Consider the following 72,089-nt stretch of genomic DNA (forward strand, 5'->3'; position numbering starts at 1 on the left):
TGGATATTTGGCTTTTTCCGGGTTTACCGAAAAAAATCGAGCCCAATAAAACCAAACCCAAAATTTACTGGATTTTTTTTTTTTTGCACAACCCTACTGCAAACATAACGATTAGGGTTGCCAGCTCCAGCTTGGGAAATACCTGGAGATTTTGGGGGCAAATCCTGGGGAGGTCAGGGTTTGGGGAGGGGAGGGACTTCAATGTCATAGAGTCCAATTGCCAAAGTGACCATTTTCTTCAGGCTGGAGATCAGTTTTCTTTTGCCTGGAGATCTCCTGCCACCACCTGGGGGTTGACAACCCTGTTAATGATGGTACTTCTTTTCTTGCTTGCTCTAGCCCAAACAGCTTCTTAGCAAAAACAGTGGTCTACCTAACAGAGGTACATACCCAGGGACAAGACCCTGCAACAAACCCAGATACCAACTGAACGCACATAATCCACTCAGTCAATACAATTACAAGACCTAACATTAGCAACATCACTTATAACATCGTTGGATCATCCTTTATGCCATGCTATGTCTACAATGCCCTTCTGCTTACTACATGGGACAACCAGGTTAGTCCCTAAAGAAATGTATAAATGGACAAAAGTCTGAATTAAAAATGGCAATATTCAGAAAACAGTGGGGAAAACTTTTCACTCCCCCAGGATACACTGTTGTCAATCACTATTCTCCAGCAAAGCAATTTCAAAGAGAGACTCCAATTGTTGTTGTAGAATTCTTCAAGAAGGTTGACACCATTCACAAGAGTCTGAAGCAAGAACCAAAGATTCCCCAGTCATTACAGTTTAGCAAACTGGGGAAGACGGCAATATCACCCATTACCGCTACTGTGAATAGTCCCTGCACTTGTCTCAGTCACATTTATATTTTGCATAATTAGATTGCACCTTGTACTTCCTGTAGCCCAACCGTGTGTGTTTTGTTTACATCTTCCAAAACTCATTTATAAATGTCTGCCTAGGGAGAAGCCACTACATGCATCTGATAAAGTGAGCTCCATTAGCCATATGGTGCTGGAAGGGCTTGCCTTCTGCCCTTGCAAGGGCTTTTAGGCCCCTGGAGATCTCTTGAAGATGCTAGTCTGAGAAACTCCAAAGTAGAGATCTCAGCTGAAGCAAGAGAAAAAGCAAGAAGGGGGAGGGGAAAAGGAGAAATTAAGGGCAAATTCTAAATCTATGCGCATCCATAGCTATACATACCCTATACCCTAAAAATGTGCAATAGTCACAAGGTGTGTGTATCAATTACCTTTGGCCCAGTTACGTTTCCCTCTTCTTTTTGCAAGTCTCCCTTTTTATCCAGCCAAAACATTTGGCCACTGTAGATCAGACACCTGTTAATTGACCTTTGTGAAATTTGTGGCCTTCATCCAGCTGGTATTAGACAGACCTCTGACACTTCACCCTCTTGTACAACAGTTGGGAAAGTCCAAATGTAGCAGATCCTAGAAATAGAATCATCTTTGCACATAAGGGAAACGTCAGCTCTTCATTTTACAGAGAGATCTTGGTCTTCTATGAAGGGGGAAATGTCTTCGTAGTCCCACCCTTTCGCATTTATCGTACAGAAACTGCTACCCTGCAAAACTGCAGGTATTATTCCACTGATTTAATGGAATTAGTGCATAACTGGTAAACCCCCAAACGTTATTAAATTGAGGACTATTACAACTTTTGGCTAAAATATCACGGGAAGAAAGAGTTACTTGCCACAGTTTCATTCTGATAAAATACAGAAAGGTCAGCAACAATTTGCAGAATGCGGACCTATAAGCAGCCCTCCACATAATCATGGGTATCAAATTGCATCATTTAAAATAATTTTAATTATTAAATATGCTGTTGGAAAGCAGGATGCTCGCTCATGTTTAATGGTCATCATAACCTCTAATTAGCCCCATAGCAATTTCCATTTTTCAGTGTGGGAATGGCGAATGAAGTACGACGATAGGATGGGTTACACTTCCACAAAACAACTTGCCCTTATGCTTTAAAACCATATTTCTTCATGCTGCTTCATGGTGGAAAAATGCTGTCAAGTCGCAGCCAATTTATGGCAAACCTGTAGGGTTTTCAAGACAAGAAACAAACAAAAGTAGTTTGTCATTGCCTGCCTCTGCATCATGACCCTGGACTTCCTTGGTGGTCTCCCATGCAAGTACTAAGTAAGTCCAATAACTCCTTAGCTTCAGAGATCTGCAAAGATCAGGCTAGCCTAGGCCATTTAGGTCAGGGTCAATGCTATTCCTTGCATTTGAAAGAGTTGTACAGGACTGGAGTGAGTGCACAAGGAGAGGGCACTGCTGTGTAGCCAGACACAAAATGGGGAGTCTCCTGGCATGGCATCCATCTTGTGTCAAGCTCCAGAGCCGACCGGGCAAGTCTAGGCTTGACTGCCTGCCTCCCCTCAAGATGGTGCCAGGTGCGACCTGGAACAATGAGACAGAAACACACCTTCTTCAGCATATGTTTAGTCTCCTCCTGCAGCTGATAAAACCAATTCCAGTAATCTCATCAGAGATAAAACCCGATTCAGGGAACCTGGAATCCTTACTTAGCATAGCCAGATGGACAGAAATAAACTCATAAAGTTGCAGAACAGCCAGGAACCAAGCCCTCGGAGTCATCTCCTTCCCTGGGAAAACAGTTCCAAAATCCCAAATCCCAACCTTTATTGGCATAGAGGAAAACAGTTCCCAAGACATCCTTCCTCATCTGGAAATCTATAGCAGAACTTAATCAAGAAGAACCTAGGTATTATTCCCATCTCCTGTCTTTTCAAACTAAAACGTCTAAGCTAATCAAGAGCAACCAAGCCTTTGTCTATTGGTTACTGGTGACTTCACAGCACCCCAGGACACATTTCAAGGTATAAATATCTCCCCTTTTACAACAGCAATGTGCGTTTTCTTGGATCCAAAACTTGCACCTTGTACTTGTGTGTAGTTCCTTTCGTTTTCCTATGAGAAACGCTGATCATTCTTCACTCCACACAGCTGCCACTTTGGACTGGTAAATATAATTTCCCCTGGGAACCTCTAATCCTTGTGTCCACCCCTTCATACCTTTATTTTCCTAGTTCTTGCATGTATTGGGTTTTGTGTGTTTTGCTGTGAATGTGTATATGAATTTGATTATTCTTAATAAAACCGTTACATTTCATAAAAGGTTTGTTACTGAGAACCTTTTCCACATACGCTCATCCCCATAAAAAGAGGTCTGGATAGGGTTGCCAAGTGCCAGGTGGTTGGCAGATAACGCATGCACGCGCGCCTGCCCACACCACGTCACTTTCAGTTTACACCTGGAAGCGCCGCATCGTAACAGGCCTTTCCCCACTCAAATTTCCAGTTTGAATGGTAAAGGCCCCTTGTGATGCAGTACTTCCAGGTGTAAACCGGAAGTTATGCGATTGTGTCGGCGTGGCCACACGCGCGATCTTTCGCTCACCTCCACCCCAAAAACCTCTCGCTGGAGAAGAGGGGGGACCTGGCAACCCTAGGTGTGGAAGATTCCCGACGCCAACCTCTTGCAAAGCTGTACCAGTCTCCTAGCTCATTTCCTCCAATAAAAGGAGACCCCTCTAATTGGCGTAACACCTTTTGCACCATAGATCCAGCACAGGGAATGGAGTGTGGGAGCAGGAGGTTGCCTGCTGCAGTAAACCTAGTCGAGTGGTAGGATACAGGACCACACTGCCAGAAGCACAAAGCCCATGCAACCAGTCTGAAAAACAACTGCGTGGAGATTGCTATACCTAGCAGGCTGTGTGTAGAATTATTACCCATGCAATTCTGGTTTTTTTTTTTTTATCATTCACTAGAATCCTCGAGAAACCTCCGTGTGGCTGCACTGTTAATTGTCTGCCACACCACTGATTTCGTGTTTCCATTGGACCTGAATGAAGAGGTGGAGCAATCACTAAATCAGTTAAGTGCTTGAAGCCAGCAGGTAACAAAATAGCTAGTTGTGGTACTTCCATTCCGAGACACTACTCCATTCTTTGCCAACAATTAACCTTCACTGCAATCACAGGGGTATTTTCTAAAGTCGGGTAAACTTTTATTGGAATGAGCCTCTGGTTATTACCTCCCAATATTACATTTCAGTTCCTCTCCTGTAATCTCCAGTGTGTAAAGATCATAGAAGTACTCTCAATAGTAGGAATCTAGATATTCACCATGGATATTAACCAGGAAATCACAGTCCACTTTGTGTTGTAGAATCCCCGCCTTACACACTACTTTAAAGAGCAAGAACTCCCAGATCCTCTAAGCCCTAGCCATCTAGGAGGAATTTATGCATAAATACTACTTAGAATGCCAGCAATACTTATTCTCAGATATCATGTAGCAATTGGCTTTAACACGAAATCTAATCCGAGTGTTCTTCTAGAGCGTTGCCAAAAATAAAACCACACGAAACAAACACTAACCTTTTCTTGGGATAGCCTTTTACAATGACCCCAGTGTTTCCTTCAGGCTTCATCTACAGATCCCTCCCTAAGTACGAAGACCAGCTTTTAAGCATAAGGCACAATTCCAGCTTAAGGTAAAACCATTGTAATAACTGGTGATCTCTGTACGAGAATCAAGCAAGTGTTGAGTATCTACTATTAAGATAAATGGAATTTAGGAGTACTTAACCTTTGCAGCATCATGCTCATCTCCTTTAACCATCACATTTTACACAGTACTTTAAAAAGGTAAAGTATCAATGTCACTTCACTTTGGACTATTTGCAATAGGGCTTGAATCATTCTTCTTAAAATGAGTGTCAATATGACTTAGGAATGGGTCATCTTTCCCACTGCCCAAATGAGCATTTGGCTATTTGGGGTTTCTTCAGGATGTAATGTAAGGCTGTGAACATAATGAACATATGTCTAGACTCTGGAGATGATCTTTTGCTGAAGACTAGTGTTACATCAGTAGAGGGAGGCTTCTAAACAAACCTTTGTTCTCCTGAAAAGTTCTTCAAGACTCAAATGTTTGGGACCTATAAGACACAGATGTGAAAAAATCCACATAAACAAATAACTTTATCAGGACTAACCCAATAACACATAACAATGTACAAGCTTTCAAGTTCTCCAGAACTCTTCATCAGGCCAGATGTTACAAAGTTTAAAACGAGGGGAAAAGGAGAGTTTAAGAAGACTTTTTTAGGCCATGGTGTTAAGACTACCTCATGTCAGCTTCTGGCAGGTTTGCTGACTGGCTAAGCAGCTTTTATGGAAAGCAACCAAAACATTGTACATGCATAATGGCCTGATTTCTCATTTTATCTCATGAAATTTTCTTAAGTCCAAATGGAACACTCTTGCAGAATAGTAGCAATTAAAAATTAAATGAGGAAGGCTGCAGCCAAAGGAAAGATGGAACTAAAAAGGATAGAAAGGGTAAAAAGGTCAATATTGGTACAATTTGATTATTGGAATAAGTTTCCATTTCATCAAAATCAGTCACTTCAACCCCAAAATTTAAACTGCCAGCTATTTGGTGTATCCTTGAGCAATTATCTCCAAGCAACATTATAGATTAATAATACTGGTGTGATGTCCTACTCCTTTGGGACTGCTGACAAGATTCATTCTGAGAATGTAGTCAGAGGCTTGTGTTTCAGGTAACTGCAAGCATCTTATCGACAGTGATTCCTTGCTTATACAGTTACGGCTACTCCAGTTACTATTTCATACTTACTTCACTAGACATACAGAGTGATGTAGTGCCTGCTTAGAGATCTTACAGTCCAAGACATAACTTTACTCCCTCTATATCATGGGGGATTTTAAAAATAATTTAAATCAAACCAATTAGACTGCCACCTTTGACTGGGGCTGTATGAATTTCCATTGTTTTCCAGCAATCACGTGGCAATTTATTTAAATGTTTGATGCTTCTCTGGGATGACTTATGCCAATCTACTAATTCTGTTCTGAACTGATGATTTCTAACTGAAGGCTGTAACATATACTAATACACAAGAAGATCTGGCTTTAGCTCCTGGGAGCGATACAGAGCAGAACTTTGTGGAGAACAATGCTGAGGGAGTAGACAGAAGGGACCCCTCCCCTTCTCAGCAGCCCTTTGGTGCAAGCCCTTCTGATGTTCGAGAACAGTAAGAGAAGAGAAAGGAAAGTGTACACACATAAAGCTGCCTTATATTGAATCAGACCCTTGGTCCATCAAAGTCAGTATTGTCTACTCAGACCGGCAGCGGCTCTCCAGGGTCTCAGGCAGGTCTTTCACATCACCTACTTGCCTAGTCCCTTTAACTGGAGATGCCAAGGATTGAACCTGGGACCTTCTGCATGCCAAGCAGATGTTCTACCACTCAGGCAACTAGAGCTCTACCACTCAGGCAACTAGAGCAGAGTAATGGTAGTAGGATACCAACAGCCTTGAAGAAAGGACCCAGGGCCAGGAGTGAGGGGGTAGATGGCTAATAACAGCTGTTTCACAACCGATAACAGGATTCAACAAGCACCAGGGAATAGCCAAGTTACTTGGTCTACCATGCTAAGATTTTTCTAGGCCTCCAGAATGTCTCAGGGCAGCTTTATACCCACAAACCACTGCAAACCTCTATAAGGAAAAGCCACATTGTGGGTGAAATTATTAGGCCAGTAGAATTTACAATTTGTTCAGACACACGCACACCCATGGGATGTTTAACAACAAGAAGTAACTACACAAGAGATGAGGAAGAGTTCTGGCGAACTCAGAGTGTGTGCAACTTTTGTGTCATTGAACTGGTTCCAATAAAGGTATTGGGCAGACTGTTTTTGGATATTTGCAAATGCCACCAGTTGAATAAATTCTTCCCAGAGTGTCTTTGCTCCAGGAGTCTCAAGAACAACCTTTCAAATTTCTTGATCTATGGCTTTGTACATTTATGATAATGGCATCCTGTATTCCTTTCAGAAGCTCCAACAGTTTACCCGGCGTTCTTACAGGGCAATCTTACGCAGAGTTACTCCACTTCAAGTACATTTATGTAAGCCAGTCTAAGGCTTAGACCAGGGATGGGGAACCTTTTTTCTTCCAAGGGCCATCTGGATATTGATAACATCATTCGTGGGGCGTACAAAATTATCAACTTAAAAATTAGTTTGCTATATTTGGTCAAACATTTAGCCAAGAGGCACAACCGGAGACGGCTCTGAGTATCTGCCACATAGAGTGACTCGCTTTTGAGCGTTGCTGTCCCCAGCTGGGCCCAAGAGATTCAGGCAGGGTAGCATCCTTTGAGCTACAGATCTGCCAGGACCCATGAAGGGCCAGACCAAATGATTTCGCAGGCCTTATACAGCCCCCGGGCCTGACGTTCCCCACCCCTGGCTTAGACCAAAGCAACTCTGCAAAGGATTACAGTGCTAGTCTGTCCAATGGCAACGACCTGCTTAGCGCCCTCATTGTATCAGCTTCATGCACCTTATTGATTCACCGGCATGGAAATCTGAGATGTTGCACAGACATCCAGCTTGAAATCTTCCAGGTTTGCAAATGTATTCTTAAGTACCAACACAGTAACACAATGATTCAGCAGTAGAACAGCCCTTATCAGAAGACAGCAAACGTGCATATGCTTGAAGGTGGGATGCACTCTATTATTCTACAAAAACTCTTTCACATCCTGGTATACCTTCAAGATTTTTCACAAAATTAAAAAAAAAAAATTCTGTAAAATGTGCATGGTACACTGCAGTGTTTCGGTGGTTTGTTGATTTGTTTGATGTGCCCTGGTTTTATTTATTATTTTTATAAGTAGCTTTCGATCCATTTCAGAGAACAGTGGAATACAAATAGGCAGATTGTGAGAGGGAGGGCACCTTGGCCATCTTCTGGGCATGGAGTATGGGTGTGTGTGTGTGTGGGGGGGGAGGTAGCTGTGAATTCCCTGCATTGTGCAGGGGGTTGGACTAGATGACCCTGGTGATCCCTTCCAACTCTATGATTCTATGAATACTTAAATAGGCCAGTAAATGCTTTAAGACAAGCACAAGGATATACCAAGCAAACCTTTAAATGCTACAAGTGTCTTTATTTTTCTTTAACAAAATACACAAAATTCACTTACGTTATTATTGTACAGGTATAAATAATACTCAGTATTCAAGTACTATCAAATGTAGAGATTCCTACACCTCATGTAAACACAAACTAGCCTTCTATTTTACATGCCTTTAGCCTATCTGCAAAGTCAATAGTCCCAGGGACTGTTCCTTGGTTTGCTCCTTTAACTGTATTCTCTCAGCGCTCCCCACACCCAAAGCATAAAGAGTGACTCTCAACTGTAATGACATATCTGTATAGCTTACGGCAAATACCTAAGCACCATTTCTCCTGTAAACATCCAAGTATTTAACATTTGAGTTCATTTCAACAGCTAAATATTACAAAATGCTCTAAAAGTTTTACTAACCCACCCCCCTCAAATTAACTACACATCTCTTTACTGTGCAGTCCTGTGCCAAGATACTCCAGTCTAAGCCCACTGACTTGAGCTTGCTTAGACCGGAGCAATTCTTCATACGGTTGCCATGTTCAGTCATTTACAGTCTCTCTATGTTCCATGACCAAATAATACTATATTTTAAATCACTCAGACAGAAAAAAAATACTCCTTTATGCAAGTTGATATTTATCTTAGTACGCGACACAAAACATAAGGCTATCTGTACCGGGAGTCAGAGACTTCAGCTAGCGCGTGCATTCTGAAGTGTTGTTGCTCACCAATCACACACAGACATACACACATACACACTCTTGCAGCACAATACCTCGTAGTAGACAATGCTTTGACATTTTGTCGGATGGCACTCTGCGTTTGTGAGAGTGAAAACATCATCAAGCTTTGCGAAACAACGCACCGGAAAAGTAACAACCGAAAGACATACAGCTAGACAGATTAGGCACTTATTCAGCATCTGCCAGGAGTTCTTCTCTTTGGTCAGCTGGAACTGTGGACTCGTGTTTCATAGCTGCAGGCGTTCCTTTGCTTGCTGACGGCTCCCCCTCGGCTTCCTCCTCCGCCTTGTCGCTGGGCTCGTCGGTACTCAATGCTTCGTCATCATCCTGGTCCACCTCAGGAACTGGGGGAGCATCTTCTAAAGGTTCTGCAGGACAAGCAAGAGTTGATTGAACTGGGCACAGGGTCCATCCCTGTGGTGCTACCGCGTTCTATGCCGTAAACAAACTTTACACCTTGAAACCTTACGAAACATTCAGAGGGGCCTACACCACCAGCTCCTTATGAAAGCGGGACAGAAAATGGAGAAAAGATGCCAGAGGCTGAAAGATGAAGGCAAGTTTATCTTTGAATTTTAATATTCAATAGTAATCCTGAACCAGAACCAGGTGCTAGCTGGGATGATGTGCTTCTTGACTGGATTTGTATCCTGTTTTTTTAACCGGAGCCCCCAAAATGGCTTGCAGTATTTATAAAATGCAACACTCAATTTAAAAAGCACCTTTCAATTTAAAACTGCACAATAAATCAACCTGGAAGAAGAGGTGTGGGTGGGCAGAGAGGAGAAGGAATTGAAAAGCAAAATTTTAAAATGTTAAATTCAAACAGACAACACCTGCAAACTTAGCCAACAGCAGCAACAAAAAACCCTTTCCCACACAGAAAGGACGTGGGAGAGAAGAGGAGAAAGTGTCCTTAGCCTCTCTCCCTCCTCTGATCTTGCTGCAGCTCTTCCCAGCTGAGCTCATGATGTCTCACCTGTATTTCCTCTCCCGCACAGCTAGACTATGCTGGAGTGCTTTTCCCTAGGATGATTGCTCTGAGATCCTCTGCCTAGAGACCTTCGTCATATGTTTCTTTTGATCCCCTTTTCCATCTTCTCAACTACTAGCGCAGAGACTTCCCCAACCTCACTGCAAAACTCACCAGATTTACCTCAGCCTGGTGGGTACAGAATTTTGACCATACTCGTTTTCAATAACCAGAAGCCAGAGCAGATAGTTCTTACTGGTTCTTAAGGAGATTTTTTTCTGGATCACTGGGACATATTTTGGCCCAATGCTCTAGGTCCGTGTTGGCGAACCTATGGCACGCGTGCCGACTCTGGCACGCGTAGCCCTCTCTGCCGGCACGCGCCCGGCCGCCTCCACTCACCCCCCGGGGAAGCAGCCTTCCTTCCCCTTCCCTTCCTGGGCTGGAGGCGAGGGGTCGAGGCGCGGCTTTGCCTGGCCCCGCGCCACGGGCGGTCCGCAGCGACTCCAGATTGGCTCCTCACGCCCGAGGTCGGACTGGGAGGCCCGCCTCAGGGCCCGCCTGCCCGCTGAAAAAGGCCCCCGAAGGCCGGGCCGCCACCTGCGGCGCCTCCCCTGCTCGGCCAAGAGAAGCCGCCGCCGCCCCGGTTCTGCCCAGTGCGCAGCCCAGCCAAGCGGCCTGCGAAGCGGCGCCGGGGAGCGGCCCGTGCGGTGGGGGGGGGCGTGCTGCGGTGGCGGCCGGCGGGACTTGCGCCCAAGCAGCCCCCGGAGCCTCTGGGAGGAGGAGTAAGAAGGCTCCTGGCCCAGCCTGGGCTCCGCTGCAGCTGCCAGAGAAACGCAGCGCAGCACGGCCCTCTCTGAAGCCGCAGCGTGCAGGAACGCTGCGGCCCCTTTAAACCCCCTCTCGCCATCGGCAAGAGGAGGCGGGAGGGAGGAAGACGCTTCCCCCAAGCCGGGAAGGCGAAGCGTCCCTGCACACCGCGCGGCACAGGGGTTGAAACCTCTCTCGGCCGCCGTGGAGGGAGGGAGGGAGGGGGGAAGAAGAGGAAAAAGCCAATCGCTCCCTCCCGGGGCCGGAGCATCCGCGTGGGAGCCAATCAGGTGGAGGACTTTTGTGGACTTGGGGGGGGGGGGAGAGGTGGGAAGGCTGAAGCCCGGTCGCAGGGAGCCGGCTGTGTGTGTGTGTGAAGGCTTTTCTCTCTTTTCTTCCTTTTTCTGTCACTCTCCTATTCTTTCTCTCCTCTTTTTCTGTCTCTTTCCCCCCCTCTTTTTCTCTCTCCTTTTCTTTCTTTCTTTCTCTCTCTCTCCTTTCCATGCTTCCTTTCTGCCTTCTTTCTGTCCTTCATTCTTTCCTTCCTTCCTTCTTTCCTTACTTCTTTCTGTCCTTCATTCCTTCCTTCCTTCTTTCTGTCCTTTCTTCCCTTCCTTCCTCCTTTCCTTCTTTCTGTCCTTCCTTCCTTGCTTCTTTCCTTCCTTCCTTCTTCTCTTTCTTTCCTTCTTTCTGTCCTTCCTTCCTTCCTTGCTACTTTCTTTCCTTCCTTCCTTGCTTCCTTCCTTCTTTCTGTCCTTCATTCTTTCCTTCCTTCCTTCTTTCTTTCCTTCCTTCTTTCCTTCCCTGCAGATCAACCGCAGGCTGCAAACTGCGCCCCCCTGGCACCTTGGTTGCCTGGGCCCACCGCTGGCTGCCTTCCCACCTGGGAGGAGGGGGAAGACCTGGGGGAGCTGAGGCACCCTCCAAGCCTTCTCTGCATAGCCTCCCCTAACGTTGCCAACCTCCAGGTGGTGGCTGGAGATCTCCTGCTATTACAACTGATCTCCAGCCAATAGAGATCAGTTCCCCTGGAGAAAATGGCCACTTTGGCCATTGGGCTCTATGGCTGTGCAGTCTTCCTCCCCAAACCCCGCCCTCCTCAGGCTTCACCCCCAAAACCTCCCCGCCAGTGGTGAAGATGACCTGGCAACCCTAGCTTCCCCCCCACACACACACACCAGGAGATCTACGCCCGGTATGGCCCCCGAACGATGTTATAAATATGCAAATGGCCCTTGGCAGAAAAAAGGTTCCCCACCCCTGTTCTAAACTAAAACCTCAGTATTCAGGTTAAATTGCCGCATTGGCACTCGGTGATAAATAAGTGGGTTTTGGGTTGCAGTTTGGGCACTAGGTCTCTAAAAGGTTCGCCATCACTGCTCTAGGTCAGTGGTTCCCAAACTTCCCAAAAGTCACGGAGCACTTTTCAGGACAGAAATTCGTCACGGAGCACTAATTTTCACCTAGCACCTATATACTAAACCAAATGACAATAGTATTGTTCTTTTCAATCTCTTCACGGAGCACTAGGAGATGTTTCGCGGAGCACCAGGTGCTCCATGGAGCACAGTTTGGGAACCCCTGCTCTAGGTTATGGACCTATATTGAAAGTCATGGGGCTGAGAGGCAGGAACATAATTTTTAAAATAAATACTGAACTACTGTTCATTTCAGCCCTCAGCAAACCTGTGCAGCATTACCAAGTGGATACGCCCAGAAATTTGATATAAATTTCTAAAAGATATTAGTCATGAGAATAGCAAACGCAGAGAACTAAAGCCACTTCTGAGTGTCATATTCTTTTCTGAGCAGGATGGGGTTAACTAGCATACTAAACAAACAACCGTGTATAGCACTGGCTAAGCAGGGTTTCCTGCAGCACTGCAATTATCTCAGAAATCTCAAGGAGTTTATAAGCATCCTCTCCTTGCAATTCCCTACCGCCCCAAACATAGTGGCTGAACTACAGAGCTACCATCAGGTGATCAAAAATTGCTCTGTAGTCAGCAACAAGAAAATCTTGGAAGGCGAGGCAATTGTCAGCATGATGTGGCAAATACCACAGAAGGCTTCAGAGGCAGGCAAGCAATATGGATAGGAATAAAGAGTGTCTTTAAGTCCAAACCTTATTAAGTAAATAAGTGTGGCTCGTGAGCCACAGACACAATCCCACTTTTCATTTATGAAAAAGCTGTAAAGAACGCCCAGAGCATTCTTAGAAGCCAGAGATGTTTAAAAAGATTTCCAGTGGTCAGAGGATGGAGCTATGTACCTATACATCTCTTTGTCTCTCTCTCTCTCTCCATGACTATTCACTTATTTAAACATATTTTAAATGGTTCAACCCACTTTTCTCCCTCTACAGGACCCAAAGCAGCTGGCAGAAAGCAAACTGTGCAAGTAGTAGAAGTAGCAGAAACACACCAAGCATGAGGAAGCCATCAAGTTGTATGATTTGTATAATTTATATGGGTCACAGAATGCAGGGACAGCCCTGCAATGGCTGGTCTCATTTCTCCAGGGTCGGGGACAGAGGGTGGCGCTAGGGGAGATAATGTCTCCACGTTACTTTCTGATATGAGGAATCCCTCAGGGGACGATCCTCTCCCGGGTGTTATTCAACACCCATATGCGCCCCCTCACCCAGAGTTTCAGGCAGGGTTGTCACCAGTATGCGGATGACACCCAGCTGTAACTATTGATAGGCAGGCGGCCAGATACTGCCCCAAATATATTGGCCAGGTGTCTGAAGGCCATGGTGGGATGGCTGAAGCAGAGTCAGCTGAAGTTAAATCCATCAAAGACAGAGGTCCCATGGCAGGGTTGGGACAACTGGGGATTGGGTTGCCAGCTCCCAGACCTTGACAGCGTGGCTTTAATACCAACGCCGACCATCAAGAGTTTGGGAGTGATCCTAGATGCCTCCCTTTCTATGGAGACACAGGACACAGGGGTAGCTAGAGCAGCTTTTTTTCCATCTCCACCAAGCTCAACAGCTGGTGCCCTACTGGTCTCACCCTGACCTCGCCACAGTGATCCATGCAATGGTCAGGTTAGGCTAATATAACTCACTCTATGCAGGGCTACCCTTGAGGCTAACCTGGAAACTCCATCTGGTCCAGAAGGAGGCGGTGCAGGTCCTCATGGGGACCCCATTGAAAGAACACCTTATACCTGTGCTCATCAGCTGCACTGGCTCCCAGTTGAACACCGAGTCAGGTTTTGATGTCGACCATCAAAGACCTAAACGGGCTGGGGCAATTATACTTGCTGGACCGTCCCTCCCAATATACCCCCCCCCCAGAACGTTATGTTCAATGGGAAATAACTTGCTGGTGGTCCCCAGCCCAAAGAGTGTCTTGAATGTCCTCGACCAGAGCCAGAGCTTTTTTGGCTCTGGACCCAGCCCGGTGGAACTCTTTCTCTCTAATTAGAGCAGGGCCCTGCAGGATCTGATGCAATTCCGCAGGGCCTCCAAGATTACAGTGTTCCACCAGACCTATGGTTGAGGACAGCAATTGTTTCCATCTTGGCTGCCCTCCCTTCCCTCCCTTTTCTATCCTGCCTTCCTAGTTATATTATAAGTCATGCATACCCTAACCTTGATCCCTCTCTACTGGGACCATTTCTTATCCCTATGCGGCTGGCACCCGCCACTGGAATGATTAAGGGTGCCATTCGGAATTTTAAGAAGTGGAGAATTTTTAACTGGAAACATTTGTTTTAATCTGTGTGATATGTTGTAAGCCACCCCAAGCCCGGCATTGCCAAGGAGGGGTGGGATTTAAATAAAATAAATAAATAAAATAAATTAATATCAGTAAGACCACCTCTTCCAATATAAGCTGGGATTGCCAATATTTGACTGCTGCTGAGACTGCTCACACTATTGGAAATAAATTAATGGCCTTTAATCTTTTATAGTTCTACTATTGGCTTTTCAAGGTTTCATTAGTACTGTATCTTGTATCTATGTTTATTGAATTTTAATTTTCTCTCATGTTAGCCTTGTGGTTGCCAGGCAGAAAAGTGGATTATTCTAAATAAAAATTAACCTGATCTTTCATCATGCCATCTATCAGAGAAAAAACAGACATCATTCTGCACCAACAGCTTAAAAGGTTTTGACAAATAGTATTTCTTTGTGTAGGCAGTTGACTGTAATTATGCTAAGTACTCTTAGATGAACAAATATTGAGATTCCAAATTCCAGATCCTATCTATATCCTAAAAAAGTTTCCGTATCTAAAGTCTCACACAGATTTTTTTTTTTTTTTAGAGAAAAAGGTACAGAGTTACATTCTTATATATATTCTTAAAACACTACATTTTGTTAGTGGAATGGTTACTGTATTAGCCTGTAAAACATCGTAAAAAGGACCTGTGTTAAATTAAAGTCGACAATTCTTCTTTGAACTCCCCATTTTTAAACAAGTCAGTTTTACTAGCTTTCCTGCCCTGGGGAAAAGAGTGAACTAACTTAACAAATAAAGAAGGAACTTCAACCTTGCCTCAACCCAATGACCTGCTCAAAACAATGAAATTTAACCACCCTGGGATCCAGATCCTCCTTGAGGATAAAGGCTAGGTTTTGTACATTTTGGTTCAGAAGAACCACCAGGGCTACGTCAAGAAGCAAACGCAGACTCTCCTTTACAGAAGTGTGTGTGTGTAAAGTGCCGTCAAGTTGCAGCCGATTTATGGCGACCCCTTTTGGGGTTTTCATGGCAAGAGACTAACAGAGGTGGAGTGCCAGTGCCTTCCTCTGCACAGCAACCCTGGTATTCCTTGGGGGTCTCCCATCCAAATACTAACCTGAGCTGACCCTGCTTAGCTTCTGAGATCTGACGAGATCAGGCTAGCCTGGGCCATCCAGGTCAGGGCTTACAGAAGTAAAGGGTATGAAATAAGATATCAGGAGCAAGGTTGCTACACAGGTACATGCAGAGAGGGGGAAGGGTAGAGAGGGGGAGAGAGACTGTCCTCCAAGTTTGTGAGCCCCCAAGTCATGGCAGGTTTTAAAAGGTAAGGACCAGCACACAAAAAAGGAAAATGTAATCCTTAGAAAATCAAGGATGGCGGGGGGGGGGGGAAGAACACCCATTTTCCCCTTCCCCATATATGACACACAATGACTAATGGTAACATAGGAGGGACCTTTCAAATCACCATAACAAACTGCTATAGTTAGATTTATACATGCCGTCAACCATTTGTAGCTTTTCTTCCTCAGACTCCAGTGATTCTGCAGTTTTCTCCAACTCGGCAGGCTGCTTCTTTTCAGCACTGAAATCGAGGAGTCGCGGAGCTTGTGGCCTTATTTTTCTTGCAGGATTCAGGAAAAAGCAGTAGGCACACCTGAACGCTGCGCAAAAAAGGTTTGACACAAACACATCCAGTAAGCTCACTGAACAGAAACTGACCCTGAGCCTTAATATGCAAATACTTCATGGGATGAAATAAGTTGCCTTGCTGTGATAAAAATCTGTTCCAGTACCTGGAAGATAAGCAAATACAAACTTTCACCCTGTTATTTTAGAATTAACAGCCACTGAACTTATCACCCTCTCCCCATTATCAGCTATTTAGCATATTTTCAGTTTAAACAGTGCTGAAAACCTCCTGGGCAAACCCCTCCCCCCCAAAAAAAGAGATTTTTATACAACAGAGAAGTCTCCACTCAAATGATAAATTGCTGTTGCATATTTTCAAACACCTTTTGAGTTCGTGGCTCAAGCTTTGTGCAACTGTTCTTTTCTTTCGTGTTAATGAATATCCAGCGTATGGAAAGGTCAAAAACATAATTATATCTCAAGGTAGGATTTTTCAAACTTTTGGAATTGGGAACTCTTTCCTACTGAACATACTATGCATCCAGCCCCCCCCCCCCCAATCTAATGCTAGCCATCTGTTTACCATGAGCACATCTGCATATGTTAGGGTTGCCAACCTCCAGGTAGTAGTTGGAGATCTCCTGCCATTACAACTGGTCTCCAGCCGATAGAGATCAGTTCACCTGGAGAAAATGGCCACTTTGGCAATTGGACTCTATAGTCCCCAACCCCCGCCCTCCTCAGCCTCCGCCCAAAAAACCTCCCGCTGGTGGCGAAGAGGGACCTGACAACCCTAGCATGTGTGTAGGAGATTGCTGTGGGGAAGGAACAATATATTGGAGGGGGCGGGGAAGAGACAAAATACAGGTTTTTTCCCCTTTTGTCAGGAGTTCTTGGCCAGCTGGCTCTTCTTGCTTTTCCTGGAGATTCTCAGGAGGGCAGGAACATGTGTAAAAACTTCTGCAGCTGGAGATTTTTTTTTTTTTTAACTTTCTCTTTAAACCCTTTCCGTCACTACTGGCAATCCAATGGGAATACTGCAATGGTGGTAGTAGTGAGAGCGCACACACAACCCATGGTGGAAGGGAGAAGTTGTGGGACACAGCACTTGGCTGTGTATTTGCTGGAAGCAACAAATACCAGCTGGTTTCTACAAGTCATTGGTGTACGTAGTTAGGGTGGGCAGAAACAGATAAACTAATTTTCTCTTACTGCGCGTATTCAGAACCAGATGGATAATCTCGCAAGGTGATTTTACAGCAACATTTTGCACTCTGCTTTTAAAAAGGAAAACCTTACAGCCAGATGGAATGCCAAACCATGATTCGGTATCACTAACATGAGCTCAGGCTTGCACAGCCCTGCTCCCTCCTCTCATTCTTAAAATCCGCCTTGCACTTGGATTTGGTTAGAAGCCCACTTCCCACTGGGAAGGCAAATGCAAGCTATGGTTTCCTGCAAAAAGAGGAAATGCAGGAAGTCAGACTGTCAGCCCAAAACTCATCTGTGTGATCTGGTCTATGAACTAGCCCTTATTAAAAACTGAACTGATACTTTAAAAACACGCCTGGGATGTCTGAATTTTTTGGATTCTAGGAAGCAAATGCTCACAGAAGCTTCTTTGTTCTTCACCAGCCCCATTCGCTGACTGCACTTGAACAAAAGAAAACATGTGCACTCATTTCAGCATTGTTTTCCTATAGGAAGTTTAGCCCTGACTTGGATGGCCCAGGCTAGCCCGACCTGGTAAGATCTCGGAAACTAAACAAGGTCAGCCCTGGTTAGTATTTGGATGGGAGACCACCAAGGCAGTCCAGGGTCGGGACACAGAGGCAGGCAATGGTAAACCACCTCTGAGAGCCAGTGTGGTGTAGTGGTTAAGAGCGGTGGTCTGGAGCAGTGGAGTCTAATCTGGAGAACCAGGTTCAATTCCCCACTTCTCCACAGGAGCGGCAGACACTAATCTGGTGAACCAGGTTGGTTTCCCCACTCCTACACATGAAGCCAGCTGGGTGACCTTAGGCTAGTCACAGTTCTATTAAGAGCTCTCTCAGCCCCACCTACCTCACAGGGTGTCTGTGGTGGGAGGGGAAGTGAAGGTGATTGTAAGCTGGTTTGATTCTGCCTTAAGTGGTAGAGAAAGTCAGCATATAAAAACCAACTCTTCTTCTCTGAATGTCTCTTGCATTGAAAACCCTACAGGGTCGCCATAAGTTGGCTGAGACTTGATGGCTCTTTCCACCACCATATGTAGTTGAATTCCATATGCATATAGGGGTTGGGAGATATTCAAAATCTGTAGGTATGGTACATAAATGTAGGGACTGCAGCAACTGATTTTACAAAATGTTCAACATCTGTGATTAACATGGCTGTTATACTTCTATAGGCTTCTGTAAGGCAGATGTAATCAAAGAAGGTTTACATATCTCCCAGGGGAAAAATGGTTCGGAAACATAATCATCTGTGAAATGTTTCCAAGCCCTAAAAGGCCAAAGTTGTCACAACATAAGACAAACAATGGTGTATTAACTTTGGGCTAACTATCCGAAATAAACCTCCCCTTATTTATATGTACAATATGGCTTCTGGTTTCTAATTAATGTACATCAAGTTGCAGAAATTCATTTGAAAGGGCTTAGGGTGAATCTTTGGCACATATCTCACTGCTGAGGATATATTTCAGCAAAAGTGTCTTGATATTACAGGAACATGTTAAATGCATTGGCTATTTAAATATTTCCTGAATAGTGAATATTTCCTGAGCCAAACAAATGGACAGACACGCCCACGTGGAAATAAGTGTCTGGGATAACTTCTTTCCCATTACTGGATAACTGACTTTTGTTTGCTGAAGGGAGGAGAAATAAACATCTGTGCTCAACCATGAGCAGAATCTGTCTTAAGTTATTGCCAGTCATAAAACTAAAGAATAACCCTACGCAAATTTTTTAAAAGTTCTGGTAAAGTGAAAAGCCTTGAAAAGCTGGAGAGGCTCTAGAGAGAAAAACTCTCCAGGGCGCTGCTCTCAGCCCACAGTAGTCCTAGCTTCTTCAGTTTTCATGCAGTTTTGCACAAATTTCTTAACCAGACATTACAGAACTTAAAAAAAACTTTAGAATGCATTCTGCGATATCTGTAAATGAACTCATGAGGTATCATGGATAGCAAAGGATACAGATGCATTATGGAGTTAAGCGTGTCAAGATTGCTTGCTGTGATTATTCAGCCTCCATTGGTTTTTCTTTCTACTTGTCTCCATTTGGGGGGTGAACAGTCAGCCAACCTCGCACCATACTCAGAGCTCCACAGCCTAGTTTCAGGACTCTTTTCAGTAACATAGGAGGCAAGGTGGCAGAAGAATGGGTGGGAGCAGAAGCACCCCAATGAGAGCATTAGAGATACAATGGCCGGTCTTCAAGGCACTGCCATCAGCTCATAGAGAAGGCTGTTGGCACAACGGGGTCCAGAATGAAAACTGACTCAATCACACATGGAAGGCTGTTAAAAGACAATCATTCGACAGATTTCAGTCTCTTAAGGTGCTCTGAGGCACCCATCTCTCCAAGCTCGGGGAGGGGGGATTTTTTTAAAGGTTTGTTTTCTATTATTATCCTGCTTGATATCACAGCTACCCCGATTTCCCCAAAACATGATCAGTACGCAGATCCTGAGTTGCTGTGGCTGTGTTGTATACCCTGAGCCTTAGCTCTCTTTCTGTGTCTGGCCCTCTGCACGTGGCTGCTTCCACGTGCTTCTCCCTGGATTTCACTAGAACTCTTGCTTTGATCCCCACTTGGCCCTGGCAAGCTCTCTTCAGAGAATGACAAACCTCCTCCTAAAGGCTATCGGGTGCCCTGACACTTGGCATTTCCCAGAAGAACCCCCATTCAGAATATAAGCTTCTGCATTTCCTGCTGCTCACACCGTCTCCTTCCCTCAACCAATTCTCTTGTATTCACTCACTAAACATTGAATGCGTATTTGGAATAGTTACCCTATTGCAGGCATTCTGGTATTTGGTGCTAACTATGTGCTCAATATTACTCTTAATGAGTATTTTTTATTCCTTCTCAAACTCTATTTCAACATCTCCATTCTCAGTTCAAATCTTGCCTAGGGGGCTTGCACATAAGCATGTCAAAAGCCCCATCCACACACCAGGTGTTAAAACCAAAACATGCAGTTCCTTTAGAACAAGAGGGAGAGGTGGTGGAAGAGAGGTCTCTACGTGTGACTATCCCAGAGTGAGCTGAGACCCAAGTAAGCAACAGACCTTATTCACATGGACCCAACTCTACTACAAATATGCCTTCGAGACAATATACGGGCAAGATCAACCGTACTCTGTATTGGATTGTGGCCTTCATTTTTATCAAAAAGTTGTTTATATTCCAAAGACGCCTAAATGCAAATCTGGGAATAAGCTCTTACTCAAGCGGCAGAATATATACGTTTGTTCTTACCAATATATTCAAACTCTTCTTTCAAAGCCATTCCATTATGTGAGAAACACTGTTGGCAAATCAGTGCATATCTAAAGAAGAGATCAGACATTACCAACACTGGTTTAACGATTAAATTTGTCTATTCATTTAGTCATGCTCCTGGACCACTTGAGCAGACTTAGAGAACAGCTAGAGGGCATTAACATTTAGAATTAAAGTAGTAAAAGTCATGCATTAAACAGATACCACATTATTACAATTTTAAGCCAGCAACTGAGCAATTCCAACGATAATATGACTTAACTACTACAATCGCAAAATTTGGTTTTAATATGTATTATTTGGACTCTTATGATGTGACTGACTAAAGTTGGTTTGGTAAGACTCAGAGGGCAGGTAATTGATAGTTTAAAAGACAGTGTATGAAGATAAGATACAATCACATAACTCCTCAAATATGCCAATAGTTCATAGGTTCAGAAGTTTCAGCCACAACAGTCAGTACTCTGAAAGGCATTATGATAAGTCAACCCATTTCAGTTCATAATTAAGTGCTTCAAAAGAGCTCAAAATAACTTAAACAGAACAGAGCTTACGTAAATTATCAGAAAGATAAACTAAAGGCCCCTTCTAACATTACCTTCACTACTCGCCCAGTTTCTGGAAGGAAAGATGCTACTGTGGGGGAAAGCCGCAGCATGGACTCCTCCCATGTAGCATTGAATTTCTGATGGGACGCTAGAAGGAGCTACAAAGGTAACTTGAGAAGAGGTCCTGAGTGTTACAATTTCAGCCTTTATTTACCACAGTGAGCGACATTTTACCTGTTTTGTGGACCATCTCCAACCAGATATTCAACAACTCTATCCAATGCTCCTCTCTCTCGAGGAAGAATAGGTCTTGCCAGTGGAGGGCCTGGAGGATGAAGACCTAGAGAATGAATAGACTACTGTCAATTCCAATCTACTGAGTTGATGAAGGACATGGACATCTGATACATTTGCTACCAGTCTATATGAAGGATCCAAAATGGGAAGCGAGGACCAAATATATATTATATTCGCTTCAACTCCAATGTCAAATTAAAGTCCCGTTTCTAGCTCTTAACAATTCTTACACTAGTAAAACAGAAGGAATATAACAGGGAAATTATTTCCTTGTATGAGAAAAGAATCATAAAATTCTCTCACCCTCTGACTATTTATGGCTACCTCTTAACTACTGTAATGGTGTCATGTCCCTCTTTAAACTTTTAAACTTCAAATTAAATATGCCAAGTTTTCTCAGCTTTTCTAATGTGTTATGTTCTCTGGATTTTCCAGGCAACTCTGTATCACACAGCCAACCACAAAACTACACTTGGTGTTTAGGTGGCCTGCCTAACAGACGCAACAAAAAACAATTTCTTAGTTTTTACTTTTGCCTGTACAGAGTAAAACGCCACAACATCTCATCCTTCAGTTATGTACCGATTGTCTACACAACAGCAGACTAACATAAGATAATGATGGTATTTAAAAGCCATGAACAGTTGTGGGTCCTTGACACATTTGAGATACCTAAATCTGTAGAGAAGGGCCCAATAGCCCCATACAGATGTTTCTGCAGACTTGGGGGACCCCCTAGGCCTGCAGAAAACCTGAAAAGTAAAAAAACAAACAAGGGGGGGGGTTGAATTCCCTCCCAAAATATTTTAAAAAGTGCGATGCACTTAATTTAGGCTGTCAGTAGCAGCAGCGCAGCCCAGAAGCTGTGCTGGGCCCAATGGGGGGGGGGGGCTTGGTGTGTTCACCCAGTGCAGTCCAGGCAAGCCGCTGAGAGAGAAAGAGAGAGAGGGTGAGGGTGGGGGAGAAGACTCAGTGCACCATTGAAAGGGAGGGTGGAGGAAACCTTGGCCCGCCATTGAGAGAGGGGGAAGGGGAAGCCTCAGTGCACTTAGAGGGAGGGAGAAGTCTCGGCAGCCCGTTGAGGGGGGGGGAAGCCTCGGCATGCCACTGAGAGGGAGGAAGGGAGAAGTCTCAGTGGGCCATTGAGGAGAGGTGCCCCGTTGAGAGGGATGGAGAAGTCTCGGTGGGCCATTGAGCCACTGACGGGGGGAAAGCCTCGGCGCCCCACTGAGGGAGGGGGGAAGGAGGAGAGCCTCTGCCTACCTATCTCCGCAAGTTTCTTGCGGATCTCCACATGCTTTGTACAATTAGTAAGACTTAAATAATGGCTTGGAGCCTGCAAATATGATCAGAAAGTGTTCGTGGATCTTCCTTCTTTCTGTCCTCCCAAAGCCCCCTAGTGACCACTAAACAGTGAACCCTGAGGATAGAGGTAGCTTCACGGACAACTGTGAGGCATGGCTTGCAGTTAGGAGGAGGAATCAAGTGAAACCACTTCTCTTCCCTCTTGTATGAACAGAAATTTGCTTCACTGGGTTTCTTCCGCCAGCAGAAGAGGGGACAACATTGCCTCGCTGCAGTGTCCAGAGCTGCACAGCCTCTTTGACGTAGAGGCGCCTGCCAAATCCCAGCACCAGCTTTTCAGGGGTTACAGGGGGCTGCTGAGGGAAAGGGGAGGCAAGACAGATCTGCTTCCACGATCACTTGCATGCTCTCAATTTGTAGGATCCAACCCGACGACCTTCACTTGAAAGAAGGTCTACTGAAATCAGCACTACACATTTCTGAGTAACTGCTTTTAAGGACTGGAACGTCACTGACCAAACTGTTGTTGTTTTTTAAAAGGAAACAAAGTACTGAGCAGATCTTATCAAGCCACTAGTTTTCAAACTAAAATATTTTCAACGTTATCTAACACACACACAATTTTTTTTGGGGGGGGGATCTCCATTTGAAACAACCTTTGTCTCCACAGGAAAACAGAGAAGCTTGAAACGTGAGACCGTGTGTTACAAGAATCTCTTCAATTTGGCACACTAACAGCTCTCAAACCATGCATCTTATTCCTCATGCTGATATGGACAACAGTAATTAATATGAACATCAAAGCAATCATTGTGGGCAGACTGGCCATTTTTGCAAAACTTGGCAAACTCTCAACTACCTGCTGGTTATTAATTTTTAGACATATGGAAGCTCTGTGGTAATACATGTTAAATTGATTCTCCTCGACAAAGTATAATGTAATGAAAAAATGAATTATCTTTTCCAGTTTAAAGATAATTAAGTGAAGTCAAATGCACTTCGACTGACGTTTCTCACAAGCTAGAAAAAAAAATTATATACCGGGAAACTTGTATTACTTTTATATGATATTGTTTGTGTTTATAGCTACACTTGAGATATCTTGTTGTGGAATACCATAATTCTGATACCAACTATAACTTCCAATATTGTCATGAAAGACCTATTTCATTGTATAGCACAGAAATGAGAGCTGATACTGTTTTCTACGTATTTTATTAAAACGGTCACATTTGGCCACTGACCATTAATTCATTTTTCTTTATAAAAAAAATTGCTATTAGTGGATGAATTTCAATTACAGGGTAAGTGCTCAGTAAAACTGAAAGGCCTGGAGTTTAATTTCCACCACCACCCTAAATTTTATAGTCTCTTGAACACAACTGCTCCATGTGGACTGACCATTTTTCAAAAAAGGGGGAAAAAAGCCATCACCCCACCCTTAAACTAATTAGGAATGTGGCAATTATCCCCTCACTTGTAAGTTTCGTGTCCTGCTGCTGTGCGAATTACAATTCACGGAATACATAGAAGTCTTCTAGTACCTTGCTTGGGCGCATCTAGGGGCCTGCTCTTCCCCAGGCCCTTGGAGCCCAGCTACCCACAACATAAGCAGCACTGAACATGACACACTAGATACAGTGCTTGTAAGTGAGGCACTGTGCACGTACCGTGTTTCCCCGAAAATAAGACACTGTCTTATATTTATTTTTCCTCAAGAAGACACACTATGGCTTATTTTCAGGGGATGTCTTATTTTTATTAAGTATGGTACTTAATAAAATAAAATAAAATTTAAAAAAATTAATAAAATAAAATAAAGGACCGCCTCTGCTCAGCTGGGCTCCTCCCGGTCTTCACGCAGTCCCGTCGGGACCATGTCTTATTTTCGGGGTATGGCTTATATTGCGCAAATGCTTTGAAATGCTGCTACGGCTTATTTTATGGGTATGTCTTATTTTCGGGGAAACAGGGTATGTGGGTGCTTACTATACTCTGCAGCAGCCTGGCAGAGTAAGGGTGTGTTCGGGACTTGTATGGTCTGTCAGGAGTGTCATGATTCATTCCTGTACAGAACATCTTCACACCACACTCTCTGCTTGGAAAGCAGAATTTCACTCATGCAACAGAGCTGTCCCACTGCCACTATATTGCTGCAGCCCTTTCCATCTCCTGAAAAAACCACTCCTGAAGGTCTACAGAAGAAATTATGATGCGGCTTGGAAGTTGAAGCTGGAGGGGGAAATCACTTTTGAGGTGTCTGGCTATATAGACTCCATCCTCTGACCCTATATTCTCAACACCCCAGGTTACTTATGGACCTCAGCAGCCTTCTTGAGAAAACTGAAGTCCACTGATAGTCTCTCAGAAAATTTAGACTTGGCAACCATGGATGCTGAGTCTCTACATAGCAATGTGTCCCATAAAGATGGACTATAACCCACCAGTATAAACACCACCTGCCAAGTTAAATACTCACCTAATGGTGGACTGACTAACAAAATCTTAATTCAAAGAGGCGTTAAACAAGGGTGTGTTTTAGCTCCCCTACTTTTTAATATTTTTCTTTCTGATCTAGTGCAGTCATTGGGTTCAGTTAATGGTCACCCACCTAAATGAGGGTCCCAATCTTTACCTCTACTTCTTTATGCAGACGATACCGTCATTCTTTCTTTCACCAAAGTAGGCCTCCAATGATATCTAGATGCTTTTAATAATTATTGCCATTCGAATTTACTTTCTATTAACTCCTCCAAATCAAAAGTAGTGGTATTTTCCAAAAAATGGCCCTTATACAAATGGCATATTGGGAAGGATTAAATCGAACAAGTTAAAAGCTATAAGTATTTGGGAATTATCTATAACTATAATCTCAACTGGTCTATACATCGACATAATACTATTAAAGCCACCAGGATTTCCTTAAATCAAGTCAAGCAATTTTTCTACGCGAAGGGGAATCAGTGTGTTCCTGCAGTGATCAAAATCCTGAATTTGAAAATATTCCCCCAACTTCTGTTTGGTGTTCCCTTATGGCTAAGAACTCTTAATCAAGAAGTGGAGAACATCCAAGCCATATTTCTTAGACAAATATTGAGGATACCTACATGTGTTTCATATTTTACAATTTGTCTTGAAACCAGGCAAAACTTGATTGCCACCAAAGCCTGGATTCAAACAATAAGATATTGGCTCAAATTATATTTTCAAACTGAGCCAGGTTCCCTTTTATATCTTTTGAAAAGTGAACTTCATTATTTCTCAAGGGACATATTGATTAGATCTAGACTCTGCCAAATTGGAATTGATTTAGATAATCTTGCTCTGGCCAATGAATCTTACATCTTCAAAAGAATCAAGCAACGTCTCCTTGATGTAGAATTGCTGAATTTTAACCCAGCCCTTCCCCCCATCTGTTGTCCTGCGGCCCTAGGCCTTAATAATGGATCGGGTAAAATGGCTAGGTATCTAGATAACCTAGAGATACCTTCACAATACCGCGTTTTCTATTAGCTAGGGTTAACGCATTCCCATCTAGGATGCTCTTAGGCCGATACCTTCAGATCCCTAGACATGAACGCTTATGCACATGTGGTTTAAATTTGTTGGATACAATTGACCACATCCTTTTAGATTGCCCCTTCTATGTGACTCTGTGGGATAAACTGCTATTTACTTTGCTCCAGTACAAGAGATACACGAGTAATGAAGTGAAATGCAAATTTCTCTTGAGTGATCATGATCCTAAAATTACGGCTACTGTGGCTGAATTTCTTACAGGAGTTCTTAAAGAACAAGAAAAGTTTTATTAACTCGACTTGTAACTTATATGTATTGCCCTTTGGAGGTACGTTGTTGTTTTATCTCTGTCTTTTGGTATGCCAATAAAGGTTAATGAAATGAAATGAATGACTATAGCCCTCCAGGAACATTATTCCACATAATACCACAGCAAACCTGGTTACCAAACTTTGTGTATTTGTCCTCATCAATAACTAGATTACATTTCATAACAGTCTATACCAGGGGTCAGCAAACTGTGGCTCGCGAGCAGCATGCGGCTCTTTGGCCCATTGAGTGCGGCTCTCCGAACTTGGTTCGGAGCCCCTGCTCTCGTGCCCGCTCGGCCGGCAGCTGGGCTGCAGAGCCGGTGAGCCTGAGAGAGAGAGAGAGAGAGCCAGCGTGAGAGAGCAGGCGAGCTGGCGCGTTGTCTCTCCCCCCCCCCCGCCGCGGAGAATGGCCGGGTCCCCCTTTCCCTTTCCCCCCAGCTGGGGAGGGGGCTTCGCCACTGCAAGAATCCCCTGAGTATCCGGGGGGGGGGGGAGAGAGAGAATGTCGGCGGCAACCGCTGGCTCCGGGTCCTTGGTGAAGATGGTTTCTGCGCGGCCGAGAAGTCGGAGATGGGGAGGGGGAGGGAGGGGGCGCTTTTGTGTTGCAAAGGCAAGAGCTGGTGGGACTTGGTGGTTTGCTTTCCAAAGGGGGGGTTAAAAATAAGGGCGGCCCAGCGAGGTGCAGTTTGGACCCCCTCCCACCCCTGGCCCTGGCTTTGTAGCGGTGCAGAGGCCCTTTCTTCGCAGAGCTGCTGGCCCGGGTTGCAAAAGGCATGCGTGTGGGGTGGCAACCCGCAGGGGGCCCAGCAGCCTGGGGGGGAGGGAGGAGGAGAGGGTGGGCGGAAGGGAAGCGGCTCCCGAGGCGGGAGGGGATGGGGAGGGGTCTGGCAGTGGCAAGGGCTGGTCTGCCCCCTCGGGGGGGCTGCGTTTCCTGTCCCCCTCTGCTGGGTGCACGGAGTCCCGGGGTCCCTTTGCAGCCCTGCTCAACGCCTGGTTGGCTGAAGCCTGCCGGGGGTGGGTGTGAGATCTGGCTGAAACCTGTGATCCTGGGGGGGCTCTCTCTTCCCGGCGAGGCTGCGCAAGGGCCAGGCTGTGAGGCTCATTGTTTGGGACCAGTGCGCCTCGGATGGGGCCGGAACCTGGCACTGCCAGCCCACGCCGGCTTCTGCCGCGGCGACGGACGGGTCGGCCTTCGGGGTGTCACAGGGCGCTTCGTCGGGTAGGTAGAACTCCGTGGCGGGGCGGCCCTTCGTGGGTCGCACAGGCTTAAGAGAGCCGGAGCGGCAGGGTGGTGAAAGTGTGGGGGCCAGGAGCAAGGAGACCCCCAGGTTGAGGCTCTGCTTTCCTAGTGAAGGGGGGGGGGGCGACCGCATGCTCAGTCTACCTCGCAGGGTTGTGGGGATACAATGGAAGAGGAGAAGGATGTAAGCCAAATGCCCCCCCCCCGGTTGGGGAGCGAAGCCTGTTTTAAATAAATAAATTAAAATAAATGTGGAAGGAGTCAGGGATACCAACCTGTGAGTTGTTTTTGAAAAGCTACATAGAAAAGCAGACTGTCTGTACATTGTACAACTTTTTGGAGTGCTTCTCTGTTGGAGAGAGGAGGACCTCTCTGCATTCCAGAATTAAGATTCTTTAAATACTTTATGGAATTGAATGGGTATTGGAAAGATGGCACCACGAAGTAGGTTACCATATTTATATCTCCCGACTGGGGCTCAGAGCAGCTTTTCTAGAACATAGTTCTCCCTTCTTCTGTTTGCTCCCAACAGCAGCCCTGTGAGGTAGGCCAGGCCGAGAGCTTGTGACAGGCCCAAGGTCACCCAGCGAGCTTCCATGGTAGAAGTGGGGATTTGAACCCAGGTTGCCCAGGGCCCTAGTTTGCCACCCTTTTGCGTAAGGTGTGAAAAGGACGTGTGGTATTAGCGTACTTCAGGGGCCAGCCTTGGGTATGTGAAAGCATTTTTGGCTGCAGCAGCTGGACCCAATTCTGTTCCCTGTGCTTTGCTTTTGGGGATGATGGATGGGAGTTTGAAAACGCCTGCCTGTCGGTCGTCTGTTCTTCACTGAAATGGGAACATCAGTTCCATGAATTCGACTCCAAATGAAACTTGAAATGCCTTTTACTTTCTCGGTTAACTTTCTGCATCGTGCAGTTAGCTTTAGCTTTTGGACCGATGGGGAAGGGGAGGAGTTTGAGAACTGCTTGGGCCCTGTCACATTGGGTGCTTTCACACATGTGGAGTAGTGCACTTTCAATCCACTTCTAATGCACTTTGCAGCTGGATTTTACTGTGTGAAGTGGCAGAATCAACTTGCAAACAATCGTTAAGGCGCATTGGAAGTGGATTGAGAGTGCATTATTCAGGAAGTGTGAAAGCGCCCATCTTGTGTGTTTGTGCTGCAGTTGCTTTCTTGCTGTCCTTGGAGGGGAGGGGAAAATGGCTAAAAACATTTTTAAAAATGTGGGGAGGGGCCGTGGCTCAGTGGTAGAGCATCTGCTTGGCATACAGAAGGTCCCGGGTTTAATCCCTGGCATCTCCAGTTAAAAGGGACTAGGCAAGTAGGTGATGTGAAAGACCTCTGCCTGAGACCCTGGAGAGCCGCTGCCAGTCTGAGTAGACAATACTGACATGGATGGACCAAGGGTCTGATTCAGTAGAAGGCAGCTTCATATGTCCCTGTAGGGAAGAGGCACACTTTGGAGCCAGCAGGGGCTTGTCTGGTAAGTGGAGGGTGGCGGGAAAGCCCCAGGGCGCGGGGTGGGGCCCCCGACCCGGGAAACATGAAATGGTACAACTCGGGGTCGTCTGCTGAAGCTGGAGGGTGGGAGATTCAAAACTGATAAAAGGAAGTATTTCTTCACACAACGCGTGGTTAAATGGTGGGACTCCCTGCCCCAGGAGGTGGTGATGGCTGCCAACTTGGAGGGCTTTAAGAGGGGAGTGGACCTGTTCATGGAGGAGAGGGCTATCCATGGCTACTAATCAAAATGGATACTAGTCATGATACTTGCCTATTCTCTCCAGGATCAGGCCTATTATATCAGGTGCTATGGAACGCAGGCAGGACTATGATGCTGCACTGGTCTTGCTGGTGGGCTTCCTGGAGGCACCTGGTTGGCCACTGTGGGAACAGACTGCTGGACTTGAAGGGCCTTGGTCTGATCCAGCACGGCCTTTCTTATGTTCTCATGTGTTTACTGTGTCTGTGAATCTAGAGAAAAGTTTGCTCACATTGTTCACATTAAGTGTTTGTCAGTCATTGTCATGACTTAATTTTATGGATACCTTACTTACTTTTTTCTGTCCTCAGAGGCCATGTCTACCCACTGGCTTTCTTGGCGGTAGACCTGGACTCCGAGGAGGGGAAAAGGTCCTCCTTCAGAGGCCAGGTCTACCAATTGGCTTCTATGGGCCTCCGGAGGCCAGGTCTACTGCCAAGAAAGCCAATGGGTAGACCTGGCCTCCCAATGGGACTCAGCCGGAGGCCAGGTCTACCAATAGGCTTTTATGGTGGTAGATCAGGCCTCCAGACGAGGACTCCGGACGGGGAGGGGGAAATGGCAGGGACTTACAATTTAATTTTTATCAATAAATAAGATCACTATTAAGTATGATATCAAGTTTTATTCAGCGTACCTATAGTTTAATTAAGACTTAAAACTTTAATTAAAGTTGATTAAGTTAATAAACAGTGTACCTACCTATATAGTTTAAGTTTAAGAAATTTGGCTCTCAAAAGAAATCTCAATCATTGTACTGTTGATATTTGGCTCTTTTGACCAATGAGTTTGCCGACCCCTGGTCTATACCTTCAAATTAATGGCACACAGTATGCAAACATTTTTATGGCTGACTCAGAGCAGAGCTTCCTCAGCTCCTACCCAGTAGTACCATTCCTGTACTTAAGATTTATTGTTGCACTATCATTTGGACACATGGGAAGGAAACTCACAAGCGATTCCACCAGGATGTTAACAATTTTCACCCCAACATCAACCTCAGCTTGGACCTGCCCATACAACAGATATCTTTCCTGGACACAAGTGCAAAGATTTGCAATGGACACATAAGCAACACTCGATATCCAAAATCCACTGAACCCAAAACTTACCTACCTGTTACCAGCTACCCCCCAAAACATATAAAATAACCCACAGTGCAGTCAAGTATTACGTCACAACTGCATTTGCTCCAGTCCCTCAGACAGGGAATCTCATCTGGAGGATTTACTAAAAGCATTTCTTGGATTACAATACCCTCCCAGTCTAGTAAAGGAGCAGATTGTTGGCACCCAGAGCCAGCGTACTATAAGACAGACCCAAAAAAGGTAACAACAGAACACTACTGGTTGTCACCTGGAGCTCACAATTTAAGCCGCTTCAGCACATCATCAGTGACATACAGCTTCTCAAGGATAAGGTTCTTTCCCAGGCCTTGGGGATTAGGCCTTTCCTCAATAATCAGCTGCCCAATTTAAAACAGCTTCTTCCCTACAACCACGGACTATCTGACAGAGCCATAAAACCAGGAACCAAACTCTGAAACACACCTAGATGCCAACTTTGTCTCCCACACACACTCTGGTAATACTAGGGAATCTAACAACATCAGCCACCCCGTCTTGGGCTCATCCACTTGCACATCATCCCATTTAATATAGGCTGTCATGGGCCAACAATGGATACACGTGTCTGTCCCTATGTGAGAGAATCAATCAATTCAAATTTGACATAAGAAATTGCAATGTCCAGAAACCAGTAAGGGAACATTTTAATTTTTCTCGACATACTGCACATCTGAAAGTCACTATTCTATATATTAAAAAAACCTTCAAAGGAACTATACAACAACAAAGTGATGAATTAGAAATAATCAAGAAGTTAAATTCTAGCTCTCATCCTGGCAAAAACAGAGACTTCCATTTCTTTATTCAGTATAATTTCTAATAGCATAATAGGACTCACTTTTTTAGGAACTTTAACTGGCTCTGCTGAACACGTTGTAACAACTTTAACCCTTTAATGATGGCAGTTAATTTTCTTATGCTTCAGACTCCTCCTTTCTTCATTAGTTGCTGTTTATTCTACTTAATTACACTTTTATCTGCACCCCATGAGAGAAGCTGAAACCTCTGGACTCTCTCATCACCCATGACACCTTAACAACCTAATCTATTTCAGTCCTTTAAACAGAGAATCACACCTGAAAGATTTATGATGGGATTCACACCAAACCTCTCTCAGTCCCCAACACCCTTCTCTTTGGTAATTTTTGCTACAAAAATGGGGAATAGCATCTGAAGAAGTGAGCTACAACTCACAAAAGCTCATGCTGGAATAAATACAGTTCAAGGTGCCACTGGACTTCTGTTATATTTTGCTACACAACTAATCCACCTTCTTCCACCTGTGGTTAAATACTCCATTTATGTTGGCAGCCTGGGCCCAAACCACTACAGCATTGATTGCGTTCAATTATAACCTTAATTTGTATTGCTGTAAAATACAATTACAAGTTTGAACCTGCAGCTTGCGATACTTTATTAAGTATTTCACATGCTGAAAAGTAAAAGGCACAGAAGTATGAGAGGATCCTAAGCAAGTAATCACTCTGCATCAACATACTTGGCAGTACTAAGAGGTGACCCGAATAGTTACTACCCACAGATCACCTCACATGAACACACACACATGAAACTGCCTTCTACTAAAGCAGACCCTTGGTCCATCAAAGTCAGTATTGTCTACTCAGACTGGCAGCAGCTCTCCAGGGTCTCAGGTAGAGGTCTTTCAAATCACCTACTTGCCTAGTTCCCTTAACTGGAGATGCCAGGGAATGAACCTGGGACCTTCTGCATGCCAAGCAAATGCTCTACAAACTGAGCCACATTCCCTCCCCTAAGCTCTCCAGGGTCTCAGGTTGAGGTCTTTCACATCACCTGCTGCCTGATTCTTTTAACTGGAGATGCCAGGGATTGAACCTGGGACCTTCTGCATGCCAAGCAGATGCTCTACCATTTAGCCACAGCCCCTCCCCTGCCTCTAAACAGTAAGAGGTGGCTGAGTGGCCACAATTCCTTCTCTTCCACCCCAAACCCAAAGGCTGGTTTGCGATCCCAGGGGGAATCCCAAGCAGGTGACACTCAAGCAGTATAACACTCAAAGCAAACACAACCTGGGTAAAAGAGACAGTGGCTGGAGTGAATGGTGCTACCCCCCCCCCATCTCCCCACCCTGGCCCTTCCCATTCTCTGTTCCTCTTATCTGCTGCTTGGATGTGTTCTTCTCCATAGTAGCAGACAAGTGAACAAGGCATTGATCTGGGGAGAGGTGGACAGGAGGCACCGTGACACAATTGGCACCCTTTAATAATTTTTAATTACTGTCAGGGCACTCTTTATAGCTCGTTTCTGGGGCTAAAAATCAGCAAATACATCTGTAAAAACAGGAACTCAAGTTAGGAATGAAAAAAATATTAGGAAAGGTCTTCTAGTTTAGCTAACCATGTCAGCCGATGCAAACGGAAAGGTTAATGTTTCAAACAAGGTAACTGATGCTAAGCCCTGTTTATTAGCTTGCTACTTCAGAAAGTTCTGCTTCCTATAAGAAAAGACCTCTTTGGTTACGGAGTATTTTATGTTTTAATCTTTGCAGGACAAACTTTTGTTGTTGTTGCTGCTTAGAATGAACATTTAAATAAATGTCACTATACATGTTAGAAATATGCCCAGGGCTCCGTACGAAACATGAATATATTCTGAAAGTGTTTTCTTAGGTACCTGATTTATATAAGTCTAGAGCATGCCTCCACCAAGAACATAAAAAGGTATGCTATACTGTTGACTACAGAATCCCGCAAAGTTTTATTGCCATTTAAACAAAGAAGCCATAACAGTTAAATGAGCTCAGGCAATAGGTTTCAGTATCATAAGGTGCCAGCTGTAAAGAGTTATGGCTAATTGAATATGGAACTTCTGCTTAATCAGATAACTGCTCTTCTATTTCCAAACAAAATGCCATTTCCATACTGTCTGAAAACAGCCTGTTTTATTGGTAACCAGAGAAAACAATATAAACTGTAAACAACATTAAGTGCTCTGTTTACCCATTCCAGGCATTGAAGTGGCACGGGTTCCAGGATGTCTCAGCAACACGTTGGGCGGTGAAGCTGATGCAAGCGCCCTCTCTGGAGGTCCGCCAGGAGCTGAAGTCTCTCTCTGCAAGTCGGGAGATGCCAACCCGGGACCCATCATTTTTGGAGACCCCTGCTTTGGTGCAACTGGGGGGGACACACTCCCTCGCACTGGGGTCCGATGCCGAAGCTCTAACAGGAAATGCACATGTTACGCGTACCACATGATACATTATCTTAAAGGATGTTAAGAGAAGCAGCAAATCCAACTCAAGAAACTTCTTTTGCAAAGACTACAATGGAAAAATAGCCAAAAAGCAATAATATTCTAATAGTGCATAGACTAGAATACTGAGACACATTTTTATATTTTACCCATTATCTAGCTTTTAAATATATACAGAAGTACCTACTGCTTGAACAGCATTAACAAAGAAATAGTCTCAGCATTTTTCAACTAGCCTACAGAATGAGTTGCTTGAGCTGACCTACATTAAAATGTATGCAGCTCCTCTCCCTTTGAGGTTATGCATAATTTTTCAAGTAGTATCACACAATCAATATTCAAAGTGCTCCAGAAAGACACAGCCATTGTCCAGTGGCTTTCAAGCTATCCAGTGCCCAGTTCTATACGAAAAAAACTCCACACATTTTCAGGTCTTGTGAACTACCTCCCAATTCGTTAAAGACTTAATTGTTCTTTCCAACAGGAACATGTTGCAGTGGGATGATGAACATGCCACATTTAAGGAACACAACTGATTCACGGCTCGGCTTCTTTCGGAAAGAGCCGAACACCACTGTTCTGGGTATGTGCAAGAAAAATGGACATCTAGTTAGCAATGAGTTGTGTGTCATCTGAGTGGTTCAAGCCCAAAGGGAACTGGAGTCTTGTTAAATCCTTCTTACATACATAAAACTGCCTTTGACTCTGTGGGAATTTGCCATAGATAATGAGTACTGAAGTAGGCCTGAAGGTGCTATCAATATGCTGATGACGCTGCTCTGCTCTGACCTTGACCCTGGAGCTATTGCTGGTTGTGATTCAAGAACAGATACAAGTGACCCAATTGAAACCGACTCAAGACAAGACAAAGATAATGATTGTTTGGCAGGCTCCAACCTGAAGACTGTACATACACTGGACACTGATGAGTCAGGCCACACTGGTTGCCTAGATTCATAGACCTGCGAGTAGGTTATTGTAACTGGAATTTTCTGCTGGAAAAGCTGTGGCTCACATTCTCCTATTTAGCCCCAGTAATAATATTCATGCTTTTGCAACCATCCTAGCCTTGGCTACCACAGTGCAGCCGGGGGCTGTCTGAAGAAAACATTGCTGGTGCAGAACATAACAGTTGTCAACCAATGCTGTTGCGGTCTGTGAGTTTTCCAGAGCCCCCAGGACTCAACTCAGATCATCGATTTGAGCTGAGCCCCTACAATACTTTAGAAGGGGATTCTTATCACCAGCAAGCATGTATTACATTCAAATGGCAAGAATACACACCAGGACATTGTTGATTGCTATCCCCAGCACTAAGAACCCCCTTCCAAACTGAAATAATGCCCACCTTCTCTCTTTGGTTAGAAATATATAGAAGTCGTGCATTGCATGGATACATGCAATCTGCTGGAAACAAATGTAAATACAAACAAGATATTATCTTCCCTAACATTTGGCACCAACCTCTACCCCTTTTTGAAGTTCTTGTAGTATAATCTGTTCAGGGAGACAGTGTTAGGGGCCTTGTATTTCTAGTCCAAAGGGAGTAAAGGGACAACCAAAGCAACTCTTGTGGATGTAAAATCAATTGCAGTCACTAGTGCTATTTATTTAATTCAAACGTCCCGAATGTGACAGTGCAAACTTTGAAACTGATCTGAAAAGGTTGCGTCTTCTCACAGCCAGTCCCTACTGAAAGGGATCCCTCTGACTTCTCCTTGCCCCCCCCAAAAAAACAAAACAAAAGGACTACCTACAGATCAGCCAGCAAAGGAATGGGTAGGTCAGCAGAGTTACATTGACAGTAATCCACCACTCTGAAAAGTGCTAAGATGTATCTGGGAATCCATACTGGGACAGACATAACATCAAAACCACTTAGCAAGCATTTTAAGGGAACAGGATAGACCTTATGTTCTTCCCCTTAATCCAGTTCAAAATTGATACCCATGCACCCACTCTCTCCTTGGACACTACAGGCCCCACAAAAACTGTAGCAACAACAAAACCTACTACCCGATAGGGGGGCGGGGGAGAACCAACTACCCCATCTCACTTGGGAGAAAAATGGGCTGGTAGAGAGCTTCCACCGGTTCCTTTGGCCTGCAGTGGAGCTGCTGGATATGCTGCTACGGGGCTGCTTTGTTCTTGGATTTGAGACCAAGCAAGGCTGCAGCGCTGCAATACCACAGTGAACATCTGCCTACCAACTTGGTAGGTCCTCTATGCCTACTGGGAGAAGGGAAGCAATTGCTTGCTTCCTTCTGCCCGTTCCCTTTAGTCATCGCAAATTACTGCGGAGCCCCACTTGTAAAAGTGAACTGATGGATGGAAAACCATTATCCCGATCTGCCAAGCTACTGGCTCACTACTAAATAACCCACTTTAAAAGTCAGATAATGCCCCCATCTCACTTAAACTCAGTTCCTGTTTAGGAATGAGAGATCCCATTTATGACGGACCTGTGTCCTTAAATATTTCATTTATCATGGAGTGAAAATTAAATGGGGTAAATACAATTTTCTTCATGAAGAGCAGCAATTTTGCAGAGCTATTACCTTGGCCGGGTCTTGGAACTGCAGATGCTCCAGCAGATGGCGGTTCAACATCCTGTCAATTATAATAATATTACAAAGTGTTTTGCTCTATGGTATGCTTAGTCATAAATTAGTACAGAGATCAGATCCTACCTTTGCCTTCTTGGCTTCTGGATCAAACCTTTCAAGGATTAATTTAGCAGCCTTGTAAGTTTCTTTTTCCATTACTTCTTCAAGCTAGAAAAATAAAAGGTTTTATAGGTCAACACAGGCCTCTTTAGAATCTAATTTCAACGTTTTTCTTTAATGGCATACATTATGGTACAGAAACCCTGAAACAACCACACACAACTGTTGTGGCATTCCTCAGAAATGAATTCTTTTAAAAAAAAATCTAATCTCTAATGTGCTACTTGCACTTAACAGCTTTATTGCAAGGAAACACCAAACATTGCTAATTGTTTACATATAATGAGGAGAATAATTACATGCACCAACTTCAATAATGGAATGTGCAAAAATCTATCAGCCATCATTATTGGAAGTTATTAGACATGACAAGCAAATGACAGGCAATTCCTCAGATTTATTTCCTCATAGCACTTAATGCTATTAATTTAAAGAAGGTCGTTAGCCAAGTGCTTTACAGAATAAAGTCTCTGTGCCAATTAACTGCTGTCAGCATTGATTTTAGATTATTTATTAGCAGAAGCAATTAGCTGGCTGCAAATGCCACGAAAACTCACTAACTGGGAGAACAGCCATGGAATTTGCTCAAATGACTTTAAAGGCTAAAGCGCCAGTCTTTATGGCTGGATTCAAACTGCCTTTCAGGGGGGAGAAAATAGAACATGTTAAGAATTTAAATAAAAAATTTACTGAGTACTATGCATACTTTAGGGATTGTAATTAAAGCACTTCATTATTACAGCATTTTATTTACAATGCACTCAAGTGCCTTTATAGCTAATACATGGGCTTAATTAAAAAAGTAATCACTAGTAAAATATCATTTTAGCGGTTAATAGCCAGCATCAGAAGAAGTTTAACTGTGAATATTTGTGTTCTAAAGTTATGACAGATGACGAATATGTACAAGGGATATAAAGCACTTTGATGGGTTCCTTCTTCAGGTTTTTCTCACTGTTAACCCCCCCTTTTATTAATACAGTAGCTTCACACGCAAGTAGGTTGGAAGACTGAGGCCAGACAGGCACATCCTCTGACTTCCTCTATGCTTGCAGATGCTGCAGCACAAGAACCGCACGACAGAAATGCACAGAACAATATTTTTCTGCAGCGCATTGAATGGCTGAAAGGTTCATTTCTCATCTGCAGACTAACGATGCAACAAAGGGTACCGTCATCCAGAGATTTTAAAAGTGTAATTAAAAAAAAAATTCACTTAAAATCTAGCATTTTAGACCCTTCAAGAAGGGGATTTTTTTAAACAACCTATTTTCTTCATTTATTACTCACTGAGGATGATCAAACTACAACTTTAAAAGCCAAAAAACCCTCTAAAGGAAACAGATAAGTTTATGGTTAAAATCCACAAGGGTTCATGCTTAGTGGTAAAACATCTGTTCTGCACGCAGACAGTCCCAACTTCAATCCTCAGCATCTACCATCAGGGGAAAACAAATGTTCTGGCAGTGGTTGATATGAAAGACCTCTTCACCTGGCCGTGGAGAGCTGCCGCCTGTCAGAATAGGCAACAGTGACCTTGATAGACCAATGGTCTGCCCCAGTATAAGGCAGCTTCATGTTAAGCAGATTCTTGCTACTTTTGTCAACAGAATAGAAATGGTCCTCATTTATGTCGTACTGGAACACTAATCGTACTTTTATTACAGTTTACAGAAACATTTTTGTGCTATGCCTATGAACTGTACTAACAGTTTAAAAGTCAGAATTCCCCTAAGAAAATCCTAAGCAAAAAGGACTGGCATTAACTGCTTTCAGTCCAGTTCTTACAGAAAGTGTTAGACTTCTCATCAAGAGTGAAGACATGGATAACACAGGAACAAATCTGTCAGTATCTGAGGCACAGAACATTGCATTCAATAAATTTTAAATTTGGCCAAATTAGACATTCAAGAGAAATGTTATGCTTCGGTTGCATATCAGGGCAACTATCTTATACTATAAAAATAAACACAACCGTAAAGGAATGTTTTAGAACTGAACTAGAAATATACTTCAACTATCCTAAGCAAGAAGAGGAGTTGGTTTTTATATGCCAGCTTTCTCTCCCACTTAAGGAAGAACCAAACCAGCTTACAATCACCTCCGCACAACAGACACCCTGGGAGGTAGGTGGGGCTGAGAGAGCTCCAAGAGAGCTGTGACTAGCTCAAGGTCACCCAGCTGGCTTCATGTGTAGGAGTGGGGAAACCAACCCGCTCCACCAGATTAGTGTTCACTGCTCATGTGGAGGAGTGGGGAATCAAACCTGGTTCTCCAGATCAGAGTCCACCGCTCCAAACCACTGCTCTTAACCACTACACCACTATGGCTGCTCTAGCACCTAGATTCCAAATTCTCCAGCTTGCAGTGCAAAAGACAACAGCGTCGGACACAAGAGCCATTGCTCAGGGCAGTTGTATTCGATACATAGCTCCAAATCCATAGGTGGGGTCCTGGAACCCTACCCACTGGGTTGTGAACCCCTACAGAGGCCACTTTTTTCTGCTTTTTGGAAGGAGCTGTTGCTTTGCATACATGAACATGTGCTAAGAGGAACAGCAGGATGGTGAGGTCATTCCTTGGAGGGAAAGGATTCCTTTTTAACACGGGCTCTTCCTGTCACACATCAAGTTACATCCCTTCACATACTTGCAACTCAGTGGGTTCCATGCTGCCACCTACTCCTGTTTTCTGCCATTTTCTCGAGAAAGCCCGCCAACAGGGAACAAGGCACACTTTCATTTTAACTGGAACTGATATTCTTATGTCTTACAAGTCCAGAACGGTCCTTTGAAGATTTTTCAGTCCTGGTTTAGATAGCTTAGAACTGTTTTTCTCAAACTGGTCTTCAACTATGGCTGCAGGTGCAGCCAAGTCCCATGCAAGTGAACAGAGCAAGCCTTCTGACAGTTATCTGTAACTTGCACGATAACTACAAGGCGCCACGGCAGAACAATTAAATACAAAATCCAGAGACTACTAAATGACAGGCCCAAAGATTATCTACACAGGGGCCCAATCCAAGTGCCATCTCAATGGGGCATCTTTTCCATTTTTCTATTTTTTAAAATACCCCCCTCCCAGGAATGAGCTGTTATGCAACTATGACATAGTTATCCTGTGTTGTCACAGCCTCCAATACCACCCCCCAAAGTGCAAGGCTGGAGATGATGATATGACAAAGCAATTCTAATCTTAGCTACAAACACAGGAGAAAGCTATATATTGTATCTTAGAGATTTCCAAAGGAAGAATGTGGTATAAAAGACCAATACTGCATTTATTTCAGCAGAAGTTAAGCTATGAGAGATGGAGGACTAGAAGCTCCTACTTAATAAGTGATAAGCTTAGGACAAGAATAATACCACTGAGCTCTCACAGTCACAGTAGGAGGATGCTGTTGAGGTGGATATTCCAGAGATAATCAGGGTAAACCAGCATCTGAACCATATGAAAGTCCCATTGAAGACAACACTATAGTTAAAAATTTGTGAGTCTTTTGGCTAAGATCAAGTGTCGATGATAGTACAAAAGTTTTCTGACATGCTTATAGACTTACTATTTTTTTCTTCTGAGACTTTAGATCTTCTAAGGCTTCATCTGGAAGAGAAAATTTAGATAACTATTTTAGTATTTATAATGTGGAAAGGAAAGACCTCCATGTCGATAGAGAAACATTCACACTCGGAATCAGGATTTTAGATTTTGTTTCCTATTTGCTGGTAAATTTCTAGAAGAAAATGACCAAGTCCTCTGTCTTTCAGCTTGCTTCATGGAGTAAGTCACATCCTTAACTTAACATTGTTACTGCAAATAAATGCAATGAATAATAACAGTTTGCTTTACTTTTATACAACAGCTGATTAATCAAGTTTATATCAGAACTGAAATAGTTGTGCCTCATCATAAAACAAGTGCAAAGAAAAAACACACACAAATGGGTGTGAAGCTGTTGATTCAGACATCTTCACTTTTTAAAAAGTGTTCAGCAGAAATTTAGGTAAGATGAACTTTAAATATCAATCCCAAATTTAACATGTTATCACAGCTTCAACCTTGCAGTGCTCCCAGGTTAATGCCATTTTGCTGAAGAAGCTTTTGCTAGTCAAAAAGTAATTTCCACTAATATGAAAATGAAGGGGCACTATTACAGCCAATATAAAAATGTCATATAAGCTCTGCTCAGCCTCTTGGAAAGAGCGAGAAAAATCAAAATTTAATGCATGTAAGATATTCACAGAAATCAATATAAACAGTTTAGAAAAATCAATATATAAACTACTATCAAATAAGTTATAATTGTTTTGCAAATCCTTTGGACAGGGTGGGCATCAATCTTGTATAGGGCCTAGCATACAGCCAGTGTTAGATACATGTAAAGTTGTATAAGAATAAGTGAAGGCTTGAGATCTCAAGCAGAATGACATGTGCAGAGACAATACTGACCTCTGAAGATTCCCACAAACACAGATTATTGCAAGAACACCCCCCCCCCAAAAGGCAAATCCCTCATGCTGGGCTCCTTGGAGAACGGGCAAGATACAAATGAGCTTTATGAAAACACTTCTAGAAAGTGCAAATGTCTATGACTGTACATGTATCAAAACCGCAACAGATTTCAGCCATAAACCAAAGGCACAAGAGAGATTCCGTAAGCACTAACTCACAGCATGGTTTGTATGTTCTTCCAAAGGTAGCTATGCTCACCTGGATGGGCTGTCCTTCAGAAAAACAAAGGGGGTTACCACACTTTGTATTCCCAGCGACGTATTAAGAGTTTGAAAATGTTATAAAAAACATCGCTTTAAAAGGGTTTTTGGATACCATGGCTTATAAATGGTTGGAAGACGTCTTCACAGCTAAAGAGGCCAAACAAAGCGCGAACAGTATTTTTTATAACGTTTTCAAACTCTTAATACATCGCTGGGAATACAAGTGCGGTAACCCCCAAAGAAACAAACCAAAAAACTGCCAGCAAGGATCTCATCTGCTCTCTCCCTCAAACAGTCCTGTCACTTTTAAATTCTGCTAATAAGAGGATGCTACTATTAATTAGGACTCATTTCTACCAATCAGCTCAGTTCCTCCTCCCACAAATGCAATTTGTCACAGGTCAACAAAATTAAAAAATTTTTTATCTCCCATACTGCATTCTGGGGAAGCAAATCTTGTTTAACACTAGCCCAGACTACTCTAAATTGGTATCTCCTCTTGAGGAACAACTGTCTCACAAGAAAACAAAGCCAAACATTCTACAGCTAAGGAAAGGGGGGGAGCCTTCCGCTTGGAGTAGGCTAACCTAGCACATCCTCACTAATAGATCTCCCCAAAGACCCCTGTTGACTATCCCTTCTCCTCACCTCACTCATCACAAGTTGGTTCTTTTCCTTTGTGCCACCTGCCTTGTGACGTGTCCTTCCTGAAGCTGTATGCCATCCCCCATGGCATTTTAGAAGGGCTTTCGAGACAATACTCCTGTAAAGGACTTTATTACACTATGCTGAGCAACAGACATTGGGCTGGGCTTGCCAATTCTGTTTTTGTTTTCTTATTCTATATGACTACCTGCTTTTTGAGCATATTGTAAGCAGACCTGAGCTAGTGGCAGAAAGGTAAGATAGGAATAAATCCTGGACTATGCCTTGTTTAAATGATTTCATTTGATCTGATGGTTTTCACAAGTAAAGTTAGACTGTGATGCATCTTTAATAAGAACGTAAGAAAAGCCCTGCTGGATCAGACTAAGGTCCATCAAGTCCAGCAGTCTGTTCACACAGTGGCCAACCAGGTGCCTCTAGGGAGTCCACAAACAAGATGACTGCAGCAGCATTGTCCTGCCTGTGTTCCACAGCACACAGGGGAGGACATCTATGAGTCTTGGCACCGTCTGTTTTAGGCCTGTTTTGATTAATTTGTTGGTTTTATTGGGATTCTAAATTTTACTGTTGTTCTATGTATCTATGAATAAGGGATGGGGAACCTCAGGCCCGGGGGCCGTATGCGGCCCCCGAGGACATTTTTTGTGGCCCTCGGGAGCTCCGGGACCCTGCCGCGGAGGTGGAGCGCAGGGCGGCCCTCCCCAAGGGTGTTCCTGGGGCTGCGGCTTACAGGGGAGCTGTGGCGCCCTTTGGACCTCTTCTCACCGACTGTCGGCTGTTGGTCGGCGAGAGGAGAGGGGAGGGATGCTTCCCCCAAGGCTGCCCCCTACAGCCGCGGCATGCAGGAACGCTGCGGCACATTGTAAGCCCCTCTCGCTGCCTGTCGGCTGTTGAGCAGCGGGGAGGGGGAGAGCCCGGCGGCTCCTGGCAGCAGAGCATGCATGTGGGAGCCGATCGGGCTTCGGGGGGGCTTTTGTGGACTCTGGGGGGAGAAGGTATGGCGACTGGGGCCCGGTCGTGCAGGGCTCCGTGCACCGCCGCATGTGAGGGCGGGGAGGCTGGGGCCTGGTCGCACGGGGCCGGTGTGTGTGTGTGTGGGGGGAAGGCTTTTCTCTCTTTTCTTCCTCTTTTTCTGTCACTTTCTTTGTCTCCTTCAGTCCTTTTCTTTCTTTCTTTCCCTCCGTCATTTTCTTTCTTTCTCCCCCTCTCTCCATTTCTTTCTCCCTTTCTCTCTTTCTCCCTCCCTCCCTTTTCCTCTTTCTCTGTTTTCCTTCCTCCCTTGCTGATCGACTGTGGTCTGCACCTCCCTGGCGCCTGGTTTGCTCGGGCCCACCGCTGGCTGCCCTCCCGCCTGGGAGGGGAGAGCGGGGGCCCCTGCAGGTCTTCTCTGTGTGGCCTCCCCTGGGGTTGCCAACCTCCAGGTGGTGGCTGGAGACCTGGCAATTCTAGCCCCCCCACTGGGAGCTTTACACCTGGTATGGCCCCTGAATGATGTCATAAATGTGCAAATGGCCCTTGGCAGGAAAAAGGTTCCTCACCCCTGCTATAAATTAATTGTTGAACCTTGTATTTTTTTATGATGTGAGCAGCCCTGAGCCCTGCTTTGGCAGGGGAAAGGCGGGATATAAATGTGAGAAATAAAATAAACATATAAATATGTTACAAATGCTTTAAGGAAAGATGTAGCAAGTGTTCCCTTAAGTATGTGGTATTCAGATGCAACTCTTTTTTTTTTTTTTTTTTGAAACTTTCAGTTGGATTAAATCTCAACGGGCTTGCCACCTAACCCATTCTAAGCAGCAATGGGAGGATGTCACAGTATGTACATGTAAAAACAAGTAACCTGCAGGTAGGGTAACTAGGCTAAAAATTACATTTCTTAATTAAGTGAGTTTTTGGCCTGGGGCTCCTTCAAGGAGTTTAGTGCAGTGTACATTGTTCTCCCCTCCTCCATTTTATCCTCCAAGCTACCCTGTAAAGTAGATCAGGCTGAAAGATAGCGACTGGCCAAAGGTCACCCAGCAAGCTTACATGGCGGTGTGGGGATTTGAATCCAGGTCCACCAGATCGTAGCCCACCACCTTAACCATTATACCACCCTGGCTCTCTTTTCTTTGTCTCTTGCTCTACTACAAAGAAGATGAGTCAGGCAGATCACTGCCACCATCCATTAGCTTTCAATACATAACTGCATTGTTTTTCAATATTTCAATCCAATGGAAGATTGAAAACAACAACAATTTATCTTATAAGGGGAATGTCTGCCTTTTATTAACAGGATTCAGCTTGGAATATTCACAGAATCCTTATGGTTGCCCCAGACCTCAATGCCACCCTACAAGGATAATAAAATTCTGTAGCTCATGAACAGAATTTTTATTGCTTGTGAACAGACGTATTAAAGCGGATATCTTACTGCAGTTGCTCACATCTGAAAGTCACACACAAGTAAATAAATATCTGGATTCTATCTATGTATACAAAGGGGCAGAGGTGAGATATCAAGTAGGCAATTAAAATAAAAAGTATAATGCATATCTAGTTATCTCTTCCACGGCTTCCCAAGCTTCCACAGCAGTCCCGATTCATGATCTGGATAGGTGTTTTTTATTTATGTTATTCATGGTCCACCTTTCTCTCTGAGACTCAAGGCAGATTACACAGTGTTAAGTCAATATAACCAACAGCTAGGACATCCAATAAACAATGCAACAGGGTTTGTAGTGCAGAAATTTGAAAACAAGCAGAAATCTGATACAGAGCTGAAACAAAGCATAAGCATTTAAAAAGACACATTAAACAGTGTAGAAATTACTTAGTAAGACCACACTTAGGACAACGAACAGCACACAGAAGTACAGTCTACAGACGCTATCTTTTTACCAAAGCATCTTTCTGAATCATTTCCTTACAGGAGATTTTGCATAGTTTGTGCAAAGCTAGGAGAGTGGGAGTCTGCCGAAACTCGTCTCCTAGTGTGTCCTGAGTGCAAGTTAGTGCTGGGTACAAAGGGGTGCAGGGGTCTGGAATGACTCATCAGGGCAATTGACAGTTTGTCCCAAATCCAAAATTTGGCCTGTGGATTCTGTCATTTCACAGCACATCTATCAAAATAAAAAATGTCACTTTCTTCCTGGAATGTACCTTTGGAATCTTATTTCATCCTTCCAACAGATAACCGTGTGTTGTTCTAAAAGCATATTTATCCCTTTCATACAAACTAATCTTAAATGTTATGTACAAAAGAAATTTAAGAAAGAATCAATACCATCCCACTATCTTAGAATCATAGAGTTGGAGGGGACCGCCAGGGCCATCTACTCCAACCCCCTGCACAATGCAGGAAATTCACAACTACCTCACCACCCACACACCCCCAGTGACCCATACTCCATGCCCAGAAGATGGTCAAGATGCTCTCCCTCTTATGATCTGCTTAAGGTCATAGAATCAGCACTGCTGACAGATGGCCATCTAGCCTCTGCTTAAAAACCTCCAGGGAAGGAGAGCTCACCACCTCCCGAGGAAGCCTGTTCCACCGAGGAATCGCTCGAACTGTTAGAAAATTCTTCCTAATGTCTGAACAGAAACTCTTGATTTAATTTCAACCCGTTGGTTCTGGTCGGACCTTCTGGAGCAACAGAAAACAACTCGGCACCATCCTCTATATGACAGCCCTTCAAGTACTTGAAGATGGTTTTTCTTATGGAAAGGGTTGTTGATTAGAATTAGTCTCTGCTTTTCATATTTCAACCAATGCTATCTACAATTCAGTAGAAGTGTAACGCTCACTGGGTTGAAACCAAAGCACCAGCAAAAGGTGTTTGCTGGTGCTGACATTTCCTCTCTCCCTCTTCCCTCAGCAGCACATAAGAACACTGAAAAGCCAGTGCTGGGGTGTAGGATCTCCAGAGGGCTTGCAGCAAGGAGGGCAGCTGGGCAAACTCAACCCACCTTGTTCTTCTATCAGCAGCACCTCTTGCATGTAGAGAAGCACTATGGGCAAAACCCAGTTCCTTCTCTTCATTGCAGTCCCCCAGGCCACAATAATCCATTCATTAGATTTGTACCCCGCCCTCCCTGGCACAGCTGGGTTCAGGGTGGCTTCCAACAACAATAAATACAAGGTAGTATTAACATTAATAATACATAACTGAAAATTTTTAAATGGTAAACCTATGGCTTTATTGTCCATGTGTGTCCCATAATATTCCACATGAGCTTTTCAGAGTAATTCAGGGACTTACTGGGGGAAGGAAGTGGGCAGGAAAGACGAGCATTCTTTCTTTCATTCTTTGTTGGATACAATCCTTAATCCTTTTACTCTTTCCGTATTCATTGCCCACAATTAAGCTAGATTCTAATAGAAATATAAGCACTTTCCGGGAATTTAGAAACATTGGTTCTCTGTCCTAAAAGCTCAGTTCTTGATAATTTACAAGCATTTCACAAAACTCCTTCCAAGGCTAGACATAACAGGAACATAGGTGTAAATTCATTTGCCACAAAGTTTCTTTTGTCAGTCATACATTACATTCCCCCAAATCTTAAAACCGCTATACTCAGTCAAGCAAACTAGCCAAATAATCATGCATGTGCCAAGATTACCTGTCCTGCTGGCATATAATGTAGCTAACAAATGAGGGGAACTCAGGATAGCAACCAGAGAACTAAGTAGTATATTTTAAGAGCCCGGATTCAGCCTGCGGGCTGTCAGTTCCCAAACTCTACTTCATAAGTTAGAATAATGCCTATTTCCCTCATTCCAGAAGCATTGTGGAATATTCTGGTTATAATACAAACAAAAACATTGGGTATTTATCAAAATATAAATAGCTATAATTACACATCTTACCCTGCTTTATTAATTGCCTAATGTAATCAAATATTCTTTATCTTGTTGTCACTTTAGCAATTAGCATTCAGAAACAGTTAATCCATTCATCTTTACAAGATTCATTTTCCATTTAATAGCCAAGTATAAAGTTGAGTAGGTTTCTTTGCTGTGGGGGGGGGGGCTGGAGCCACTTAGGAGCCGGCATGACCCCCATGCTGGCGTCCATGCCACTTTGTGCCATACAAAGTGGCACAGACGCCAGCCCTCAGGGAGGGATGCAATAGCACAGGCCTCGGGTGCCGGCACTGCCACGTCCCTAAAAGCGAGTGCCCACCCCTTTCGGCCAGGGAACGCCCCTTTGCGCTGTGGCGGAGCTACAACAGCAAAATTGCTGGCATGGCCCCACGAAACGCAATGGGCAAGTTTCACAGGGTTTTTTAAAATCCTTTTAAACCATTTTTTCCAGCCAGGAAGCCTCTCAGGAGGTGGCGTGACTGCGCCTTTCCTGGCTGTGACCTATCTACCCCCCCCTTTCAGGAATGGGCTGCCCAAGTCTTAAAGGAGTCAAATCTTACCCACAAGACCTTCTTGAACAGTGCTCACAGAAGGCAACTCTAGACAATATAATACAAGAACAGTCTCTTGCTCAGGCTTAAATGAACTACATCTTTGGGAGTGCCTCTCCTGGTATACCCCCCCAAAGAACATTAAGATCGTCTGATGAGAACTTGTTGGTGGTCCCTGTCCATAAGAGCATGCGGCTGTCCTCGACAAGAACCAGGGCCTTTTTGGCCCTGGCAGAATGCTCTGCCAAGGAACATCAGGGCCCTGTGGGACCTAAGGGAGTTCCGCTGGGCCTGTATGACAGAGCTTTTCCACCAGGCCTACAACTGAGGGCAGCCGCGAATACCATCTTTTCTGCCCCCGCCCCATTTAGCTGAAATGGTCTGGTCAAGGGGCAGCTTCCTGTATGGACTCTTACAGAAAGATTTGTGCGCCATCCATGATTAGTGTTTTAATGTTTGATTTTATTGACAGTTCTATTATTATTATACGGTTGTGAAGTTTTAAAATGATGTTATCCACCCTGAGCTGGCTAAAATAAATAAATATAAATAAATACAAAAATTATATGTAAGAATATACTTACTATTCCTTTCTGTTCTTTTAGAAAAGAAGAAAATGAGGAGAGTTCTTATAGTCCAGACTCTGGGGAGAAAAATGTTCCAGTATTAAAGTTTAGACAAGTGGAAATTGAACAGTTGTGTAACATCCTTTTAATTACCATGGCTAACAGTACGCAAGCTGACCTTTGTAAGGATGATGAAAGTTGCATAATGGGGTCCTCTCACAGACATGGTAGAGATGTCTACCTATTCAGAGAACCTCCCAGGTATGCAGAAAAATATAAATGTGACTATTATCCAAAAAGGGGGGGGGGAGAACTGCCAACCTGGCAAGGGCTGAATGTGCTCCAGATGGAATGCCATGTGTAGAATAGATGAACATCAGTAAACAGAAGGGAAGGAGGAAAATTAGCTTTTTTCAAGCATCTGAGATCTTAACAGAATCCTGCAGGGTGAGATTAGGGGTGGTTCCAAATTGTCTCTCCCCACCCCCACAATTCCTTGTGCCCTCAGCTTGTAGATCCTACTACGAAAAACTTTTAATACTCTAAGTTGATTGTGATCTGAATTAACCTTTGTAATTAGCAAACAAAACTAACAGTGCATTCCTGAGCTTTCGGCGTGTGGGGACGGCAGGGAGGAGGTGCCGCTGGGGCGCCGCTGGGGCGCCTCCTAAGCAGTTCCCTGCCCGCTGAAAGCTCAAAAAAAGCCTTTTCGTGGCTTTTTTCTTTTCAAATGGGGCTTTCACCCCATTGAGAATTGCTGACCAGTGTCTACTGAAAAAGGCTTGCTGTATACAGATAGTAAGTTTTCAAACAGATGTGTATGTGTGTTTGTCTTATCCTAAGCACAGATAACCTTGGGTTAAGCAAGTAGTGCTGGCAGGGTGAGCCTATGTCTCTACGTCAGAGGGAGGGGGAATCATAGAATAGAATCATAAAGTTGGAAGGGACCACCAGGGTCATCTAATCCAAACCCCTGCACAATGCAGGAAATTCACAGCTACCTCTCCCTCAACACCCCCAGTGACCCCTACTCCATGCTCAGAGGATGGCAACAAAACCCTCCAGGATCCCTGGCCAATCTGCCCTGGAGGAAAATTGTTTCCTAGCCCTATCCATTCGTTGGCCTAGCCAACAGTCACCTGACCCTTCTCCATTTACACTACATCAGCAGCTGTTCACAGCAGGGGCCCCTACATTCAACAGTTTGGTATTTATATTTGTTAACCACCCCATGATTATCTTTTGAAGAAGAACGGTAGGATAAAACTAAATTAGCCTAAATAAAATAAAATAAAAAACATTCAAAGTGGCTTGCCAGCATTATCTCTTTCCCCTTTTATTTCAGGTAAAAGGAAAACAGAAGAACAGGTCTATTTCTTACCTCCCTCATTCCGCAACGGTCTCTTTACCCACAGACATGCCTGAAATGTCTATTTTTGGCAAGCACAAAAGGGGAACAATTGAGAATCTCTGCCTGAGACCCTGGAGAGCCGCTGCCAGTCTGAGTAGACAATACTGACTTTGATGGACCAAGGGTCTGATCGAGCAGAAGACAGCTTCAATCCTGGGGGTCAGGAGATCCCATTAAGAGCATGAGGGGAGAGTCAGAGAGGAAAGGGGAAACCGGTCAGAGAGGAAAGTCAAGAGAGGAAAGGGGAAAAGTCACCACCCTTCCATCCACAGGAATCCTCCACTAGATCCAAGTCATGAACTTTGTGCTCCCACATTTCAGCACTCAGTGGGTGAGCTCAGAGCCAGTCAGAACCCAGAATAATTAGGTTTCCATCTTTTATGCTCCCTCTATTTAAACAAGAATGGTCTTATGTGTGTTCGGTATTCCTTTTTCTCGTCTAATAGTCTCTCTTTCAAGTAGAATCACAGAGTTAGAAGGTACCACCAGGGTAATCTAGTCCAACCCCCTCCACAATGCAGGAAATTCACAACTACCTTCCCCCACACACCCCTGTGACCCCTACTCCATGCCCTGAAGATGGCCAAGGTGCCCTCCCTCTCATCATCTGCTTAAGATCACAGAATCAGCATTGCTGACAGATGGCCATCTAGCCTCTGCTTAAGAACCTCCAGGGAAGGAGAGCTTACCACCTCCCGAGGAAGCCTGTTCCACTTAGGAACAGCTCTAACTGTTAGAAAATTCTTCCTAATATCTGAACAGAAACTCTTTTGATTTAATTTCAACCCGTTGGTTCTGGTCCGACCTTCTACTTTGTTTCCAAAGATATTTTTCTAAACAAATCTTTCAAGAAACACCTGTAGATTATGACAACTCCCAAGCTGTGCAACGCACACACCCAACTGCCTTACTGCAACTCACTTTACAGTTTCTGCATATAAACAGAAATCTATTTGTAAGACAAGTTTTACTTACATAACTGGAAATGCAAAAAGTGGGAGTGTCATAATGAACCTTGCTGTCCAGTCATCAGGAAGGTAGCAAAAATAGATAACCAGACAGGTAATAAGGTAAAGAATGGATGAATAGAGGAGAAGTCTTCCAACCCATAGTTTCTGCTGCCTTTGATTTTTCTCTCTGAATTCTTCAAGTGCCTGAATATCCTGTACATGAAAAACAAAATCTTTTTGTTAAAAACCTTAGCACATTAACAGAATTTTAACAATACGTGCTGAGAAGTTATTCTTCAACATGTCATATGAAGACTTAGCACCTTAAAGACTAACAACGTTTCTGGCAGGCAAGGTGCTACTGGATGCTTGCTCTTTTCTACTGCTATTGACAGACTAACATGGCTACCCAAAGTGATCTACTGAAAAATATCCTTGATATTCTTGAATTTAGCCCAGGGCACGATGCACCCTATGCCCTGTGAGTTGTGCCACTCTAAACTATATATGTAGCTCTCTGTGCCAGTAGAACCAGGACAGTGGCAGGAGACATCTGATGCAATTAGAAAAGCAATGCTAACTTTGGGTGCAGTTTTACCACTTTATTAGCTGGAATAACTGGGAAATCAGTATATCTTAGTCATTGGTTCTGTGTAGTTGTGTGTGTATAAAGTGCCGTCAAGTCGCAGCTGACTTATGGCGACCCCTTTTGGCGGGGGGTTCATGGCAAGAGACTAACAGAGATGGTTTGCCAGTGCCTTCCTCTGCACAGCAACCCTGGTATTCCTTGGTGGTCTCCCATCCAAATACTAACCAGGGCTGACCCTGCTTAGCTTCTGAGATCTGACGAGATCAGACCCAAATCTCAACTAGATTTGGAAGCCATTTCCTCTAATTTTAAATGCGAGTTAATATTCTTCAGCTGTGAAACAGGCTGGAAAACAGCCAGTCACCTGATGAATTACCTGCAAGAGATTTCCCCCCGCCCTCCTTTTAGGCAATGGATGTGCCACAGATGATTAAAAAAAATGTGAATGGCTAGGCAACCAAGCGGGGTGGGAGGGAGGGGATGAAAACTAGTAACTTTTTTGCACTTCTCAATGTTGAACAATACTAATGGTACTTATGTACTTTTAAATGCTATTTTCACTGTGTCTACATTTGCTCATAGTTACTTGTGTCAATACCTGCCCAATTCTGGGTACTTTACAAAACAGTGCTGCTGGTGGAAGAGTATGAATGGCTGACACTATGCTACCTCTGCTTGTTCTTTAACTAGTGGCATGCGTTCGGACTCGGTGAGTTCGGAAGTCATTCTACCATCATTACTTTTTACAACTCTATTCATAGTTTTATTGTCCACTGCAAAATATTGTAGTATATTAATTTGAGATCTTCCCATTCATGCTATTACAGCATCATTCCATTAGCAAACGAAATGTAGAAACAATTCTATTTGCTCCCAGTCTTGATGAGCTGCATTCATATTTTTCATGTGTGCTGCTTTCTCAAGCACCCTAGGAAAGGACCTGTGACTTACTTGCCTACATAAGAGGAGTCAGAGGTGCTGATTTCTCTGACCATATCATAACCTTTGCATATCATTCTCAGAAGCAGACCTTATCTAATAATAATCTGGGGCGGGGGAACGCACAAGACCCATCCCTTGGTTAAGACCCAAAGAAACAATATGTACTTGAGAGCCAGCCTGGCGCAGTGGTTAAGAGCGGCGGACTCTGATCTGGAGAACCAGGTTTGATTCCCCACTTGTCCACGTGAAGCCTGCTGGATGACTTTGAGCCAGTCACAGTTCTCTCCAAATTCTCTCAGCCCCACCAACCTCACAAGATGCCTGTTGTGGGGTGGGAGAAGGGAAAGCGATTATAAGCCTCTTTGAGACTCCTTACAGGAGAAAGAAGGGAAGGCATAAAAACCATCTCTTCTTCAACTATTACTACTACTACTGCAAACAGCTATGCCACAGACCAGAACTTCACTGTCTGCTACAGCAGTTTTTAACTGCCAAACAAACAAATTCAAAGAAACATGCCTCTTTGGCACAGGAACTAATGGTGCCATGGGGCCTGGACTGTTGGGGAGAAGCCCACAGCCCCAGCCCACAAGCTCAGCAGGGAGTCCTCAAAAGCAGGCTGCAGCTTCACACTCAAGCAGACATTTCCATCTCAAAGGGGGACCCCAAATACCAATATGTCCAGGCCCTAAAATGACCTAACTGCACTACTGCTGGGAACAGCTGCTACAGAAACAGCCTGCACAGCTCAAGGTACAAGGCGGCTCTCAGCCACAAACGCATCCAATTTTCTGGAATCACAATCATGGTCTATAATTCATATAGGGAATGGGGCTGTGGCTCAGTGGTAGAGCATCTGCTTGGCATGCAGAAGATCCCAGGTTCGATCCCCGGCATCTCCAGTTAAAGGGACTAGGCAAGTAGGTGATGTGAAAGGCCTCTACCTGAGACCCTGGAGAACTGCTGTAGGTCTGAATAGACAATACTGACTTTGATGGACCAAGGGTCTGATTCAGTATAAGGCAGCTTCCTGTGTTCATGTGTTTATATACACTCACCTAAGCTTACACTGCAAACTCTACCATCTATACTGATGTGAATAAATTGATATTTTTAACCACTCCGTAATAAAGCCAGCCTCTGATTGTTAACGAGAGGTCCCAGACACCTTTAGGTTTCTTGTAAAAGCAACCAGAGGTCTGGGTGATCTAGACTGTGAACGGCTGCTGCCTTAACCCTTTCCCCCACTAAGAAAAACTGCCCCCCAAATTACTTATTAGCCCAGGCTTGAAGAAAACAGGCTGCCAGAAGTGTCTACTTTCAAAGAGAAAATGGTGTTTCATCTAGCTGGGCCCTTAATTTACTGATATCAAGTGCCCAGTTCCAAGTACAAAATGTAACTGTTGACATTTTAAAGAATATCAGATCCACAGATTGAGCTCTTGCAGAAGCAACAGGAGATTAAAACATACCTTATCAATTTTTTCCAAAACATCTATGGTGGAAGGCTTTGCCTGCTTACAAGGGAGAAGAAAGGAGTATGAAAATTTGCCCTGAACAACTGCAGTTATAAACAGTAGACCTCAACCCTATTGACCAACCACAAACTTGTAAGGGAATTACTCTGTGTGCACCTCTCTCTCAAAGTGAAACATTTTAAGTAGTTCAATGACCAGAAGATCATTGGGAGTGGAACTGATCTCAACAAGAAGAGTGGGAAAGGAGGGACCACCAGTAGAAACAAAACTGAAAGTGCTTGAGCAGCACATTCCAAAAGCCTTGGGGTCTTTCTGAGTGCATGCAGCCTTCACTGATTTGAGATTTTACAGTTGCCAACCTCCAGATGTAGCCTCAAGGTCTCCCAAAACTATTCCCCTGGAGAAAGTGCCTGCTTTGGAGGATGGACTCTATGGTATTATACTTTGCTCAGGTCCACGCCCCTTCCTAAGGCCAGCCCACTGCAGGTTCCACCCCCAAATCTCCAGGAATTGGCAGCTCTACAATCAGACCATTCTGTTCCAAGCCAGTGTCTGTCAGCCTCAGCCGCCTGGCTGATACAAAAACAAATGGAAATTGAATCCAGGTAAGGTGGTGGTGATGCTGGTCAGTAAGGCTGTGGAGTCCGGGGGGGGGGGTACTACGCTCATTGCTTTTGACGGGTACAGTTTACCTCTGGCTGAATCTGTAAAGAGTCTAGGAGCTTGCCAGATCCTGCTTTTCTGATGGAGAGACAGTTTAATGCACATTATCTGAATTTGGTGCACAAATTGTCCCTCTATCTGCACTCAGCTGAACTGGTCACACTGATCTGTGCTAATGTAACCTGGAGGCCAGATTACTGCGACATAGTCTCCATGGAGTTAACCTTGAATATGATCCAGAAACTTCAGTTAATACAAAATGTTGCAGCGTATTTACTGAATCAGCCAGAATCCATTATTACACCAGAGTTGGAAATTGCACTGGCTTCTGGGTGCCGGTTTTGACCTATATAACCCAGCAGTCCATGACCTAGGACCCACATATCTTCAGGACCACCTCTCCCAATTTATCTCTAAGTGAGAACTTTGCTCATCAGCAGGCTTTGATACCAGTGATTACAGTATACTTCTGGACTGCCTTTCCAGGCTGAGACTGGGAGACACTGTTTTGCAGTGGTTCCGGTCCTACCTGGAAGGCAGGTTTCAGAAGGTGACGCTGGGGACCGCTGCTCTGCCCCTCGGCCTTTAGGGTCCTGCAAGATCCCATCTTCTCCCCTATGCTCTTTAACATCTACATGAAACCACTGGGTGAGGCCATCCAGAGATTTGGGTTGGGTTGTCACCAATATGCAGATGACACTCGGCTCTATCTTGCGCTTCCACCTGATCCCAGGAAGACTGTAGAAACCATGAATCAGTCAATGCCCGGAGGCAGTTTTGGCATGGATAAGGGCTAATAAACTGAAACTTAATCTCAACAAGATGGAAGTGCTTCCGGTTGAGCAGAAGGTCTGACCTTGGATTTAAGGTGTCACCTGCTCTGGATGGGGTTGCACCCCCCTTAAAGAAACAGTTCTGTAGTCTAGAGATGCTCTTGGACCTAGGCCTACTGCTGGATAAGCAGGTGGCAGCTGTGGCCAGGAACGCCTTTTACCTGCTTCAACTAATTAGCCATTATGGCGTTTCCTGAGCAGAAAAGATCTGGCCTCTGTGGTGCATGCCCTGGTTACATCTAGATTAGACTACTGCAGTGTGCTCTACATGGGACTAACCCTGAAAAGTGTTCGGAAACCTCAATTGGACCAGAAAGCTGCAGCCAGGATGTTGACTGGGGTGTACTATAAAGACCATATCACTGCAGTCTTGGGCCATCTACACTGGCTCCCAATCTGTTTCCAGGCACAATTCAAGGTGATGTTGTATATTGACCTTTAAAGCCCTATTTAAATGGCTTTAAAGCCCAACATTCCTTAAGGACTGCCAACTCCCTTGTGAACCTACTCAACCACTGTGGTCATCTTCTTTCACAAGAAAGGCAAGCAAAAAAGTATTTTAAAAAATAAATAGCTATGCATATGCGCCGCCATATTCATCTCTCACTTTATTTTTGCCTCTTTATGACATTATTAAGGAATGGACTCCACTGTGTCCCTGTGGGAAAAAAGTTCTTCCTTAATGTGAAAGCCAATGTAGTGTTGTGGAAACTTTACTGAGCCGGGGAAACCGGGGTTCGAATTCCCATTCAGTCAGGAAGCTCACTGGGTGGCCTTTGGAAAGTCAGTATCACTCAGCCTAACCTACTCCTTAGGGCTGCTGTGAGGAGGAAATGCCATGGCACCAGGACCTGAGCAACTTTGGAAGGATACAGTTGTGATCAATAAACAGTGGGCCCCGGCCCTAACAGTATGCAGCTGTCCTCGACAAAAAGGCCCTGACTCCAGCCTGATGGAATGCTCTGTCTGGTGACATCAGAGCACTGAGTTCAGCAGGGGCTGTAAGACAGAGCAATTCCGCCAGGCCTATAGTGGAGGGCAGCCACTGATACAACATCAGCTGGCCTCCCTATTCCCCCCCCCCAACTTCTATATTATATGCTGGAGTCCATTTGAGGGGGGTGGCCTGCCTGCCTACTCCGTCAAGTTGGTAGAAATTGGAGCACCATCTTGAGACTTGCCTGGTTTTCGCTTAAATGTTATTGTTTTATTGTTATACACTGTTATGGTTGATGTACACCCGTCCTGAGCATGACAAGAAATCGAATAAATAAATGTGTGGATTGACAGAATTCTCACGTAGTGCTGTACACTTTTTCCCTTAATGCTGTGTATACTTGGCATGTACCTGGCACTGTATGAAGAACACCTAATCCCTAACACCTAATTTAAGTAGATGGGACTACGTGTATGAGAGCTATGACACTTGCTCACAAAGGAAGAAAACCCCACAAATATTCTCCATATATAAAATATATCTGCAAACCAATGACATTCGTTAATTACTGGTTCAATAAGAAGGTTGCTGCAGTATACAGCTTTGTACAAAATGAACTCCCATATATTACTGATAAACTTCAGCATTCAAACAGCATTTATAAAAGAAGCATTTATCTTAACTAAGCAAAACACACATAGATTTTGCCTGAATTACATTTTAGATCTCAATGCCAAAAAGAACTGAAGAACAAGCTACCTATCAAAGCTGCACGCGTTCAATGCTAGCTTATGCTCAACTCACAAAAATGCAGCAGCCCCGATCCAGGAAAATTAGTTATCAGTAAGTCCCACCAAACTCCGTGGAAGTGGTTAGTCATAACTAAGACAAGCTGGAATACAGCCGTGGAGGTGAATACCTCTTCTAATACAAGCCATACAAGGGATCACAAAATGAGGTTATTTACTGCCCAGTCACTGTGAAAATAACTGCACTCAGCAGAATTTATGTTTGAAAATACTCTTTCTTAGACAATAAGTAGCTATTTGATCAGGGCTTGGCTGTTAACATGCTTTTCTAGAACATTTGCCCAGGGCAATGCCTTCCAGTAGAACTGGCCATAATCCAAAACTGCTCAAAGCATCAATAAGCCCATTGATTTTGATGGCTTAGTGTACTTAACACTGTGTTGGATTTTGGTCACTATGGTCATTTATGCGGGGGGAATTTGTGTTTGGTTTGCTGCACGGTTTTCTGCTCCGAATTCTCAAACATCATATGCATGAGGGTCCCCCTCTTAATACCAGAAATACCTTGTGATTAATTAGGTATCCCCAGTGAATCACGGAGCTTCTGAGTCCCTCCCCCTGAAAACGCAGCCTTGTTGCACTTTACTTGGAGGGGGGGCGGGTCAGCCCTTAAAGGGACTGCTGTGCTTTTGCTGGATATTCCTCCCCACTTTTCTTCAACAGCTCCCTGCCAGGAGCTGCCTTCCAAGCTTTGTAGCCACTCTTCGGTGTCTTCCTGCACATTTAATGAAAGTTTAATTCCCTCTTTTGTGCTTTGCTTTGAGGGAAGGGGTTGGATGGGAGGGACAGACATGTGGGAGGGAGAGGCCAAAATGGGCGTGGGGAGAGAAACCCTAAGTTAAGAGCTATGCATGGAAATGGGGGGAATTTGCGTTGCTCTTGCTTCAAAGCAGTATTTAAATTCATCCTAAAACAGGATCCTAGAACTGCGGGGGAAGAATGAGGCCACAGCGAAGTCATGTCTGAAGGTCAGTAAAATCATGAATAATGCAAAGGAAGCCTGGAAGCAGTCCAGCAGGGACTGCGAAGTAAATACCCCTGCATAAATGGCCTGTGATTAAGGAGGGACAGCCAAACTTGTGCCACATCTTGCAAGCTCAAAATCCTAGTTTCCAAATAAAATCATTTATGAAGATCATATTTAATAATAATGTATTAACTAGAATACACCAAACAATTTCAGTGCCCTGTTCTTTAACACAGCAAATGTATAAGAAATAGCACTTGGCACACTGTTTTTCTTGCAATATATTAAAAAAAATGCACCAGCAGTTCAGAAGATTTACTTACCCGCCACCGAGAAAGGATTCCACCCATTTCTATATTGAGGAGACAGGACGTGTTGGTAACTTATAACAATCTCGTAGAGGAATTTACAGCTAGAAGTAAAGCATTTGTGTTTAATTAAAAATATGCCTACAGTGTAATCCAAGAACCATTAATGCAAATGACATTCTAGGCATCCAAATTATTACATGACACAATGAACACACATAGGCTACTGTCGCCAAATTCTTCATCATATTCTAATTCTAAACATGAATTCTGGCATGTTGTTCTTCCAATTGTGTGACATCCTTTTTATGTGCAAATTAGAAAAAGGCTATTTTTGAAAAAGCTACCACCACCCTGAAGCCCTAGAATACCAATTTGCTGTTGACACTAAACAAAGGTCTTTAAATTCTTTAAATAAGTCTGGGCAAGTGGAACAATTCTACTACCAGTTAGGCAAATGTGAATAGCAACTGCAGATTTAAAATGTAATATCTAAGAAATGATTGTTTTCTGGTTTATTGTATCCAAAAGACCAGGCATGAAAATGCAGAAAAAGTTTCAGAGATGCAGAGTTTAATTTTTTAAAATCATTTTCTGCACAGAACTACAGCAACAGCTAAATTTAATTTGTTTCTACAACTTCATTTTTTTGTCCACCCAGTCTACTGTAAATCCTTGAATAGATAAACATGTGGTTAATCCAGGACAGTATAAAACACTGGCCTTTTATTTTTCATAAGCCACTTCAACCAGGTGCTGGGGAAATGGCATATTTAAGTGATTATATTGTGTATTTAATGCATTTATAGCCCATTTCTCTTCTATTATAAAACTTGAAGTAGCACACAAAGTATTATGAAAGAATATCAATATGAATTTTACTGTGCTTTTCATAGAAGTACTACCGAGGCATTGTTTAAATTGAAGTTCTTCGTTATCTACTGTACCATGCAAGATACAACGGTCATTAGTTCACTTGCCCCCAAGTATTTTTAACATGGAATGGTCATTCAGTTTCTAAGTGCAGTCATTGAGAATGTCTAGGATACTCATTTGTACAAACTGGACTGGTTCTCCTCAGCTGAGAACTTCTCTGCAAGTGGTGAGAGCCCACCACTATACCATATTGATCTATACTAATCTAAGGAAAACTCAAATCACTAGTTAGCAATCACAATATCAAAATGATAACAGGTTTAAGATGCATCATCATTTACAATATCTCCATTTCATTTTTTATCTATGAAGAATAAAAAAGAGGGGGAATAAAACTGAGTCCCAAGTGAGAAAGGTAGGTTATATATAAATGAAGAAAATAAAATTTCAATCACTGGTCCTATTAAATTAATGATTTCCTGAAATGTACAGGAGTCCAAATGAAGGAAACTCTTCCCAAGCCTAACAGGAAAATTAACACTGCTACCAGCCCCAAAATATAGTTATGGGGAGGGGGAGCACAGTAGACATGGAGACTTCTCCCACTGCCCCAAAACATCCCCAATTCACAGGTATTTCCCAATGATAAAAATAGCAGCGTTTTTAGTTAATGCTGTACAACAATTTTTAAATTTTTCTTTGAAAACTCAAATTATTTTGAAAATAATCAGGTTTACAGAAACCTTGATTTTTAAAAATGCATATTAATCTATTAAAACAGAAACATGAACTGTAACAGCGAGTTCAATTCTGATTTTTAATAGAAGAGAATCATGGGAGAAACATGATTTTTGAAGTTGCATGCTGAGCAGTTTAGAAGTCATATATTGTGTGCTTTCTACTATCTTGTTTTTCTAGGGGCTAAGGAAGTAATCACAGGTGAAACAATCAAGGAGATAACACCGTTTGTTATCAGGATAATCTACTGAGCCCATATAGGTGATCTCATACTCCTACTTATGTCTTCCAGCTACCCAAGCTCTCTAATATATTCAGTTCTCAAATTACAAATATTTATTGCTCTACTAGGCATACACCATGGACATTTTACCCTCCATCTCACTGAAAAACAAAGCTTTGCCCAGCAACTATTAGCTCTTCCAGCCTGGTTCCATGCACAAAATTTACTTTGAAGTAATGTGGATCACTTTTAAATAAGTATGCATACGACTGCTGAAGTCTAACAGTGCAACCTGAAACAGCCACACCCCTCTAAATCTATAGAAACCAATGGTCTTAGAAATGTGTAACTCTGCTTAAGACTGAGCTGTAAGTGATTTTTCTAAATAACCTTCCATGTGTACCAAAAATAAAGCCAAATCGAACTCTGCCTCTTGCTTCTGTAGTGCATAATGACTGAATGACAAACTATGTTCCTGACGGTCTAAAGGCTTTGTTAAAAGTACTAGTCTGTCGCAAAGTAAATATGTGTACTTCTTCAAGAAATACAAACTTTAAAGTTGGAAACCTGACTTAATATTCTCTTAAACATTTAAATTGCTTTGATTTAAAGCCAATCCATCTTGGTGGTACCTGATGCTGAAGGCAATTTCATATGTTCACATATGAAGTTGCCTAATACTGAGACAGCCATTGGTTCATCTAGCCCATTATTGCCTATTCTGACAGGTAACAGCTCTCCTCTCAGACATAGGTATTTTCCAGCCCTGTTACCTATTATTGTGAGAGCCAGGGTGATGTATTGGTTAACAGCGGCTGATCTGGAAAACCGGGCTTGATTCCACACTCCTCCACTTGAAGCCTGCTGGGTGACACTGGGCCAGTCACAGTTCTCTCATAACTCTCTCCACCCACACAGAGGCAGGCAACGGCAAACCTCCTCCAAATGACTCTTGCCTTGAAAACCCTATGGAGTTGCCTTAAGTCAGCTGTGACTTGACGGCACTTTACACACACATTAAAAAGTAAAGATTGCCCCCCTGTTCAAGCACTGGATCATTACTGACCCATGGGGTGATGTCACGTCATGGCATTTACTCGGCAGACTATGTTTATGGGGTGGTTTGCCACTGCCTTCCCCAGTCGTCTACACTTTACCCCCAGCAAGCTGGGTACTCATTTTACCAACCATAAAAGGATGGAAGGCTAAGCCAACCTTGAAACCAACTTCCGCCGTGATTGAACGCAGGTCCCAAGCAGAGCTTTCACTGCACTGCTGCAGCTTGCCACTCTGCGCCTCAGGGCTCCTAACACATACAGTTCTTACACAGACACACATTACCTAACACTTAACCTTCTCAGGCACTATTCTACTCAGCTATGGCTCCTCCCTATATTGGGCAAGATACAGTGCCTTCTTTGGAGGAACAGTGACAGGAATGTAACCCCCCCCCCCCAGCCTCTGCTGCCAGGGGAACTTTCACTTATCCCTTTCCCTTTAAATATTACCTGATTTTGTCACCACTGTTTTCACACCAGTTTGCTAGTCCACCCTTGTCCTTGCAACCATCACTGCCTATGTTGTACCCCAGAGTGAGGAGACAAAATTGACAAGACTGCTGCCAATTTCGAAGCATAACTTGATCCAACTATTTTAGCAGGAATGGCTGAAGAGAACAGGGGAAGAGCGCTTGTCAATTTCACATTTTTCCTTATGTCATAAACAAAGTGTGCCCTCCACGGCTGGAGCCAGAAAGTGCAAAAAAACTAAAATGGACAAGACTCCCACGCACATACCCACCTCTGCAACACTGCTATAGTTTCACTGAAAAGTATGGAAGAAAGAAAACAGAAAGAAAACTGGCAACTCCGTTGCCTATTACATCTCACTTCGCTTTGAAACTTTAAGATGACTCACTCCTTCCAGCTCCAGGAATTCCACCGCAGTGGCATTTTAGAATGGGCAGTAGCATAGATGCAGCCAAAGGAACAGGATTACGCACTGCAGTCAAGCACATAATCAAGCCCATAATTAAGCCACACCTCCAAAACAAGTTACAAAAAAACTATGTCACACCTGTAAGGGTTGTGCTACAATTGTGACCAAAGCGCCAACGTTGCTACAGGCCAGCACTTCAAAAAGGGGTGTCAGGAGAAGAGAACAGAGATTGTTTTGAGAGATAGTGTCTCGATTCCGGAGAATAAATGAACGAGAAAATGGCATTTATGCTAGAGAAAAAGGTTAGCATGGAAGCAATCCACAATGCACAGCTGATTTGCAACTAGCCATTTATCTGGGGCAAGAAATTACTCTCCGCCTGCTGCTTAAGCTACTTTGCATCACATGTGACAAACGGAACAGTAAAATATTTGATGGTGGATAATCCCCTCCCCCTACTGACTTGTAAGTCTGGGATTTTTACTGAAGTTCCATGCAAACATCCTGTAGCATATACCAGCTCTGCCCTCTCACCAGGCATTTCCTCCATAAGTTCTGAAACCCTAGCTGTACGGGGGACCATATGCAGATACATCAGTGTGCATGGTCTCCAACCACACAATGGGGGTTACCGCACTTTGTATTCCCAGCGACCTATTAAGAGTTTGAAAATGTTATAAAAAACATCACTTTAAAAGGGTTTTTGGATACCATGGCTTATAAATGGTTGGATGACGTCTTCACGGCTAAAGGAACCAAACAAAGCGTGAACAGTATTTTTTATAACGTTTTCAAACTCTTAATACATCGCTGGGAATACAAGTGCAGTAACCCCCAATGAATGCATGCTACAAAATGGAGAGATCACATGTACCCATGAAATCATAGTCCCCTGTGCAGTCTGGTCCTGGAAATCCATGGATATAACGTGTAGTCACAGGACAGGGCAAGCAGGCACAACCCTGATCTTGATCACATAGGCCATTTATGCATGGGAGGTTTTGCCTCGGATTTGCTGCTCTGCAAAGGTCCCCTGTGCAAGCACTGGGTCATTCCTGACCCATGAGGTGACGTCACATCCCGACATTTACTAGGCAGACTTTGTTTGCGGGGTGGTTTGCCAGTGCCTTCCCCAGTCATCTTCCCTTTACCCCCAGCAAGCTGGGTACTCATTTTACCAACCTCGGATGGAAGGCTGAGTCAACCTTGAGCCAGCTACCTGAAACCAACTTCCGTTGGGATCGAACTCAGGTTATGAGCAGAGCTTGGACTGCAGTACTGCAGCTTACCACTCTGCGCCGCTCAGTAGATGCACATTTTCCCCATCCGAGTTCTCAAAACTCAAAAAATAAGCCGCCATGCAGAGTTTTGAGAATTCAGATGGGGAAAATGTGCATCTACAGAGCAGCAAATCCAAGGCAAAACCTCCCACGCATAAATGGCCTATTCACTCCACTTTACAGGATGTCTGCACAGGGCCCCAGTAATACTTCTTTGATATGGTTAACTGATTCACTTAAAAACAACAACTGTAGCTAGAGGCTACAAGCACCCCATTAACACTGCAATCCTAAACAAATTTATCACTGAGTGAGCCCCAGGGGTTACTCCAAGTGGGTCTTAATCCACATGAACATTTGTGGCATCTGGCTGAATTGCACAGAACAATCCATGATGCCAAACAAAACACTATTTCATATTCAAATATGTGCCAAACCACAATTATGCCTATGTCTTTGTGGATGCTGTGCTACTAATCCAAATAAATTAAGACTGAAGCGGAAGAAAATGAAATGTCTACAAGTTCCAGAGTGGACACATAAGGCATGTTTGTTTCTGGGTGGTTGTTCTTTTTCTAACACACACAATGGTTACTAGATTCTATGGCCACAAATTGAAACTATTTTATGCTGCTACCATGGTAATAAATGGAACTTTCACACAGATTTTGATTTTAAAAAAGAGTGGGAACTTATTTCAAATCAGGTAAACAGAATGAAGAAAGAGAAGGGGCTGCCTCTGACACGTCCCACTGCCCAAATTTAAACAGCATCCCCCTATCCTCAAGGGGTATCTGGTCCCCCTTGTCGGAAAGACAATTGGTGGTCCTTGTGTACTTATGATCATGCACTAACATTTCACACATGATGTCAGTTACTCCAAAGTCATGTAAGAATTCAGAACTTTAAAATACTGCATTCCTTTTGAATCAGTAATAAGCCCAAACAACATTTCTCCCCCTCATTACTGAACCTCCTGTCAGACCTGTAATTTGTGAAATGAAAAACAAGATGAGGGTGATCTCTGATCCTATACAGCTTGCTTTTCCACAACAAAACCCTTTCCTACATATCTTTCCTCCATCAACTTCTTGCAGCATACAAGAATAATCCCATTACAATTTGTCATTTAACATAATGGAAAGGCACCTGCATGAGGTCACTGTATTAGTTCTCACAACAACCCTGTTGTATTCACAACCAGGGCGGTAAAAAAGTAGCAAGGCTCCTCCTTCCTCATTGTCATGCATGCCTGCAGTTGAAGTGAGGAATTCTATTCTGCAACAGTAGTTGTGCATGTGAAATTGTCAATGGTTGCTTCTCCAAAGTAAACACAGGTACATCAGATAATCCACCCTCTGCTAAACTGGGGTATCCTACGAAACTGATTTTAAAAACCATAGGGGGCAAATATGTTCACATTGTTCAAAGAATCTTTTGCTACACAGAAAAGCATCATAAAAGGCAGTAAAAGCCTATTAAGAAACAAAACACCATAAAGATCTAACCATTTTGAAAGAAAACAAGTGCCTCAAAATATGGTCAATACATTTCCATTTAAAAGAAAAAGAAATTGTTTTCTCGATACACCAAGCAAACGTGCAGTCCTTTTTAAAACAGACAACAGAAGAAACTATTAACCCCCAAAAAACATGAACAGGTCAAATGTCTCAGGCTTCCCCAAGGCCCAACCTCACAGGATGCAATCCTAAATAAGCATTCCCCCCAAGTTAAATCCCTGACTTCAGTAGGGTTTACAACCTAGTTTAGGATTGCAGCCACAGTCTGTTTCACTGAGCAGGAGACAGGCTACAATAAGAAAGAAGAATGCCTCGAAGCATGTACAGAGTGCCTCGCCTTCTTTACCCTCCCTGCCCCCCCATACTTAAGATGAAATACCCAGGGCATATCTCCCAGGCTGGCGAAACACAACACTTCCCTTTTTATAAACTAGCCAGTGGGTGTGATGGGCTTGGCTGTCTTATAAAAAGAAGTAGTAGAAAAGAGCAAGAGTCCAGTAGCACCTTAAAGAGTAACAAAAATATTTTCTGGCAGGGTGTGAGCTTTCGTGAGCCACAGCTCACTTCTTCAGATACAGCTAGAATGTGAATCCATCTGTCTTTAAGTACTTATGCTACAGATGCTACTTAAAGACAGATGGATTCACTTTCTAGCTGTATCTGAAGAAGTGAGCTGTGGCTCACGAAAGCTCATACCCTGCCAGAAAACATTTTTATTAGTCTTTAAGGTGCTACTGGACTCTTTGCCCTTTTCTGCAGACAGACTAACACGGCTACCCACACAGAAAATATTCGTGTTCGTCTTTAAGGTGCTCCTGGACTCTTGCTCTTTTCTACTACTGCAGACAGACTAACACGGCTACCCACTGTGAATTATAAAAAGAAGGTTAATTTGGGTTCGGGTAGCTGTCTGGATGCACTGACCTAAATTTTTTTTAAAAAAAATCTCCCTTATTTTTGTGAACACCCCACGGCTCTCTTGTGCGCTTCCCTCCCTCTCCATCAAATGAAAAGGCCACAGTTTCACTACTTTTCGATATGACCAAAGCGACTCCCCTCTTCTCCTCCCTCCACCTAACTTTTCTCTCCACTGGCTTCATTCAGATAATTCCCAGTGGGTCGCCGTGTTAGTCTGTCTGCAGTAGTAGAAAAGGGCAAGAGTCCAGTAGCACCTTAAAGACCAACAAAAACATTTTCTGGTAGGGCGTGAGCTTTCGTGAGCCACAGCTCACTTCTTCAGATACTGGTATCTGAAGAAGCGAGCTATGGCTCACGAAAGCTCATACCCTACCAGAAAATGTTTTTGTTGGTCTTTAAGGTGCTCCTGGCTTCATTCAGGCAGATTTCATCCGGCACGCAGCGCCTCTCCCATTTCAACACGCACCTTCCCCGCCTCCCTGGGGCTTCTCGTTTTCCTTGGCTGCACGATCCTTGGCTGCTTGTGGGGTGGGTGGGTGGGTGGGGGGTGGAGGGCTCAGGACGGCTCCTCCGCGCTCCCAAATCCCCACTTCCTCCGCGTCCCTCAAGCCCAGGAATAGCGCGAGGACCCTGGCAACGCAGGCAGCGCGGCCATCTTGGAAGAGGGCGGCGCAAGGCGGGCCGTCGTTCCGGGGAGGCCGACGCCGCCTGCGGCGCCGCCATCTTTCGAAAGGGCAAAGCCTGCGGCCCTTCCGCCCAGAAACGCGTGGGCGGCCGATGCGCTTACATCATAGGTGCGGTTGCATACCTATCATGTAAGACGTGGTATACCTTACATGCCATTAATTTGCAGCATGCCACTCATTAATGAAACTGGTCGCCTGACGCTCGGACTTGCGAATTGATCGGCAACTGTCTGAGGCAGGCGGTCGGGCGAAAATTTTAAATACTTATTAGCCGGCCGGCCTGGCACTGCCTTCAGGACAAAGCGCGCGAGTTTTTAACATTTCGCCGCTCTCCCATATTGAGATGGGGGCGGGGGGTGTTTCCCTCTAATAGAGCTCCTTACGTCATGATAAGGCTGAAAGCGACAGAACTCGCGTCCCCATCCAACTGCTGTCAATCATCTAGCTCAGGCTCCGCCCCTCGCTGTGGCCGTTAGCTTGTCGGTTGGTGTCTTTTTTTGCGCGGGAAATTTGACTGAGCGCCCGCTGGCGCCTTGAGGCTGACCCCGCGGAGGGTGTCTGTTAGACGGGGCTGCGCTGCTTTGCGCGCTCGTGGCGAGCTTAGTTGAAAGGAGACGCCCTGCCCTTGTGACTGCTTTCTTGCCTCAACCAATTTCACATTTTAAATCAGGTGTAGGGTTGCCATCATAGGGTTGCCATCATTGGGAACTGACCCTAGAAGCTAAAATGACTAAACTGAGGCTATCGTAATTTGGTCACATTATGAGAAGGCAAGAGTCACTGGAAAAGAATTATATTAAGGCAATCCTCAGAGGTTCTTTTAATGATTTGTGGGGGGGGGAGTAGTTTCCTACCAAGAAAGCACGTGTCACTTTCCAAAATCTTTGTATTATTATTATCAGGTAAACTTCAGATTAAGTTAATTCATGCCATCGTATTCCCTATTACTACTTATGGGTGTGAAAGCTGGACATTGAAGAAAACTAATAGGAAGCAAGTAGATGCCTTTGAAATGTGGTGTTGGAGGAGAGTGATACAGATACTGTGGACTGCCAAAAAACAAATCAGTGGGTTTTAGATCAAATCAAGCCTGAACTGACCCTAGAAGCTAAAATGACTAAACTGAAGCTATCGTATTTTGGTCATATTATGAGAAGACAAAGAACCACTGGAAAAGACAGTCATGCTAGGAAAAGTTGAGGGGCAGCAGGAAAAGAGGAAGACCCAACAAGAGATGGATTGACTCCATAAAGGAAGCCACAGCCCTCCGTTTGCAAGACCTGAGCAAGGCTGTCAAAGATAGGACGTTTTGGAGGACTTTGATTCATAGGGTCGCCATGAGTCGGAAGTGACTTGACGGCACTGAACACACACACACAGGGTTGCCAACCTTCAGCAGGGTTGCCAACCTCCAGGTACTGGAAGTACAGGAAAGGCTGGTATATACTAATTGAACACAGCTGGTGTATAACAAGGTGTATTAAGTGCATAAAGTAACATACAACAAAAACAGACTATATACAAAGCTATTAGAATAGTCCCATAAGGGTACAAGTATCAAAAGTTCAAAGTTCTATAGGTAGGGAAGAATTCTTCATGGGAAAGTTGCAAGGGAGGTGTTTGTTTTGGTTGCTCAACCTCCAGGTACTAGCTGGAGATCTTCTGCTATTACAACTGATCTCCAGCTGATAGAGAGCAGTTCACCTGGAGAAAATGGCCGCTTTGGCAATTGCACTCTATGGCCTTGAAGTCCTTCCCCTCCCCAAACCCTGCCCTCCTCAGGCTCTGCCCCAAAAACCTCCCACTGGTGGAGAAGAGGGACCTGGCAACCCTAATCTTCAGGTTGGGTCTGTAGTTCTCCAGACTACAGACCTATGGTTGCCAGCCTCCAGGTACTAGCTACCAAGTGATCTCCAGCTGACAGAGATCAGTTCACCTGGAGAAAATGGCTGCTTTGGAAGGTGGATTCAATAGCATTGAAGTCCCTTCCCTCCCCAAACCCTACTTCCTCAGGCTCTGCCCCCAAGATATCCAGGTATTTCCCAACCCAGAGCTGGCAACCCTATACAGACCTCAGTTCCCCTAGTGGAAATGGCATTTTCAGAGTGTGGGATCTATGGCACCACACCCCTGGTGAGCTCTCTTTGCTCCCCCAATTCTGTCCTTCCCAGGCAATACCTCCAAATCTCCATGAATTTCCCAAGCTAGAGTTGGCAACCATACTTCTAAATGGGTCTCCCTATCACCACTCTTGCAGGTGCTAAATATCAGTGGTGCATTGAGGGGTTTTAAAAAAGCAGTCTTGGTTAACATGGAGTATATTTTTCACAGTTTGTAACAATACATTCCCAGAGTGGGAATGTGTTCATATATGAAAACAACTTAGAAATCACTTTCTCTCCCTCTACTCCTTTATGAGGTTTCATTTTCATATGTTATAAAGAAATGTTTTCAGATGAGTACTCCTGTTAATCCATTGCAACCAAAATAGGTTAAATGGGTGTCCTGTCACTTTAAAGACTAACACATTTTTATTCCAGTTTACCCTTTCATAGAAATGCATGTGTCTGGTGCACCTGATGAAGTGGGTGCTAGTGTCTAGTCCATGTACTAGAATGAAAATGTCTTTAAATGAAATGAATGAAAAAGTCTTTAAAAGTCCACAAAAGTCAAAATCTCCTGTTTATTTTAGCTGTAAGGGTCTAATACCACTACTCTCCTGAAATCTCACAGGGAGGAAGACTATTTCTAAAGTTATTTTCCATATGTGACTATTATTGCATTCTCAAGGTGGAGTGTATTGTGTTATATACTGTAGAAAATATATTTCTGTTGATCTAAGTGTATGGAGGGGTTGTTTGTTTTTTGGATAGGCACTCTATGTATCATGCATGTTTAGAACCTGCACCTATAGAATCTGATGCTGTTCGATAATATAACTGGACTGCCAAAGCGTCTATCATTTTACAGATGGAAACAGAAACACTTATCTTCTTTCCTGGATCATCCCAACAGTGTTCTCATCAAGAGACTGTTGTGTGAGGACTTCCTCTCTCAGTCCCCTCACACCATTATTACACACCTCTGAAGCTTGTTGTCTTGTGGTGAAGAAAGTAGATAGAACATTTCTTCCTTCTCCCATAATATTAGCAGTCATGGGTGATCAAGCAGTAGATAAAAATAAGTATTTTTCTACTTGAAGAGTAATTAAACTGTGGAATTCACTGACAGCAGACGTAGTAATAGCCATCAGCATAGACAACTTTAAAAGGGGATTAGGCAGATAGGTCCAGCAATGGTTACTAGCCATAATGACAAGGAAATCTTCACATCCAGAGGTTGTAAACCTCTAAATGCCAATGCTATGAGGCAATGTCAGAGAGAGGCCATGGCCTTGTTTGTCAGCCCTTCGGGGCAGCTGGTTGGCCACTGGGCTAGATCCAATGGAGTATTTGCATGGATGGAAGGGTTTCAGTCCATGGAGCTTCCCACCTCTCCCCAACTGCTACAGCCTAAAATGCCTTCTCATGCTGTTCTGGGGGGGGGGGGGTGGATTCCCTGCCCTCCAGGAACAGTATTTCAGGGGTCATTTTGGGCCACAGCAAGAAGGAGGAGGTGAGAAAGTCATGTTCCATGGACAGAAATCCATCCATGGAAATGTTTTGTGGGTCCAAGCCACTGTGTGAGACAGGATTCTGGACTGGATAAACACCTTTTCTGATCCAGAAGACACCTCTTATGTTCTTATGGTATGTGCCATATTTAATCTGAAACAGCCTGTTCTGCATTGGCTTCTGAAAGAGGTATATTTGGTCCAGTTTTGCCTCAGATTGGCCTCTGTAAGCTTGTAGCAGTTTAAGTTCACAATGTTTAATTTCATCATAGATCACTGGATTGAACTGTTGCTGTATTACACCAATAAACCCGTTCAAAATGTTTACTATCTGGCCAAGGAAGGAAGGAGTAGAAGGGAAGTCATGCACTGGCATTTTGTGTTTCTGAACAATAAAAAAAGAATCACTTTAGACACCACCTGGGTCTGGTTGCCTGACTGAAAAGCAATGGAGGTGTTTGTTTTAATTGGCTAAATATGTATTACAAAAATGTAATTGTGCGGTAATATATTCTTATTTAAATATGAAACTCACCAATTGCAGCATGGGAAATGGCAGTCTGAACCTTCAACAAGATGCCTTAAATGCGAACGAAGTAAAAAGTCAATTACATACTGTTGCTGTAATGTATTGAAGAGATTGATCTCATAAGGAATGTTCCTTGATTTCTCCAAGTAAGCACTGAAAGTGTTATAATTTGAAGATGAAAATGCGTGCTTCCAGATAGGGTAAACTGGCTCTCACATTCATATTTTTTCAGGCCATATTACATCTCTGAGATATCTTCTTGGCAAGATACTGACTAGGAATGAATTTGAGACCCTGCACATGACTTAAAGCAAACTCAGATATCCTGCTAATGTTTGAAACATGAAAGCAGTAATCATGCGCCCATGTACCTGACAGTAAATGCCATTGAATTCAGTACAACATACCGATAAACTTGTATAGGATTAGGTTTCCCAGAATATCCCTTTTTCATATATTTTTAAAAAGGAGTAACATAGTTACAAAATAATGGAACTACTGTGCATACAGAATGAAACAAAAACAATACAATGGACTTCAGTAAGACTGCATTCCATATGTTAAACTAGTTTCAGGTTAAAACATTGAAACAGATAGTAGAAAAGGAATCTGGATAAGCAACCCAAAATTTCTGTGGAAAATAAAGTGTGATATTGTAAATGTGTCATAGACTTCAGCTAATAGAGGGTATTTTTTCCTGCAGCAGCTTCTCTATCTGCCAATTCGCAATCCGAAGATCTATATTAAAAGCTATATGTATAAACCTGCAAAAGTAATCAGACCGGCATCCTCAATTTTTTGGGAGGAAACTAATGGCAGAATCTACCAGATTAAACATCTATACTCTGAAATACAGCTAGCAAAAATCAAAAGATTCTAAATTGGGATGTAAATGTGGATAATAATTAATCAAGATCTGACCCAAATTACACTTATTCTTTAATTAATATCACTAATCCTAGTGCAATAATGTTAGATATTCAGTAAGTCTTGGAAATTTTTGGATCTAGCTGTTATTCTGGCACCTTACTGTCTTTTCAGTTGTTTGGGCAGTGAGAGAGGAAATAAGGAAAAACACACATGCCTGATGTGGAAATAATCCAACCAGAAAGGTTTGTTGCTATTCCTGCCAAAGAGGATTGTCCCAATTGGCAATTCTGATGTTTTTTTCAAATGTTTTTCAGCAACCATATTTTACAGTTGGAACTGGACACTCGATATAAGTACAATCAGACAAGACATTGGAAATCTGTGATCAGATCTCCAGATATCTTCCATTTTCTTTAAAAGGAGTCACTTTTACCAACCACTGTCCCCCCACACCCAGTCCTAGGCTACATGTGCTTAGTTAGAACGGTAGAGATCTTTAGCCTGAATGAGTGCTGCATGGGCATGCTCAGCATACGTAGGTCCTTTGTACAGGTAGCAGTACAGTTTAAATGGGAGTAAGGTCACAAGAGCCCCGTGGCACAAAGTGGTAAGCTGCAGTACTGCAGTTCAAGCTCTGTTCACGACCAGAGTTTGATCCCAGCAGAAGTTGGTTTTAGGTAGCTGGCTCAAGGTTGACTCAGCCTTTCATCCTTCCGAGGTTGGTAAAATGAGTACCCAGCTTGCTGGGGGTAAAGGGAAGATGACTGGGGAAGGCACTGGCAAACCACCCCGTAAACAAAGTCTGCCTAGTAAGCGTCGGGATGTGACGTCACCCCATGGGTCAGGAATGACCCCGTGCTTGCACAGGGGACCTTTTCCTTTTTAAGGTCACCAAGAGTAAGCTGTGCTGTGTCACCAGCACCACATTTAGACCAGGCCTCACAAATCTGTGATACAAAATGGAGGAAGGAAAAATCATGTATGCTGGTCTGAGTATTTTGACAGACAGGTCAGAGTTCATCGGTTCTTGTAGGCTATCCGGGCTGTGTGACCGTGGTCTTGGTATTTTCTTTCCTGACGTTTTGCCAGAAGCTGTGGCAGGCATCTTCAGAGGAGTAACACTGAAGGACAGAGGAGTAACACTGAAGGACAGAGAGACACTGTCCTTCAGTGTTACTCCTCTGAAGATGCCTGCCACAGCTGCTGGCAAAACATCAGGAAAAAAAT

General features: G+C 43.8%; 1 protein-coding gene across 1 annotated transcript; it reads right to left on the reverse strand.

The window, feature by feature from the left end:
• Positions 1-8,931: 8,931 nt before the first annotated feature.
• LNPK (lunapark, ER junction formation factor) lies at positions 8,932-57,751 on the reverse strand. The gene is made up of 12 exons (XM_056861191.1): positions 57,687-57,751; positions 53,149-53,190; positions 50,171-50,358; positions 47,803-47,861; positions 39,997-40,037; positions 36,402-36,485; positions 36,270-36,321; positions 33,459-33,677; positions 21,152-21,257; positions 20,346-20,416; positions 15,726-15,911; positions 8,932-9,131 (listed from the first exon to the last, which is right to left on the reverse strand). The coding sequence occupies exons 1-12, from the start codon at positions 57,711-57,713 to the stop codon at positions 8,932-8,934; spliced, it is 1,275 nt and encodes a 424-aa protein (XP_056717169.1). The 5' UTR covers positions 57,714-57,751.
• Positions 57,752-72,089: the final 14,338 nt, after the last annotated feature.

This window comes from Euleptes europaea, chromosome 15 (genome assembly GCF_029931775.1).
Source record: "Euleptes europaea isolate rEulEur1 chromosome 15, rEulEur1.hap1, whole genome shotgun sequence".
In the NCBI taxonomy this organism is placed as follows: domain Eukaryota; kingdom Metazoa; phylum Chordata; class Lepidosauria; order Squamata; family Sphaerodactylidae; genus Euleptes; species Euleptes europaea.

What these genes read in the sequence shown, in the direction of transcription:
- LNPK (XM_056861191.1), bottom strand. Translation starts at nt 57,713, where the DNA reads ATGGGTGGAATCCTTTCTCGGTGGCGG. An exon ending in AGTTCCAAGACCCGGCCAAG is followed by an intron (nt 33,678 to 36,269) that starts GTAATAGCTCTG and finishes ATTTCCTGTTAG; the next exon opens with AGCTTCGGCATCGGACCCCA. An exon ending in GGAGATGGTCCACAAAACAG is followed by an intron (nt 20,417 to 21,151) that starts GTAAAATGTCGC and finishes TCTCTTCTTTAG; the next exon opens with ATATGCACTGATTTGCCAAC.